General features: G+C 47.1%; 1 protein-coding gene and 1 long non-coding RNA gene across 3 annotated transcripts; one reads left to right on the plus strand and one right to left on the minus strand.

The window, feature by feature from the left end:
• Nucleotides 1–26,284: 26,284 nt before the first annotated feature.
• DMBX1 (diencephalon/mesencephalon homeobox 1) lies at nt 26,285–49,075 on the plus strand (the record flags this gene model as incomplete). The annotated part of the gene is given in 6 exon segments (XM_080601386.1): nt 26,285–26,395; nt 26,398–26,427; nt 39,242–39,407; nt 43,476–43,654; nt 44,884–45,238; nt 45,694–49,075. Coding segments are annotated over 6 exon segments (1,242 nt in total). The 3' UTR covers nt 46,095–49,075.
• On the minus strand, nt 47,417–58,280 carry LOC308198629. Of its 2 annotated transcripts, none has more exons than XR_013954064.1 (2): nt 56,159–58,280; nt 47,417–55,535 (listed from the first exon to the last, which is right to left on the minus strand). It is a non-coding gene; the product is annotated as an uncharacterized lncRNA (long non-coding RNA). The 2 variants fall into 2 exon arrangements; XR_013954065.1 differs by having other exon boundaries at nt 47,417–55,773.
• Between the last annotated feature and the right edge of the window lie 8,399 nt (nt 58,281–66,679).

The raw sequence follows: 66,679 nt of genomic DNA on the forward strand, positions 1-66,679 counted from the left end.
GCTCTGTAAGGAGTTCTTCATCACTCATTTTCTCCATCACTCATTTTCTTCATCACTCACAGTCAGGAAATCAAGTCTGGGGCCTTTCTAAAAAACACAGCCAAGCTTGGCCAACAAACGCTGTGAAAAATTAAGGAAGGAGGGGGAAGTCTCTTTTATGGGGTGGCCATAGAAAATCGCAGCAGGCCTTGCTGGCTCTTTCAGTGTGATGCTGCTGGCTCCCTTTATGCTGTTCTGCAGTGTCCAGACGACAAATGGAGACAGCATGGAGTCAAATTCAACAGGAGAGCAAGAGGCATTGAATTTGCATCTCCTTCCAGGACTGAATTTTTGTGTAATGTCTGTGTTTTACAAAGAAATTCAAATTCATATCACTGCAGTTCTTAGAGTGATTTTTTTCCCCTTATGATGTAAAAATAGCCTGCAATGAGTCTTTGTTTAAAGCCACGGAGTTAATTTTCTATAATAATTGTTAACAGTTGGAGTTTTTCTTTCTTCAAGCTCAAGGGAGAAGCATGGACAGATTTATTAATGGTGTCCCCCAACGTGATTGATGGGCTGTCGAACAGGGAAACTTCACACCTGAAAAAGCTTGAAACAAGAACACTTATACCAAAAATAACGTCTGTGCCTGGTACCTCTGCAAGTCTCTCTGCAGCGACGTGTGGCCTGGCCTTCCCAGGGGCTTCCCTGCCCAGCAGCTCCTCCATGGGCTCAGTGCTGTGCTCCGTTCTTCCGTTGCTGGAGAGCTGGATACGCTCGTGGCATCACCAACACAGTGATGGATGAAGGGAGAGAAGAGAGATCATCTCTGGAAAGAGTGAGCAGACAGACAAGAGACTCCCTCTCAGGGTAATTATCATAGAAGATTTTCCTCCAGCACAAGTGTCCATCACAGCAAATGGGACTCACGCACAGTTTCCACATGCATGCTTAGTGGTTCGTGGATGAATCTTAATTCTTGGGCACATCCCTTCCACTCTCTTAGGTAACAGGTAACGGGATGAACTTTTCACAGGGCTGCACTGATGCTCTCACGGGACACTAGCGAGCCCTCCCGTGCACCAGGAGAGCACAAATGTCTCTAGAGGAACCCAGGATAATAACTGAAAGGCACAAGACCTCGTGAGCTTTCCTAAATGAAGAAGCACTGGCAACCATCTCAGCGTGCAAGAGGAGTGGGGAAAAACTCAGGCCTTAGCCACTGATCACAACTTCTGCTCCGACGACAAAAATAATCTGTTTTAATAATCTTAATAATCTTCCCCCAGTATCCTTTGTCCATATGGCTGGTAATTTGGCTGCTTAGGAAAGAATTATAAAAAAAAAATCCTCAAATAGGGATCTGATGGCTTAGCTCAGATAATCAAAGCAATTTTATGGAGAGAAACCCTACCAGGCCACTTAGCCTGGTAGGTGAACGTCCTTCCCACGGGGTCCTGCTGAAGAGCAGGGCCAGAGCAGTCCCCACGTGCAACTGTGTCCCCTTCCCCAGCCTCCTGCCCCAGGGGCACTTTTCTCCTTGCTTCATTTCTCCTCCTGCTTATTAAGACTGCATTTTTCTCTGGGAGCGTGACTGTCCCTTGCATTGAATTTACACCCTGCCCAGCAGGTGGGGATCGCGACTGGGGTAGACCCTTCCCATGTTGTGCCAACAGCAAAGTACAGAAGTCTCCTGCAGGCTCTTCCAATGTCTTAAATGGGATGTCACAAATATTTCCTCCCATCTTTGCCTTTGGCATAGGACGTGGGTGAGGAGGGGGCCGATCCAGCATCCTTCTGGTGCAAACCAGTGCAGCACTCTGACTGCTGGCAGGACCCCCATCTGACCAGAGGGCCTGGCTGAGGCAGCTGGCATTGCTGAAAGGGAACAGCTCCTATCTCATCTATTTTTATTTCTGAAGATTCATCCTAATCAAACTAGTGTCTCCTTAACAGTACTGAGTCCCAAAAAGCAACACTGACTCCCAAAAAGCAATACCAGAGTGCAAGTAGGACTTGTACATAAAGCAGGGGCTGCGGGACCCTTGCCCGCTGGTGGTCTGCAATGGGCTTTTAATTTATTTAACCATTGGTAAACAGATGTAATCAACATAACCTTCCCCATCTCCTTTGGCACCACATCAGAGCCACAGGCAAGCTCCGCTGGGGACCGGCCGTCACATTGGGATGAGGCTGCGAAGCCTCGAGGTTATGAGACCACTGCTGTGAGTTTTGCCCAAATCTTTACATGCCCAGTTGGTCTCAGCAAGACACCATTAACTTACAGAGGAAGAAGAAAGGAGCCCCATCTGGAGCTTAGAAAGCACAAATCTGCCATTCTCTCTTCGCAGGCTGGGGCCGTCTGAACAGAAGGTAAAGGTTGCAGGGAGATGCTTTCATAGGGAACAATGCATGGGAAACACAGGGACAATACGCTTTTCTCTTTCCACTCCCCCCCCCCAAACTATTTCTCTGCAAGAGCAGGTACCTAAAATCGAGGCCAAAGAAAGCTGTAAGTTAGGAGCACCAGCCCTGGTTTCAACAATTCTTCCCACGCTCCTCTCTGGGCTAATAAATATTTTGCAATATTGCACCAGTGCAGGGTTACCAAATCCTCTGATCAAGGAAAATAAAACATACCTGCGCACTGATTTAATATTGCAGCAGCCAAAACCATAAAACACGTCAGCAACAGTCACTGCAGGTAGTGAATTGCATAGTCTTGCTCTTAGGGGAGCTCCAGGTGCAGGATTTCAGAGGATTTTAGAGATGCAGACTGCCAGCAATGCTGAAATCTCGGTGTTTTCTTTCCTTTACAGAAGCTCTCCAAACTGACAATAGAGCGACTTGTCTCCTCTGCTTTGAATAAATCAGAAAACAAAGTTATTTTCCTCTTTTTTACTTCACCTATTTTTGAGCCTCTGAGTTCTGCACTGATTTTTTAAGCATGAAAATTTGCCAGTCACTTCAGAGAACAAATCGGGCCCTGCAAGTCCTTTTTCTCCTGCTCAGCACGTCTGAGGGATGGTTGCCCGAGATGTGTAACAGCTGCTTTGATTCCTAATAGGAGAATAAAATTTCCTGGCCAGAAGAAGATGCCCTGATTTCCTCGGTTGCTCTAAATCCATTCCTTGGACCGGCTTAAGAAGTTTCTGCTGCTCCATCACCCCATGCTGATCAGCAGATTGATCCGTGCTGAAATCTGTCCTCAAAAAAAAAAAAAAAAAAAAAAAAGCAAGGAGAAGGGCATTTTTAAGCTGTATTGTTTTGCTCACTGAGATAACAGCAGTGCCCCAGTGCTTGACAGGGCAGGCAGGGAGGAAGACGTCAGCTTCTCACGCTAACACGGTGCTTGAGAAGAGGTTTCATTGAACAACGATGTGTGACTGATACTGCTTGTGTTTCTGCAGGTGTATTCCATTTTTTTTGTGGCTGATTATTCCCTCTGAATATCCCTCCTTTAGCTGCAATTTTAGGTAGCAAGGAGTTGCCATATTCTGGCTCGCATCTCTGATCGCAGCCAGGAACCAGCACCAGCGACGTTAACAGAAGGTGCAATAACGCTGCCTGATGGCAAATGATCCATGACTCCACGGAAATATCCTAGCACCTGGAGATCAGTTCAAACCCTGGAGCATGAGGTCTCATCTCCCTTGCAAATAACTCAGAAGCACTAACTGTGGACATTGAGGATAACTGTGTAAATGTCCAGGTGCTGGCACGAGAGACGTATTCAGCTCTTCCTTTTAATAACACGTTGCATGAGGGGAAAATACTGCTACTGATTCTGATTTTTTCCCCCAAATTCTGACATATTCTTTGTTGATGAGCTATAATTAATATTACTCTGTTAAAATCTCACTGTTAAAATCTCACAATGCTTTCAAGATAAGTATTGTTATTCTGAATTTACAGCATGGGAAACCGAGGTGACAGCCAGCCAGCAACGTGCACGCAGCCAGCAAGCACGTCGCCAGACCAACGCACTGAATCGTGGGCTGTGCTGCTTCCCTCCCCTGCAAACAACCCCAGCATGCCCAGCGTAACGGTGAATAAAAGCTGGGCTGCTGTGTGCTGTGGTTCACCAGAAGAACAGAGGAATTCAGTGATGATGCAGAAAGAAACGGAAAGTCCGGTTGCGCATCCAGGAGGGGTGAGAGACCAAAGGGGAAAGGATAATCAGATGGAAAAAAAAATCTGAAAGCAAATGCTTTTTAATTATCATCGTTTCAAGGGAGCACAGAATGACTCCACATGGTCCCTCATGGTTGTAGAGAGTGACCCAGGTCGGGGCAGAGGGCAAACCCAGGGTCAGATTCTTATTGAAAGTGAAAATTGTTCTTATTGTGCTTAACACCAGCTTTAGGAATATTAAAGAACAATTTGGGTTTTGTCAGTTAATACACTGTGGCCTGTGGTTAATGTGGCACTAAGATAGATTTTTCTTTTTTTTAAAGGCTATTAATCTAGCACGATTTTAAAGAGCTCAGCATATATGATATGAGTCTAACATACTCCATCTAGAAATTACCACCAGCCTCACTTGCTGGTACAAAAATAATGGTGCTGATCGACAGGTCGTGTTCACCCACTGCAGAGAGGTTACAAAGACTCGAGGCAGATCAGCTCCCAGACTCATATTTATTTAAAGACACCCTGGTTTTCCTTACTTTCACATCACTGGAAGATGTGCAAGGGCTCTCTCTAAGCCCCCAGCCCTCAGCCTCTCTCAGGTCCACGCTCACCGTCCTGACCGTTTTTCTGACAATGGCAGATGGCCTTATCAAAGCTGCTGCCTCCCCCTAGAAAGCCTACGTCGTTACCCAGGGCAGCACTTTTCCCACAAAATGCACTTAGATGGGTGGATGAGGGCATGAACAAACTCAGGACCTCACAGCTGCGTGTTGGTAAGTTTTGATTCCTGGACACGAGCCACATTAGCCTTGAGGAGCAGACCACGCAGCTTCACTTACCAATGAGGAAATAAATAATAATAATTAAAAAAAAAGGAAGCAACAACCCAGTGTAATAGAGAAGGAAACCACTGTGACACAGGACTGGATCTTCACAAGGGTGCACTGACAGAGGTTTGGGCTTGAAATTTTGTCAGACTGTCAGTCCTCAGGAGAGAGGAGGCTGGAATCTCAGCTAGGGAATCCTCCTGAGGCTGTGCAACACAGTTTGGCACCAGTTCCGTTTGTAAAAACACCAAAACCTGGCCATGGGCTGCATTTTTTTCTTTTTCTAACATTTCTTTTCTCCTCTTCCCAGTAGCACCCAGCCCGGACACTTGAACTCCCTCAGCTGGGGATCACACCGAAACTAGAGAGTCGGTGTTGCTGGGAGCATCGATCCTTTTTTCCTTCCCATCTGGCTTTACTGCCCGATTTTTATTGCTCCTGCTTTCTGCAGGACACACATCTCCTTATGGCACATCCGAATGGCCTTTGAAATAAAGGAATGAGACCTCTCAGCCAGCAAAAACCTGTAAATAAACAGTTTGGGCTGGCAATCAATGGGCAATCTCTCTAAGCCGTGGGATTGTTCAGTTAGATTAAGCCTTTCTAATGAATTCCTCATTGAGCCACTGAACAGAAATGAAGCCTTGTTAGCTCATTATCTTTCTAATTAACCCATTCTAAACCTGCTCCTTCCCCACCAGGAGGTAGCTGTGCTGTTTGGGTTTCACACTGAGGTTTATCAATGACCCCCTGAGAGCCTTTTGTATCAGTAACGGAGATTTATTTGAAATGACTGAGGAAGGCAGCTTCCAGTTTATTCCCTCTGCCAGATGAAGGTCCGAATACTGTGTTATCCTCGGGCTACAATTTCCCAAGGACAAGCCATGTGTTGTGAGCATCTCCAAGCCCCTTTCTGCAGTGATGAATGCTCCCCCCCTGCCCTCGTTTGCATGCAGATCGCTGGGCTCGTTAAGCTGACGAAGGGGCCTGCCCTGCCTAATGGGGGCACAGGGGCTGCACTGTGTCTGCCTGCGGATAGCAAGAGTATTTCACCCCTGGCATTGGCTGCTCTTGGCTGATTTTGTGTTTGCAGCCAGGGTCCATTTCCAGGCAAGCACAGCAACATGTCTAATGGATGGAGGGTCCTCCTGCCGATTACAGGGAGCAGCAATCCCGTTATTTGGGACGTTTTGAAGCAGACAGGGCTTTCTCTCCTTTCTCCCTCCTGTTTGGCAGCATCTCTCCCCTTTGGGCTCTCCCTTGCCTTTGCTCCCATTTCAGGACCTGGCTGACAACCCTTCCTGTTGGGTACCCAATCCACGAGCAGCCCTTTGTGAGTGATACAGCACTCAGGGCAGCCCGGATCCTTCATCCTCATCCCCCAAAGGAGCAAGAGAGGCAGAAGAATGCCTCCTCCCTCTCCATCCATTTCTGCATCTCCACAGCACACGCAGGACCTGTTCAGGAGCCTGTGTCCTTGCTACCTTCAGCCTTCAGCCCAGCCTGGGGGGCACAACCCGAGGCACGAGCCTCCCTGAGCATCACCAGCCTGCAGCCCGGGGACCAGCATTGCCTCTGCTTCCTCCCACACCTCCATCACTTTTTCCACCTTTGCCTGGATCTTCTACTAAATGGCACTGGCTAACCTGCCACAGGCTCAGAAATACAGATTTCAGTCCCAAGCCAAAGCCGGGCACATTATGAATTGCCCGGTGGAGGTTTTATTGTCAGTAGAGTGAGGCCAGCCTGAATGCTACCCTTAGGGTGGCACTGGAAAGCTTTTTGAAACAAATAAAACAAATAAATTCTTTAGATTCCCATTCCTTCTGTTACTTCCAATTCTGTTTTTTCCCCTTACCTTCCTCCTGCAAACCCTACCCAGCCCGAGGGAGCTGTGACCCCAATGCACCCCGTGAGATCCACTCAGATCCTGCCTCCAAGAGCAACATTTTAACAACCCACCAGCCGGGGATCTCTAAATCTCTCCCAGGAAAGGAGGCAGTGAGGATATAAACAAAAATATGCTTTGCCTAATTGTTTCTTACGTCGTCACGAGCAATTGGAAACGGCTCCTAGGGCAATATCCATTATATTTTGTAACAAAGGATTCTAAATGAAGGAAGCCCAGGTGGAACAGCAGAGAGTCAGAGCTAGAGACCAGCCTGGCATATAAATCTGTGCCAATCTCCCCCCTCTGCCAACCCCAAATGCTCCCGCAAGACCTGGAAACTGGCACAGCAAGAAAGAAATTCCAGCACGTGCCACACTGGGATCTCAGTTTCTCGGGATACCCGGGGGCTGGAGGAAGATGCCGCAGTCGCCCGCCTGCCCCTTCAGCCAGCCTCGCTGCCAGGTTCACGTCCCGCATGCCCCCAGTGGGCTTTTGTAATCTCAAGATTTATTTTATAACAACTTCATGTCATCTGCAGCTCCTTCACAAGGTGTTAGTATCGGAAGGAGATACAGATGTTAAAGTATAAAAAAAAAATCATCAAAATCTGCCTAAACCTGCCTTAATATTTTCACTCCCAAACATTTAAAGTCCCATCAATGTCATGAGATTCTTCCATTCTTTAAAGAATAAAGATGTATTTAAAGTTATCAATAATCTCCTGGGTCTCGAGCCATTAGAGCACCCATTTCTCTCCATGACACTGCTTGCTAGAAACCTCCTTGCTCTGTGAAATCAGAAAACCATAGATGTTTGGATGTCTCCAGGGTGTGGGACTTGAATAAGGGTTGCAACTATTGGGGCAGTGGTAAGATGCAGTGTCGCCATGCCGTGCCATGCCACATCGGGCTCTCTGTCCTTGTCTGGGACCTCGCACTGATCCTGCTCACCCTGGAATGGCACCGTGCAGACCCCTTGCCTGAGGGGACCACAGCTGATTTCAGCTGGTTTTTGCTCCTCTGGGGGATGAGACAAGCTCTGAGGAACACACAGGGCTTAGGAGACCAAGGAGGTGACCCTAAACCTCCAAAATCAGGGGAAAATTAGTTCTTTATGGGCAGTTCCAGCTTCCTTTCCACCTCCTTTACTCTAGGTTGGGTAGAAACAGCATTTAGTCAGTGGAGGCATATTATCGACCTCTATCTATTTTTTCTGGTTCTATCTCTATTGTTCTATCTCAGATTATTGACGTCTATCTATTTTTTTTCTGGTTCTGGTTAACCCTTTTGCAAAGGACAACACCCCGCTCAGCTTGGCTCTGCATGTCACTCAGACAACAAGTATTGTTATTTCTGTGCAAGGAACAAACTAACGAAATGCAACACCAAACCCAAAAGCCGTGACAGCCCAAGGAAACCAGCACCACTCTGACAGCATTTACCTCCCTTGTCCTCTTCCCCCACTGCCTCCTCCGCCTGCAGTTCCCCCCGCGCTGCCCCTCCAGACACGTCCAGAGGGATCTTTAAAACTCTATAAAAAACATAAGAAGCTGTTTTCGACTATTAAGAGAGACTGTTGATAACACAGTTCCAATAAAAAAAAAGTCTGTATATGTGCTTTCTACAGCTTCCCTCGGCAAATAATTCATTTCTTCCTGCATTATATTTCATGGTAACCTAGAGACTCAATATGTTCTGGATTACTGCATCCATTTCTGTTTCTGCTCTAATGGCCCACCGGAGTATGAACCTTCCAACCAGAGTCCCCTAAATCTGGTGACTGGGGAGCTAGCTGTACTTTCTTGTTTTCCACTTGATAACTAGCCCCTTCCAGCATTGCTTTTATGGCAGTAATCTTCCTAGGCTGGTTGCAGATTGCTTGTCCTGCTTTTTTCTTTTTTTTTGGCTTGCTTGTTTTTTTTTTTTTTTCTCTTGTCCTCCAGCCACAGGAGCCAATGGTCACTACGGACTATCCATCACGTTGTTTTTTATGTCAAGCTGGAGTTTCCTGGGTCTGTTTACTCCTTCCCCCCCCCCCCCCCCCCCCATCCAAATACCACTGCAGTCTGGCAAGCGCTTGTGTCAGCCCCTGCCATGCAGGGGAATGGACCTGAGGTTGGCAATGCCTCTCGATAGTGAGGGATCTCCTGGGTTTCATTTTATGCTGGGTGCTGCTCGCAGGACAGCTTCCATCACACCCCTTTTGTGTGGGCAGCAATGTGGGCTGGGACCCAGGCACGTGCACAATCGTCTAGCTCGTTTTCTCTTTCTTCATGGCTCCGAAGGAGAGATCAGATGGAAAACGTCAGTGCTGTGGAAGGGAGTAAATTAGGACCCAGGAAACCAGCCTGCATTAAAATAAGGGCTAAAATTTAATTTACCCTTCAAGCTCAAATCTGAATACATACTTAGATTTAAAATGTGTAGGTAAAACAACTTGTCCCCAAATATGAGACAAACTTATCAGAAAATTAACCTAAAATGATGGAGCATACAATTCCTTATCCATAATAATTCGGATCTGCAATAGGTTTACTCAGTGTTAAGGCTGCATCTGGACTTGACTTCTCCAGTCTCCTGGTGCTGGCATTTTTCCTCTTCAGGACACTTGCACTACAAGAGTTTTCTCCTCTGTTGAATTATGCCTCTGAGAGAGCGGCAGAGAACCAGCTAAACTTTTCATAGCCTCGCTCATCTGTCTGCAGATTTGCCTCCAGGTCCTGCCGAGTGAGAGGTGTGACAAAGGCCATTGTTCAGCTCTTCCCAAGGCCAATTCCTAGGGCTAGGCTGATCTTAGCATCCGTGCCATGTTTACAACTTCCATTTTCTAGAACAGGTTGAGTTCATTGGCATTAAAAACTCTCTATAGTGCATCAATCTTAATCCAATTTCAAAAGGCAAGGCCAGCAACTGTGTTAAAGGGATTAACTCTTATTAAATATAGTGTATTTGAGTAAGCCCTAAGGGAAGGACTCCAGTTGCTCCTGTATATGTGCATGGAGGCAGTCGCACCAAGTTACATCATAAGGACATGGCAGTAAGCTCAAGCAATAAATTACATCATTTTACAGGAAAATGATTTTTAAAGTATGAAGGAAATTGGAAAGCAGTGTCCTGACCAGGCTTTGTAAACAGGAAGTGTCAGACCCTTCATCTGCTGCGAACCAACGTGGGAGGAAAAATGCAGGTGAGAAGCTAACCTGCCACAGCAGAGGAAACTCTTCTCCAGGTCTCACAGCAGAATGAGTCCAGAAGATACAACTCTGGGCTAGTAGGGGCAATGGAAAGGGGGGCAACAGTGTCCTCCAAACCTTTGGTTTAGCTGGGTAATAAGAACCAAACAAAAGTGTTGTCCAAAGCAACCAAGGCAAATGGATTCCAAATGTGGGAAGAAAACACCAAGATTTTCTACCTACCTCCCCAAAAGGACTATCGTTAACTGTGGGAAACTGAGGCAGAGAGCATTACATCGTCCCACTGCACTCCATCAGCGAGCGGACCAGGATGGCAGAGTGTCAGTAATTCCCTTCAGATCCTCTGTCAGTCACTACAGAGGCACAAACCTCCTGACCAGGAGATTCCCCTGAGCTCTCTGGGGATGGAAAATAAATTCTGTTGATTTAGAGGCAATTTAACATTGACTAAGAAGACTTGGCGAGCTCAAATGTGTGAAATCCCCCCGTACCCACCCCTTGTGGGGCAGGCAGTACCCAGGAACAACACTTAGTACCTCTAAAACAACGGGGCATTTGAGCCCAACTAACAAATCCTAGCTTATTCTTTCCTAGTGGGAGCGACAGAGGATAAATGCATTTGTAAATATTTTAACCTAGCTAACAACTGCTGCCAGGGAGTTTCCAAAATCAGGGCCCTGGAGAATGACCTTAATTCTGATTCAAAAAAAGATTGCAGATTAAAGAGGACCTTGTCATCGGCTATTCCCTGTAATTAGTTTAATATGATCAGCTCTCCATGATAACGAAAGACAGCATCTGAGCTGCCCAGAGAGAAACTTCCAGTGGATAATAAATCCTGACAGATTTCAACCAGATGGCTTTACCAGACTGCAACATTGCAAGTGATTTTTGAAGCTCAGACATTAGTGCTTATTACTTAGGATCAGGCAATAGCCGGGAGAGAGCTGCAAATGGTTCCAGCTGGGGATTAAAGGCAAATAAAACATATGGATAAAGACTTTGATTAAGGGGTAAAAGATCATTTTTTCAAATGACTTTCACTGAGCGCCCAGGGCCTTGGGAGCTCGACACAACCCTCTTTGGGCTGGGGCTTCCCCTCCACGGGTGGGCTAATGGCAGAGCATCCTGGATGATGCACCCAAACTGTAGGGGGCTGTGATTTCCCCCTTCACAGAAAACATCTCCAATTCCCGCCAGCGGATCAGATCAGCCGTGGGTCACAGCCTCTGCCTGTCAGTATCTGAGACACTGCCTGGCAGAGATGCAGAGGGCCCATGCAGTCTCCGCAGTGATGTCCCTTTGCTTCCCACCTTGCAAGGCTGGAGATCCATGAGGACAACGCTGTATCACCTTAGGATTGTTTCAAGGATACGATTGCCATTGGAAACAGCCTGGAGGTTTGAGGCAAGCAGCAGGAAAAAAAAAAAAAAGAAAAAAAAAAAAAAGTATACGTCCCTAACTCTGAAACCTGGGGAAGGAGATCAGCCATATTTGCTGGGCACAACCACTGAGGGCTTAGCAAGGCTGATCCAAGCAGGAGACAAACCCACCTGGACCAGTGGAGAGACGGAGGCACCGGGAGATGCACAGTTAATACGAAAGCAGGTGTTCTCCCCTAGCTCAGCCTCAATTTAATACAAATCTCTAACTTTTAAGACCATAAGATATCACAGCCCACGGGGACAGGCAGCCTGGTAGCACCAGGACTGGTTCCTGGCCAGGAGAATCCAACTGCTTCCCTTCTATGGGGATCTTTGGGAACACATGCTGCTGATGACCACATCCTCCCAACAAACCCCCAGACCAGGTGAAGAAGACACCCCAGGGAGAGGAACAAACCCCCGAGCTAGCACCGAGCCTGCAGGTGTGTTTGCATCGTCCCCTCCTGCCCACCTCGCAGGGGACAGCCCAGCCAGCAGGGCACACGCCTGGGGCATCCAGACGGACGTGGGGAGGAGGAGGGACGCCCCAGCAAGCTATTTTTCCCTGCCTGAGTTCAAAGATACATTTCAGCTGTCTACTTACTGCTCCAGTCGGGTGAAAGCTCCTGGTGTCTGAAGGGGCTTTCTTGCTTCTCTTGGCATTATGGCCAAAATATCATTAAGACTCCTGTAGCTGGAACTGAGCTGTCAGTAAGAGAGAGAACTTGACTGAAGGCATTTTTGCAACCAAGGGATTTTAATTTTTCCCCCTTCTTCTGCCTTATCCAAGAGAAAGAAATATAACAACAACAACCAAAAAAAAAAAAAAGCCAAGACAGGGATTTTTCAGCTAAATTTATTTCTTCCAGCCTTTGCCGCAATGGGGATGTGTTTGGGTTTGCTGCTTGCTTGCTTTTTGCAGGGTTTTTATGAGATATTCACATCTAATGTTAAGAAAACCAATAGGGAGCAGAAAAGCCTGAAGAAGAGAGCTGGATGCTCTGGGATCTGAAACCTGGGGCTGAAACTCTGTGCCCTGTCACTTTCTTAGGGTGAAAAACAGAAGTAATATCACCATAATGGTGATATAGTGAAGCCTATATATTTCAGCCAGGTTAATACAGACGAAAAAGGAGTGGATTTCATGATCTTTTTAAGTATCTCAGCATGCTGAAAAATTGCGTTAAGCCTCAAAATGTTCTCGCCAGGTTGTTCAGTTCCTTTCTCCATAGCTTGGACTCTAAACTCCAGAGGTTAAAAAAAAAAAAAAAAGCAAAATGTCACACATTTCCTTTCTAGTTTTCAGGCTTTAAAATGATACATAGGTCCCCTCCTGTGGCTTGATTAAATGTAAAAGCAGAGTCTAGCACCGCCACATGACTTCTGGACCTGGAGATTTTAGGCTGGAGAACGCATGGGATTGCTGGCCAGGCTCTAGGCTTTGCCAACTTATTTTTCAGAGAACAGATTGATTGCCAGCAATGAGCTCAAACTGTCTATTCCCGCATCCCACCACTTCTTCCTGAACAGGCAAAAAATGTAGGGTCGAATCTCTAGCTAGGGACAAAATTCCTTTACTCCCAGCCACTACCCTGCTTTTGAAAACAAATGAGATGGCCCCAGCCCACTGGATGCTTTTTGGGATAAGCTTTATCCAAAGAAACGTCTTTTTTTTTTTTTTTTTTTTTTTTTTTTTAGTACAGATCAAACCCCTAAGACTGAGCCCCAGTGCAAATTCCTTGATGCTTGTTTGACTTCATTAGCACAAAAGCAAATGAAGGCGCTTTCCCCATTGTCCTGCTCCAGTGGAAGAGCACTGAAAAGGCAAAGCACCGGTGACCTGTGGAAACTCTCCCAGGCTGCTCCATTCAAGGGACAGAAAACATCCCAGTACCTCCACAGCTCTGAGCTGAGCTCTCCTGAGCCCCTGGTACCTGCCAATTCCCCACAGCCGTTTTGGGAAAGGCAGAGCCCACAGCTGAGGACTGCATCCTCTGGGACTTATTACAATTGCAGCTTGCCCAAAGGCCAACAGGACGAGAAACATTTTGTAAAAAAAAATAAAAATAAAACATAAAATAATCCAGTTACTGCCTTTCAAAAGGTTTGTTCCATCTGACACCTGATCTTCTGGACCTGATTGCTGGCTGCCAGCCCTGACCCATGGGCTCATCCTTGTCCTGCAGCATTGGGATGGGATGGGATGGGATGGGATGGGATGGGATGGGATGGGATGGGATGGGATGGGATGGGATGGGATGGGATGGGATGGGATGGGATGGGATGGGATGGGATGGGATGGGTGTGTGAGTGCCGCTTGTTCCAGGGGGAGTTCTGGGGTTGAAAGTGTTGAAGTTACCCATAGAGCATCCTCCTCCTTCACTGGGGTTTCCCTACTCCAAAATATCAGCAGGTGACATGAGATGCTGCCAAATCAGCCCATTGCTGAGTGGTCACCTGCTGTGTGGGCCAAAGCAAAGACTGCTTGCAAAAAAAACCCCAGCCCTGTGCCACAACACATTGTTACCTGGAGGAAAACCATCGCTGACTGGCTCTGCATAGGGAAAAAAAAAAAAGCAGGGCAGCCAAAATCTCCTTGCACAAACCAGGATGGGGGCTCCTCTCAGCATCCACCATGGGCCACCTCCACCACCGTCCCTGCCCCTCCACAACAACACAGTCCCTCTGAAAGGAGCCATGAAAAGATACCACCTCGCTTTGGGAGGAAGAAAAGAAACCGGCTTAGCTGTGGAAGGAAAGACAGCTACTATTTGCTATTCAAATCAGGAGGCATTTCTGGGCACAGGTCAATGAAAAAGGGAAACTTTCAGGCTGAAAGGATATGGACTTTGGAGATTTTCGTTCAGAAATGGTGTTTACTGGTTTCATACGCCATCGGCGTGCAAACACACCCCGTGACGCCGGGCAGACATCAAAAGGGCCCTTTCTGTGTGGCTAAGCAGAGGAAAGCCGGGTGTCCCGGGGGAGCTTAGCAAAGATTATACACGTCTCTTTGGTCAAGGACAAAGCTCCTGTGCTCGGGCACTTTGGGTGCTTGCTCCTCCTTGCAGACATTGAATGAATCAGGTGCATCTGGTGGGTACCAGTGTGGTGCCACACCAGCAGGTAGAGCATCCTGGTGGCCATCAAGGGGTTTCCTCAAAGGTGATGATGGCCACGACCCCGTAGGCATCAGCGCAAGCAGCAAATGCAGGCAGCAGCAGCAAGGAGGGATTTGGGGCTGCCCTGGGAGCTGGGTTCGTGGAGATGCTCCGAGCTCCTCAGGCAGGACCGCTCCCATCTGACAGTGATCAACCAACACGTGGCAAGAACATGTCGCGCTCAACAACCTTCCACAAAGGGAAAACATCCAAGGAATCTGCCCAGCCTTTTCCCAGGGCGCTGAGCATCAAAAGTGCCTCGTTTCAGCCAGGCGCCACGTGGGGGGCAGTTTCCTCATTTCGTTTAACTTCTGCTTTTATGTGATGTCAGGACATTCCCGCGGCTGCAGCTCTGTTTCACACTCTGTTTGTGCCATATGCAGCATTTACTCGCGGCCTTTGACGTCACGGCGCCCAAATTATCGCGGGTAGTTTTGACTTCCCATTGAGATTTGTACCAGAGCACATTGCAAAGTGGTGGAATTCCCGCGGGGCAGAAATACATTTTTGTGCTCGAGGGAAGGAGCTGTGACCAGAAAAGTCCCCGTCCCTGCTCTGGGGTGGGGAGACAGCATGGTGCCAGCGGGCGGGCACCTGTGCATCCTTTCCTCTCAGGTGAGCTGCGCAGAGGGGGCAAAGCCAGAGCAATTTCTCCCCCTTCTCACATCAGCAAGGTGTTCAGGCTGCACCAGATGTGATCAAAAACTGTGGATGTAGATTTGTTCTTCTTCTCAGGAGCAAAGTGGGAATAAGGATGAAGCCATGCTGCTGCCACAACCCCAGTCTTTATCTTCCTCTTCCCCATGCAGATTGCTGGATGCCAGGCCAGATGCTGAAGAAGACCCCAAAATCCTGCCAATCGCAGATATATCAACCAGAGGAAGAAGTCAGTGGGTTCAGGCGATTTCCCCCAGCACCCCTGCAGCACTTCCCCACTGCTCCCCAAGCCCAGCATTTCCCTGCACCTAAAACCAAGCAGCACTAAACCACGCACACCCTGAGACCCCAAACCAAGCTCTAACCCTTCTCCTATCTCCTAAAGAGATTAAAAAAAAAAAAAAAAAAAGGAGAAAAAGTCAAGATTTGGTTCAGCTTTGCAGTCAAAGCTTGGTGTAAATGCTCAAGAGCTCAATTACTCCTTGCTACCATATTACACATACCCACCCTTAAATTAATAAGGAACTATCTTTAATGCAGTCAAAGTGGCTCCAGATGTGAGCCACTTCCACAGCCTATTACCAGCATCGTGTTTGTTTTTCGATATTGACTGTGTGTGTAATATAATCCTTGTTTATGATAATTGATTTTCCTTGGGCTGCCTTCCTGGGAATAATATGCACACTTTTTAACTCTCTTTTTAAAGATCAAATGGCATTTAGGACTGGTGATTTGAATCTGAGTTGGTCAGAGCATTTAATACAATAAGAGTGAGCTTAAAGGAAAGCAGTTAAACCCTGGATATTTTTCTTATTGCATAGCCTGAAAACCCTTGAATTGAGAGGGAAGTTTGCATCTATTTTCTTGTCGTCTATTTTAAAAGCTGTCAGAGTTGGTTAGTCTCTCTTAAAATTAGTCCTTTGGATCATCTTCTTACTAAAAACAAAATCTGAGCTTTTTTTTTTTTTTTTTCTTAAAGCGATAGCGGATTAGGGCAAGAAGCTTTGTTTAGCTAAAGCGAGGGATTAGAGGAGATTTGCCCCCATAAAGTTGTGGTTTGATGGTGCTTTTATCCCTGGATGTTGCTAAAGCTGTGTTGCTTCAGGATTAGGAGCATACAAAGAGTCTCCTTGTGCTGTTTCACAGCCAAGAGAAAGAACGGGGGGGGGGAGCGGGAGAGACAGGGGAACACATGCAGCAGAATTGGGAATTCCTTGGTCACACAGATCTGAAGTTTAAACCCCCTGACACAAACGTTGCCGGACACGTCGTGCATGCGAGATGGCCAGACCTGGTGGGAACGGTGAACGGCGGGGCGGAGGGGCCGCGGGCTGCGGGACCGCCTGAATGCCACCTCCCGGCCTCCCGGCGGGGCTTTCCGCCCAAAACGAGGAAAATTCAGCCCGAGCTGGCAAGCGAAGAGCGAGGAGAAGGCAAGATTTCAACGTGGTTTGGGCAGCAGTTCTCCCAGAAGAAGGTCAGAGTAGGGGAAGCGAATGTTTCCTTGTCCGAACGCTGGCCAGCGTTCAATGGGATGGAGGTGCCCATCCTGCCCACCTCTGGGAGATGTTCGCACCTTGGCACGTGCCCAAGCAATGTCCCTACCATGTCCTGAAGAGCCAGGTCCTGGGGACAGCCCTGCCCTACGTCTGGGATGTTGGAGAAGGAGTGGAAAAGCCCTAGGAAACAACATCCCCCCGCGCTTCTGAGCTGGGCTGCCAAAGCAAGGACACATCCTCAGGCAGTGCAGCACACCCCACCCTCCAAAAAGCTGAAGTTTTATACACACGGAAGATCTCCCTTTACCGAAATGAAAACCCAAAGGAGCTTTTCACCTGCCAACCACCCTGTGTGACAAAATTATTTCAAAAGCAGGAGCAAGTTATATTAAAAGGAACAACTCAAATGCAGTAAAATTCACAAAAGGCAACCTACTTCTGTCCTGCAGCAATCTGTGTGATTCCCCCTGCTTTTTATTTATTCTGGGGCACACGGGGCTTGTGTAGAAGCCGTGCGTGCACGGGGAGCACCTCACTCCATGCACCTGCTGTGCGTGCCCCCACATCGTTGTGCTGGCAAGAAGGAAGATGCCATTTGATCAGGTCTGAGATCAGAAAAGTCACCTAGAAACACACACGACACCTTCTGGGAGGTGAAAGTCTCCCAGTGACACTGAGCCAGCGTGCTCCCATGTGGCAGAAATACAGCTCTCCTAACGCGGTGCTCTGTTGGGAAATGCAACTTAATTTTAGTTTTCTTTTCCTTGACTTGTGAATGTATGACTTGCAACACATTAAAAAAATAAAAATAAAAATAAAAATAAAAATAAAAATAAAAATAAAAATAAAAATAAAAATAAAAATAAAAATAAAAATAAAAATAAAAATAAAAATAAAAATAAAAATAAAAATAAAAATAAAAATAAAAATAAAAATAAAAATAAAAAATAAAAAAATAAAAATAAACAAAAAACACCCATGCCCTGTAGACATAGGAACTTCCATAAAGCTGGCATCCCGCTCCCACAGCTGGAAGGGGGTTCAGGATGGGGACAGGACCTTGGCTGAGCTGGCAGACCCCACGGTGACCACATGGACATTTCAGCTCCCTGCGGTTAATTCCCTGGAAGTGCTGCAGCTACCGAGCTCACCAGGCAGCAGGGCGGTGTGACTGAGGGACAAAACCTCCTTAAAAACCAAGCATTCGCTCTCAAACCTCTTTGCATCATACGACCTTCAAAACAAATCAGAAGGTAAAATAAACACGCAAAAACCAGCCGGGGTATTTGGCCTGACTGAACTCCATCAGGGCTGCGGCGCTGTAGGAATGCATTATCAGTTCCCAGCAATTTTTGATTTTTCCCCAGTGTGGAACTGCAGAAGTGGCCTTATTGAAAGGCCAGAATCTGCTTCTATTTCAACCAGTGACAGCTACATTTATATTAAGTTGATTCCCCCTTGAAATTACCCATGTTTAAAGAATTATCTGTCTGCAAGGGGGGAAAAAAAATAAGAAAGAAAAAGAAAACCATACACCAACAGTGGCTATTCAGGATGTTGTTCTCAGTTTGGAAATTACCTATTTAAGTCAATAAATGGGTTAGGAGGGGGGGAAGGAAAGGAAGGTAGTGTTTGTGGTTCTTAATCATAGCTTCACAGGGTTTAGCTGCTCTCCCACTGTTGAAAAATGTTTCAAAAAGCAAAATAAATGATCTTCTAGTTACTAAAGTATTGATTTTGCCTACATCCAGTAATAAAGAGCAAGTCACCTGTAGGTAAAACTCTTGTAAAATATATTTGATACTATAATAGTCTGGAGATAGAGTTATATGCAGCTGAGAGAGGCAGAGGGATGACAAATCATTTCTAATAAGGTGTTTACCTAACATATTTCATGTCAGGTGCTACCCAAACCATTTTCCTTTCCCCTCCTCTGTCCCCCCTCGGAGAAAGAGGGTGGCACACGGATGGCATCGCGGTGCCTGCAGCCGATGCATCCCTGTGATGGGGACCTGGGCAAACCCCCAGCTGGTGGGGATGCAAAATTGGGGTGGGAATCCTCCTGCAGACTAGAGGCTCTCAGCAAAACTGGCCGCCCATTGCAGGACAAACATCACCAGTTCATCTCCCCAGTGGGGGTGGTCTCCAGTGGTCTCTGACGGGGGAAAATGGGAAGAAATGCCTCCTCCAGGTGCTCCAAAAGCAACGCATGACTTGGAATCACAATCCCACTGGTGCTGGTGGAGGTGTTCACTGGGACTAGTGCCGCACTCCTGATCAAGGAGGGAGGGATCACTTTCCCCAGCCCGCTCATGTCCTTGAAATTTCTCCTGTGGAAAATACGGCCAGCCCGGCTTTGTGCCTGGGAGATGGATTTTATCCCCCAGGAAACATATCTATCATTTTGCTCAGAGGTAGGTACGAAATAAATGCAGTCATGCATTTGAGCATCCGTTACCGAAGGACTGAACTTAGTGCTAAATGATGTAAATCTAGATAAATACCATCGCTTTTGAATAAATTACGTTGGATTTACACCGACGAAACCACAGCCAGCTGTGCTGCCAGAACAGGCAGAGCTCGCACTGATGTCTGAAAGACCAATATGTGGATATTTTCCTGAAAAGATGGGTGGGAAGAGCCAGTTCTGGGTGTGATGTTCCTGTTAAGGACTGGATCTTCAGTCCCAGTATCATAGCCCTCCCTTAGCTTCAGGGACACGGGGTTGGGTCAAAACTCCTTTGCTTCGAACTGCTTCCATTACCTGCAGCCATACAGGGGGGCGCATCACATAGTTCCCAAAGGAAGCAAATCTCCCAACAACAAATGGCAATTCCCTAAATTTCTGGGTACTGCGAAGACAAGTGGAGCAGAGGCTGGGTTTCCTCTGCTCCTGGTGGGGTCTGGCTCCAGATAGCAAGAGCTAGGCCCCCAGTCAGGAACTGAATTTTAGCACCCTTCTGGAGCTCCTGGGGTGTAAATAATAAGAGGGATTGCAGCAGCCACACAGATTGCTATTAGATATGTGAGGAAAGGCTTTTCTGGTGAGGAGGTACCTGTCAGAGAAGAGGCAGCACCCCTGGTGCCTCCGAGAACACTGCAGGACACCCAAACCACAGGCCAACAAGGACCATAAGGGAGGTCCGTGAGGGTGGGTGGCTGGACGTGTTCCTGCCCTCTTCCGTCATGACCTGGCTGAGCAGCAGGACATTTTCAGGTGCTTCACCATGGACTTTCTGTAAAAAAGATTCTCAGCAGGATATGCCTGGAACTGACTTTGCTGAGGTCCGGTAAATGCCTTCCTCAGAAGGTCTCAGACCCGAGGAGCTATAAGAGGCCTATGGCAACACGGTGGTGAAGGCCCAACTTCTGCCCATAGGTCACCATCCTCAGAGGAGCAAGGTGTCTTGTGCCCAAACTACAGCTGCAGCCCGCTGCAACATTGAGTCAAGTCGCAACTGCTCACATTTCAGCTCTGCTGGGCTTCTTTTCCAGGCTATTTAGTTACTCTGAAGGTGGCTCCAAATTCCTGGAAAAAAAAAATATATATATGTTCCATTTGGGGGAAATTGTTGAGCCAACTCCGCTTGTTTAGCAAAATAGCACTTGTCCTGGCCTTAGACTGATGGATAAAATTTGTTTAAGGACGAGGAGAAGCCTAGGCACTGGATGGTCCCAGACCAGAGGAAAGCCACAGGTAAATGCACGAGTTGGAAAAGAAAATTAATATCACTGACAAATAAACGGGAGCATTTCTACTACCTTATGGCAAAATCTCCATGTCAGCTGGGGGGTTGTGGACTCTTTCCATACAGCCCATGAAAAGAAAGGCAGAAAACCACCCGTGTGCGGGACACAGCAGCGTGGGTGTCCCCGTGGGAAGGACAAAGCACTTGAGGCCAGGCTGTGCATGGGCATCACCTCCGTGCTGGCTCTGCCACCAGCCCTGGCCAAGCAGTTTGCCATTGCTCATCACCTCTCCTGCTCCCCTCCTTGGCCCTGGCTGCCCTCCCGTGCCCTGCTTCATCTGCAGCTCCTGGGCAGGCCCCCGTCGGCAGGAGCCTCTGAGCACAGCTGGGGTTCACCGAGGAGAGAAATAAGCAGCTCTGCCCGTCATAACTATACTTTAAATTCCCTGCACGGGAGAGACTTCCCCTTTGCATTCTCTCAGCTAACACTTTTGCCAAGAACCAGAGGCTGAAAAAATTGATCTCTTTGGCTGTTTTCACCTAATACTCTTGGTAGATTTGATTCCTTACAGGTATATAAATATATATTTTTAAATAGGCTAAACTAAGAAATGGTTTATTGCAGTTACAAACTGTAGTTAATAGCAAAAAGAAATTCCCTTGGCTGCTTGTGAGAGAAGGATGAAGCCAATGAAGGAAAATGAAGCATTTTTACTCAAACATACAGAACTAGTTATTATCACAATTAAGGTAGAGCAGGAGCAGGAGAAGCTGAGCTTGCTCCACAGTTCGTGATATTCAGCTCACCTTCTAGAGGCACAAAATTATAAAACCACATCCTGCTGCCATCCAGGCATAAACTTTCTGCAGCAAGGTCTAGGAGGGAAGAGATCTCTAACTCTTGTCAGAGGGGTGAAAGCTAGATGAGGAATTGGAGGAGGTGGAAGAAAGAAAGCAGGAGAGAAGGTGTTGGGTTCCCTTTAAAGCAGGTACCTAAATCTGAGGATTTTTTTAAAACCCTCTTTAAGATGAAGGCTCTGCTAATAACATGTCCAGAAGATGGCTCCTGGCAAATTGCTTTGTTATTCTTGTCAAAAAAAAAAGTCCCTTGGAAGCAGTCAATTTTAAACCATATATCAAAATGATTAATTGCCCTTAAATGAGCAGATGTTGAAGTACCCTTGAATGGGGCTAACGCCTTTTTGGATTGCAAACATAATGTATTCATGGACTTGGAAAAATATCATTAGGGCTATTAATTAGCTATGAGCACCAAAAGCTTTGGTGACTCCAAGGTGTTCACTTTTTTTTTTCTTCTTCTTCTTTTTAAAACTTAAGGGGGAACAACTGGTTTTGCAGGAATACGGTTAGCAGGTATTTTTTAATGCTGTGCAGAAAACCTCGTGAAGTAGCTGAGATTTGGGGAAGCTGTAAGAAATACTGGCTGACCCCTAAATATGGGGAGAAACTAGTCACAACAGCCAGTGTGTGTTATGGCAAAAGGACTTACAAAGGAGAGAGCACAAATGGAGCGGGACAAGGAAAGGGAAGGAATAAAAATAAAAACCTGGCATTGCAGGAGGCTTCTGAGGATATAATTCTGCTCTCAGCCAAGGGAAAACGTGCTAAACTGCAAATGTTGAATGATGGTTTGAGTCAATTTGGGGGAGAAAGGTGCTTTTTGTCCTCCTAATTTGAGGAGAAATGAAGTTTTATTACATAGTTAACCCCGGAGGAAAAATATATGTGTATAAATTCCTCTCCCCCCTAATCTCACTTTCCTCCAAACCTCCAAGAGCAAAAGGAGAAATGTAGCAAGCTGTGGCTTCAGACTTTTTAGTAACAGAAAATCCTTAAATGTGAGCCTGTTTTGGTCTCTTTTCAAATACTGCATCAAATATATTTTCAATGAATTCATGGAAAAGAAAAAAAAAAAAGGAGGCAGGGGAGAGAAAAAAAAAACTTTTTAAATCTGTTTAAGTTTATAAACAAGATTAGAGAAACAATGTCAAGGGTCTTATGGAAATGGTGATAGTGCCCCTTTAAATAAGAGCAAGTGGAGATTTTCTATATCACTGTGCAGTTTAAATCTTTCTTGATGGACCGGACACTAGTCCTCCTTAAATCCTTCAGAAAGCTGCTTTAAGGAAAAAGGCTGCGAGGAATTTCTTCTCGCTTTAATTGCTTAAGAAACGGTTCCCACAATGAGCTGTGGCCTAGATTTGCCTCTCATTTAAGTTCTGATTTTTAAAAGTTCACAAGTTAATCCCCTTTCGGTCTCACACGAATGCGGTTGGCGTCGGGGACAAAGTACTGGACAATGTCTGGAACATTTCAAACCTCCCAAAAGATGCCCCATACCAAAAATTAAAACAAAACAAAACAAAACAAACCTGAGCAAAGTGGTCTTGATTTAGTTAAGTAACTATCTTAAGACCTTGTTGCCATTATAATTTGAGGGAAGAATAAATCGTCCTGCACTGTATCTGCCGTAGATGCAGGGTAAGGTTTCCCAGGGTTTGCAGTTTTCTTCCTTGCCCATCTTTCAAGGAAGGAGCTTTATTTCTCTTCAGACAACACGAAATCAAACCTCCGCATCGCCTCACTGTTCTAGCAAGAGGTGGAAGAAAATTCCCCAAAACAAAACGGGAGAGAAGGAGGGAGTTAATGCGGTAGCTGTTTAAAACATAACCAGCCTGGCTTTGGTTTTAGTTGTCCTGAACAAACAGCCACGATTTTTGTGCGAATGTAAGCCCAGTTGCACTCCTTTATTGCACATACCTACGTTCTTGGGGTGGGAGGAAAAAAAAAAAAAAAAGATAGGGAAATAACATTTCTTCCTAAATAATATGAGGAAAACGCAATTTGCTTCCAAATTTATGCTCTGATCGTCCCGTGGATTTTTTTTTCCCCCAAAAAATCACTTTTCAGCTGTCTTTCCCGACCAGCAGGTGAGGGTGCTCAGTGCCTGCGTGGAAACCTGAAGTTCCTTGCTCACTGGGGGAAGATGCAAGAAATGGCTTTCGAGGGGACCTGGGGGGACGTGCACGGACCCAGGCTGTCGGCCAGAATTGTATCGTTCCTCCCACGGCGGTGTAAGATGTCCTTTCTGCTTGGGGAGCGAGCAACCCCCCCCCCACCCCACCCAGCTGGGGTGCCAGATGTGGGCCCCTCTATATTTCATTTTCCTCCGCGATGCGAAACTTCCACGCAAAAAAAAAAAAAAAAATCGCCCGATTTCCGCCCACCTTCTCCACCCGGCTTTCGTCTTTTAATTCATTACTTTATTTACCGGTTAAATTATTATTGTTTTACCGGGGGGGGTGGGAACAGCCATTTCTCGCCCAGCAAAGCCGGGGTTTGCTGTCGGACTCGGTGCCAGCCGCAGTTTTGCGGAGCCCGGGGTGGGGGGGGGCGGACGGGGCGGCTGCAGGGGGTCCCCACCGCATCCCTCCCTCGGCTCCCCCGTTTTGGGGAAGAAACCCTCGGATTTGGGGCACGACTCGCGCCGGTCTCCGGATGTTTTGCCCCCACCGATACGTTGGGGCGGGGGGAGAACTGGGTGAAACCAGCTGTGCGGGCACGCCGGGGATGCTCGCCTATTTACGCGTTTCTGCGGGACCCGCTGAATTAACCGCAGATATTTATTCCGAGGGGCTGCTAAAAGAGCAGAAACCCCGTCGCTGGAGAGCCCGGCAAGCTTTTCTGGAGACGGAGAGAAACTCTTATTAATTCTTCGGGGGGGGGGGGGGGGGGGGAATTAAAACTAAGGGTTTTTCATCGAAGCAATCCCAAAATCTCCCGTGCTTAATAGCTCAGCGACCAGAAAGGCGAGACAATGGTGAACTCGCGGGCGGAGGGGCTGGGATTTTTTGTGCCTGGGCTGCAAGCACCAATTCAGTAACAACAGAGGGGACCTCGCCCCCCCCCTCCCCGGCACACGGAGGGGGGTTCCCTTCCCCGCTAAATTCAACCACGGAGCCCTGCGAAGTTTGCCGGCCGCTTGGGCGGATTTTTGCACCCCAGGGCTGCCTCCTGCGAGCTACAGGTCGGGGGGGAGGCTGCCCGGCAGGCTCGGGGGGGCTTCCAGGAGGGTGGCACAAATTTGGGGAGCATCCCCCGCCTGCCCCCCTCCCGCCCCCGCCGCAACTCGTTGCGGTTAGCGGAGTGGGGACGGTGCGGGTCGCAAACCCGGTGCGTGTGTGCGGGGGGGGGGGGGGGGTCCCTTGGCACAGTCATCCCAAAAGGCAAGGGGAGCAATTCCCCGCGGGCTTTGCTGGGGGGGTGGGGGGGTACCCACGCAAACCGGGCACGGAGGCCTGAAAAATTGCCCCGAAAAGCGCAAACGGCGACGGCAAAGCCGAGTTTCGCCCAATCGGTTTCCCGGCCGAAAGCGGGCGGTTATCAATTATCGGGGCCGGGGGGCGGCAGGGCGAGGGGCTCCCCTCCTTCGTGGGCAGCGAGGGCTGGAGGAGGCTGGGACAGATTTAAATAGATTCACCCCCACCCCTTCCCCGGGACAATCACTTGGTTCCGCGTAACCCCTGGAAAAAGTCCTCATACAATAAAAATAAATACAAGAAAGTGGCACTTGGAGCCTCTGGTGTCTTGAGACAGACCGACCCCCTCTTTTTTTTTTTTTTCTTTTTTTGGTCAGAATTTGTACAAAATATCAAGCTCAAATTAAAAGGTCCTCTCCCCCCCTCTTATTCTTTCTTGTTCCCTTAATTCCTGTCTAAACGGTTTTGCTCTGGGAGAAGAAATCTTTTCTATAGGAGGGAGAGAGGAAAAAAAAACCTTCAAGAAGAGAAGGGTATTATTGTTTTAATCCTCTTACCCGCAGTCATTTTAAAACAGGGTGTTTTGGAGCCTGAAATGGCGTCTTGTCTCCCAATCCCATCCTAAATCCTTCTGGGCTGGGAGAGAATCTAAAGGCAAGGAGCTGGCATCTATTAGCAATCTCTCTAAAGGCTTTAAACTGCTCTTTCTGCTGCGAAGGCATGGCAAAGCTGAAAAGCAAATACAACCCCGCTCCAGTCAGTTAGCTCTGCCAGATAACCAGCCCGACCGCTAGACGGGAAGGTACCTGCGAAAATCCCGCAGAGAGGGGAAGAAAGAAAAAGAGAAAAAAAAAAAAAGAGACGGGTTTCCTACTTTTATGCCCCGAAAAAATATATATATTTCGGGTGAGGGTGTTAAAAATGAAATAAAATAGAGTAAAAGCGGGGTGATGCGTTAACCCGTCGTTTCTTCTCTGCAGAATTATCTGGCCTCTGCTCCTCTCTCTTCCCTTTCCTCCTCCGAGTCCCCAAGCCCCCCACTTTCTCCCCAGTTTTCTCTGCCCCCTCCCGGCCCGTTTAAGAGACCGGCCGAGGGGTGCAGGAGCAGGCTGGGGAGCCGCGCCAGCTCTGTAATTAACGCTGGAAGATTATTGCCCCCCAAACGCACCCCAGCACGCAGGGGGATACCGGGGAGAGGAAAACTTCAGGGTCTGCTCCAGCGTGGCGCTAACCACGGGGCGGGGGGGGGGGGCACGGCTTCCCTCCCCTATGTCTTACGGCCCTCATCACCCCCCCGGCCCCGTGTCCAGCCCTCCTCCCTCCAGCGGCATCCCATCCGCTCCCGGGGATTTAATTAGGCGTTTACACCTCGGCTTGGAGTAAATGACTGGTAAGAAGAGTTGGGGGGGGGGGGGGGGGGGAGAGAGGATGGAGGGGGGGGGGATGTATCAGCAGCCCCGCTTTGATTGACAGGATGGAGAACCATTGAAAATCCTGCTGGGTAGCTCCCGGGTCGCTCTGAAGCTCCTTTTAAAAATCCTTCTTCAATGCAGCCTCCCGGTAGATGGCAGCTCCGCCGGGCGCGGAGGCAGCGCGCAGGCACCGCGGGCGGCCGGGCTAGGGCGCGCCGCGCTCCCACGCGTGGCGGCGCTCCCACGCGGGAGGACGGGCTGCGCCGCCGCCGCCCCAGGTAAGACCCCCACCCCCAGGCTCCGGTTGTCCTCGGGGGGGGGGAATAGGGCACGGTCGGGGGGTCCTCTCGCGAGTGGGGAGCGCTCCTGGGGGGGGAATCCGCGGAGAAACTCGCAGGGGTGCGCGCACCGCGGAGAAGCGCAGCCCGGGCTGCAGCGCGAGTCGCATCCCCTGCCGTCCCTTCTTATTTTTTTTAATCTTTTGCTTTTTTTGGAGTGTACGCTGCTTTCTCATTTTTACTTTTTGAAGGCAAAACCCCAACTATCAGCCCACACGAAGCCCGCTCCGGTGCGGGCGGGGATAGCGCGGGGGCCGCGCATCCCTTCCTCTGCCGGGCTCCGAAGGGGGAGCACAACTTTCCCCCCAATTTACATAATGATGTTTTAATAAGGTGAGAGCCCGCCGGCGGCAGAAACTGCCCCGAGTGGGGCCGGGTGCCTGTGGTTTGCTTTATTTTTTTATTTTTATTTTTTTCCCGGTGCCGCTGAAGTTGAGTGAGGAAGGGACCGCGTGGGAGGGCACGATTCCGGCAGCGCTAAGGGATGTTTCTACGGAAAAACATCCCCCTGCACCACCCCTTTGCAAGGTTAGACGGCAAAAAAAAAAAAAAGGACGGGGACCCGCCTGCAAAGAGCTGGGGGCCCGACCCCCTCCCCGCTCTGACTTTAAGAGGTATATAAATCCCGGACCTGCGCTGTCAGGCTCGGGTGATAAATTAAGGGCTTCGCAGTCGAAACCTATTTACACCTCCATTATAGGGCTAACCAAATGGGGATCAGCATGCATATTTTTACCGCAAGAGATCTCATACATCTCCGCCAGAGTCGCCCCTCGGGCCATGGGATAACAGCTCGGGAAGGGGCGGGGGGGCGCAGCCAGCACTTGGTCGGGGAAAAAAAAACTCCGTGTCCCGGTGGGTGCCGGCTGCCGGGGCACCGCAAACCTGCCGGGGGGCGAGGGTGACCTCCCCGGGAGGGGGGTCCCGCCTGGGGATGAGGGGGGCGCGGGCTCCTTTAGGCAAAGCGAAGCGCTCCGGGAAGTTTCTCCTCCGTGGGAGAAGCGGTTTAAGCCCTAGACCCGCCGTGACTTTCTGCTTTTATTTATTTATTTTGGAGAAGGGGGTGGGAGCGCCCCCCCACCGGAGCCCTGGGGTCGCCCCAATCCCCCCCCCGGCTCTCCCCGGCTGCTCTTTCCGTTGATTTCCAGGCGGAGTCGCGGTTCGGGGGGGACCCCCGCCAGTACGGGGAGGGAGAGGGGGTCAGCGCATCCCGGGCCAAATTCCCGGTGTCCCGAAGGATCGCCTCGGTCCCAGCGAGCCCGACAGCAGAAAGGGGGAAAATCCCTCGTTTTCCACGGGGATGCGCGCACCCCGCTCCCTCTCCAAACGAAACGCGGAGCCTGGGAGCCGGGGAGGGCTCGGCCCCAAAATCCCTGCCCCATAGAGGGGGGGCTCGGTAGGATTCGGCCCCCCACACGCCTCTCCAGCCGGCCGGGCTCCGGCTCGGTCCCGCTCTCGGGTTCATCTTCCAGAGCCAGGGAAAAAAAAAAAAAAAATCTTTCCCCCACCGCCCCATCCCGTCCCCTCCGGCGGCCCCCTCCAGTTCCACTTGGTTAGCTCAAGTTTTCCATGTAAATGACAGTAATAAATATCTAATCATGTCCCGCAGCTATCGGCGGCTCGCCGAGCAGCCGGCATTAATGAGACATCCAGGGGAAGTGGGGGGAAAGAAAAAAAAGAAATCAGAATTACCAAGAAGGAAAGTTTTTTCCGCTCTCCCGGAACGGTTGTTAAATGCGGAGCCGGGAGGGGGGACACGGGGGGGGGCTCCCCCGTTCCTCCGGAGGGGGTCACACACCGGGGCTCGGCCCCCTCCCCTCTAATTAACCCCCTCCAATTAACCCGGCCCCCAGCCAAGCGGGGGGCGCGGGCGGGGTGCCCGGCCCCAGCCCCAGCCCCGGGGGCTGCGTGTGCCCGTCCCTGTCCCGGTTCCCAAAAAGCTGCTGGGGCCAAGAAGAGGTTCTCTTGTTTGGGGGGGGTCGGGGCTAAGGCTGAAATGAACCCCTGCGAGCTGGATTTGTTCCCCTAACGCTAAACAAATGGAGTGATTACCTTCTTTCCAAACGCATCAGTCATACTACATTAAGTAGCAGAGAGCTAATTATCCCAATTAGGAGGCTGATTTATAATTAATGGCTTGGACCGAGTGATAATTGGATGTTAATGGATAACTGTTTTGTCTGAAGTAGCCTCCCGCTTCCCCGAAGGCAGGGCCGGAGGGCTTTTTCCACCCCCCTCCCTCCCTCCTCTGCTCTCACCTCTGCCGGGAGCACAGAGCACGCGGGGGAGGGAATCTGCGTGGGGTTGGGGGGGGGGGAACCCCAACACCCCCTGACCCAACTTTCCGAGCCCCCCCATGGACTTTTCACCGCCTCTCTGTGTTTCGGAGCCGTGCCCCTGGGGGGGCTGCGCCTCCTCACCCCGCAGGCTGGGGGAGCCCCCGGCGTGCCCCCCCTGCAGGCGAGGGACCCCCCCGGGAGGGCAGGAGGGGGTCGCCCCAAAGGGCTGCCCGGGGCCGGGGGAGTCACGGCGGGGATCTGCAGCTTCTCCCCGCCCCGTGTGCATCCCTCGCACCCGAGCAACCAAGAGTTTTTAGGGCAAAAAATCCGTGAAAGGGTAAAAGTGACTTCAGCTCCGAGCTCCCCCGTGACCGATGAGCGCTCGGATTGAATTACACCAACGCACTCAAGGCAAAAATGTCTGAAATTGGGCTGTCGAGCCGAGCCAGTCGGTGTGGCTTTCCAGCTTTCCCTGCTAATTTCACGAGATCCCGATGCCCAAATGGGATGTTCTCCTACTCGCGCAGCTCAGGGGGCTCCTGCAGAGCTCTCCCCGGCTCAGAAAACCCGGCTGTTTCGCCCAGCTGTGCAGATGCTGCTTCTCCCCAGCTACCTGCAGAGCTGCAGAGGCTTCCCGCTGCTCGGGGAGAAGGGCCGGGCGAGTTTGGCACAATGTAGGCGCAGAGGGAGCGAAGGCAGCGGGTTTTGTTCCCCGTGCCATGCCTTTCTCCTCTAAAAGAAAGCTTCGTTGAGAAAGAGGGGATCCTAATGAAAGGAAGCCAGAGAAAGCAGCACCTCTCCCCCTCTGTCCTCCCCACGACCAGCCCTACAAAACCAAGGTGCTGCAGGAGAGGTCCGGGACCGGGCGCTTCCGATGCGGCTACCTGCCGGCTCTGCTGCTGCAGCAATAGGTAAGCCCTTTAGAAAGAAGTAGCCCGTGTTTTCTAAGACAGAAGTTAAATTATTCGGTCTGAGGTTTCTCAGGGGCATCCCAAAATTCAGCTCAAGTTGGAAATGCTTCTGGAGAGGCAGTGACAAATGTCAGCTGGGTTTGAGCCCTTTCTAAAGGTTCGGTGCTGATGTCCAGTGCCCATGTCGGAACAGAAACATTTACAGTTGCCTCGTGTCGTTTGGCAAAAATTAAGTAGGAGAAATGCTGAGGAGCAGGGATACAATAAAACCCTGCTTCACCAATCCAGCACAGCCACTGATAAATTAACCTACTCCTGGGGAACATCCACTGCCACACGCTTGTTGCACAGCATGGAGAACTCTGAAACGCAGCTAAATACGTAGGCATTAATTCATGGTGCACCAGGGTTAGGCAAGATCCTCAGGTCTTGTTCCTCCAGTTCAAAAACTGCTGGGATAGATTATTATTATTATTTTATTTTTTTTTTTACGTTGACTCCATTGGGTTTGGGATCAGGCCCATGATTTATGATTTCTAAAGCATGCCTGGCACAGCCAAAGCTCCTGGGAAGGAGGTCGCCGAGGGAGGGATGGGAGCCGGGACGCGGCTGGCAGGGACCCGCGGTTCTCCCAGCGGTGGTGAGTGGGTGTTTGCAGCCAGGAGCTGTGGGTGGGCCACAGCACAAGCGTGGCTTATTCCTGGTAGCTGCTGGCACAGCTCTCCTGGGAGAGGTTGCATAAAGTGAGCGCTGACTTGGGAAACGCTGCTTCAAACTGTCCAGATGACAATATGTCAAGTATTTTTAGGGAGAAAAGAGTGCTTGGGAATTCCACTAGGATCCTCCAGGAAGGGGAAGCCAGGTGATGTGATGGGGCTTGGGGGGGGGGTTGCATGTCCAATTTCTGCAAAGGGAGCTGCGGGAATTGGGTGTCTGCAGCTGCTTAATGCCAACCAGCTGGGTGAGAGCGCTGCAGGGCTGCGCATCTCCCTGCAAAACCCAGCACTGAGCTGCTCTGCCCATCTTACAGCTCCTCAAGGCTCAGATCACCTGCTGGTGGCCAAAACATCTTGCTTACCTTGGCAAGCGTGTTTAATTCAGTATATCTATCCAAATGCTTATGGGAAAGGCAGCATCGCATACACTCGTGGTTCTGCCCCGATGCTGGCTCCAAGTCGTGGCCTGCTTTTAGGGGGACAGAAGTCTTCTTCCAGCCCCTTCTGAAAGTCACGGAGCACAAGTAGGTTTTTTTTAGTGGTGGGAGGAAAATTAGTGTTATCCCTTGTAACGAAGGAAAATTCAAGTCTTCTGTCCTATTCTTTTACGGTATTAAAAGTTCTCCACAATTTTATGGCTTGCTGGAGCTGCCTTTTAGGATTTATTAATTTTCTTTTTGACTTGCCTGTCATTTTGCCTTATAGCTGATCCTAGTCTGAGCAGAAGCAACTGCCACCGTGTGTTTGTGAGTGTAGTTTTCAGAGCCCTGCAAACACCACCTGCAGGGGCAGAGCCAGCCGTACCTGCAGAAGCAGCCAGGGTTCAGGCTTTCAGCTCCTGTTCCCTACAGAATTAGCTATTTCTTTTGATCTGTCCAGAATCAGCTTCAAGCCAAATTGTGCTCGGTGTGACAGCCTTGCAGCTTTTCAGCTAAGCAGCTGAAAAAGCACCCAGAAATGTCACTTTTGTGCCAAGGGAGGCGAAGTCCAACGCTGTGGCACAAACTGCTGCATGTCACAGAGGTGTGTTCCTATTCTCCCATGCCTGACTGCTCTTAGTTTAACACCCAAAGCTCATGGCTCGCTTGAGAAATCAAGATGGGTGGAGAAATGACCCTCCTGTCCTGCCTGCCCCTTCCTTCTGCCAGAAGCTGCTGCCCAGAGGAAGAGTGGAGGGGACCCAATGTGTGTCCCCACCTCAGCCCAGCATCCCTGTCCTGGTCACATCATGGGTAGAAACCTCCAGGACATTGCTGCATCTTCCAGGGGCATCAGAGATTTCCCCCCAAACCCCACCACCAGCCCAGCTGCCCCAAGAGGCTGCCTTCAGGCTGCTCAGTTTGGTCTTGCAAGTGATCTGCAGCCAAATACGCTGCAGAAAACTGTCTGGGGGGCAGAGAGCAAGCCATGAGCTTCCTCTTGTGCTGCCCTGAAGGGCAGGGTTTGGGATTTCTGGGACCTCTCCTGCTGTCCAGTTTGGAAAATTCGCGTTGCCAGCACTAAGGCGAATGAACTGATGCTTCTCGAGCAAAGCCATTTTCACTACAGCAAGAGGAAGGGCTGAGCCAGAAAAACCACATACAAATACAACTAAGCCAGAAACATGCTTGTTTTGGAAAGGGTGAGGGGGAAAGTACTTTTTTTTTTTTTTTTTCCTTCATATAAGCAGCCAAGTTAAACACTTTAAGCCGTTTGTGAAGTCAGTAGTTTGATCGCTTTCAAGCACTTTGAGGCTACTCCACGTGTGGGACTCAGGGAGGTGCAGCCGGGGCAGGGCTGTCGGAGCCTGGCTGCGGCACGATGCTGCCTGCCGTCCACAGCCACAGATGCAATGCAGGCAGAGCCGGGCCCTGCGTGCTCCTGCTCCTCGGGGCTGGGCTGGGCTGCAGGCTCTGCTTTCCACTGCAACGTTAGCTGTAAGAAATCTGCCTAAAAATGTGTGCTTTATTCTTTTTTTTTCTTTTTTCTTATTTTTTTTCTGTTAACTGAGCTGGAAGCAGACCAAGATCCTGAAACTGGAGCTGAAGCGATGTTCAGATTAAGAGCTTCTCTTGTTTGCCCAGGAAAAATGTTTCTGCTTCAACATGAATTATAAAATCTTTTATTGAGGGTTGAATGCTGCTCAGAGGGAGGTTTGTACCGAGTCGATCTGCGCACACTGATTGTCACCTGTAAATTATGGCGAGCAAGAGATCCAGCACCACAGTGATGCTTGGTGATCCCAGTCCTGGCTCTACGTTGCTAATCACTGGGATCCAAGTCTTAAAAATTGTGCCTGACAAAAGCAATGACAGTGAGGGTGTCTTAATTCTATTTATTTTACTTTATTTTGGGCTGTCCTTCAAAGTGCACCTCCGCTGACACAGACACTGGAAATTCTTTTGCCAGGAACTGTCTAATCAATCACTTGGTGCTGGTATCTGGGGCTCTGGGGAGGGGGGAAATGCAATTTCACAAAAGCCTTAAATAGAAACCACAGCGACTGACGAGAGCTACCTCTGCCAGCCAGGCCCTGCTATCCCAGCCGCTTGCATCCTGGTGCCCGAGCTGGTAGAGCCGTGCAATGGAACTTCCCCCCGCCCCAAAAGGATGCTCCGAGGCTTGTTTCTTAAAACTTACACCCCCCTCAGATCCCCTTATACTTCTGCTACAAACAAATGAGCATTGCAAAGGCAGTTGCTGCACTCTTCAGCATTAGAGCTCTGAAAAAAAAGAGAATTATTTGATGAAAACTGCTCTTAAACTGCAGTATTTCCAATTTCAACTGCTAGCAATCTTCTCGGTTTTCAGGAGAAAAAAATATATTTTTCATTTTAAAGGCCAGAGGAAGGTCCAGCTGGCTTGTTGCTGAAGCGGGGTGGAACAGTGATAACAAGCTCGGTCGTCGTAGCTGAATGTGAGTTCCGAGGCTTGGTGTAATAACTCGGGTTTTGCTTTTGGTGGGTTGCGACTTGTTCAAATAGACCAGAGGTAATTAACATCTCACTCTGCCCTAAGAAATTAACTGCCTTTAGGTCTGGGAATGTGCACAGGTGTAAAAATACAGCAGGTAGATTAGAAACAGGGAATCGATTTTTAAGAGCTATTCTCAATTCCTTTATTTCGGCCACGAGAAGAGCCCTCCAGAAGGCTGTTTTTATGGTGCGTGTTGCTCCCAGACTTTGACGTCTGAATGAGAAAATATGATGTGTTGCAGTACTTGAAGTTATTTATATTTCACCCACTACAAAGGTGAGATTGCCGAAAGTCTAAGGAAACAATCTCACGTGAGGAACAAAACAGATTTATAGCATGCTGGTTATTATCTTACACGATTTTGGACTTTTATATACCTTAAAGATTTAGGGACATAAGAAAAATAAGATTGAAGAAAACCTCTTGCAAGGATCATTTATTCAGCACCCCCTAGGTATGTAATTCATTTAGTACCAAATACGTATAAACCCTCTGTCTGTGCATAGATGGAGCCTCTTTTCCTAGGCTGTCAGATAAGCAGGGACAGATTCGTTATCCATCTTGCTGATCTGAAGCATTTCTGAACAAGGACTCAGAGCACGAAATCACAGAGCAGAACAGCCCTAGGAGCGGGGGAAATATTTTGTTGTGGTTTTATTTTTGGCGAGGCTTATTGCCGGCAGTGATAGCGGGAACAGTGTCAGCACAAACCGTTTTCTGTCCTTCCCTGCTAATAGTGACCGGATTCCTGCAGTCGGCGCAGAGAAACGCAAGCAATGATTTGCACCGGCTGAGCAGGTGCTGCCTGCGCTGTGCCGGGCTGGAGGACTGCAACTTAGCTTTATAGGTGCCAGGGCTGCTCCTATTCTTCTGTCACCTGCAGGGTCCTAAATGCCAAGGCACAGGTCACAGAGCCAAGGTTTTCTTCCACTTTTTGTTTCCCCTGATGCTTTTCCCATTGCCAAGCTATGTCTTGCTTCCGGGTGCAGACCCGATGCGATGCAGAGCTCTTCCAAACCCCACGTGCATCTCTGGCTCATCTCTTTTCATCAGAAATGAACTATGGCATTGAAATTCACTCCTAGCAATGAGCTGTCAAAATCTGGATGTTACTTGTTTAGTACAGCTTATTTTCTACACAAAAAAAGACCCCAAACACCCTCCCCTTCCAACCCTCCCCAGTTTTCAGAAGGATGTAATGAAATGACCAAGTAACACCTCATGATGCCTGCCAGTCAAATGCAGGCTCTGACGTCCTATCCTCGACTCCTTCAAGTAAAAAAAAAAAAAATTAGTCTTCCTTTTAACTTTAACCTGATAGGTTTTATTTTCCTATTTTTCATGGTGGCATCTGAGTATCTCATATAGGTCAGTGAGTTTAGGCTCAGTACTATTTTGCATTTGGGATGGTTTGATATTGGGAGGAGCGAGTTGCAGGGAAAGGAGAAAATGGTCCAAAGCCCCTGCAAAGAATCACATCCTAGACCCAGCCTCAAACTCATTTCACCCAATGGCATTTTCTTGAGTATGGCAAGTGTCTTGTCCTTGGCATTTTCTACTCTTACCTGGGAAAACTGGCCAGAATAAACACTTGAAGAAAATTCCTCAGTTTCAACAAGGGAGCGGAAAAAAGGTGGCACGTGCGTTTATTCCAGGATAACACACTGAACAAAACCACTGTCTTGGTTTAAAATTCTTTCTCTCCAGAGCAGTGCTGCTGTGGATGTCCTCGCCCAGTATGGCTTGCTGTGGGGACGAGCTCTGCGGCCAGCACAGTGACACCTTGGTTCGCAGGCTGCAGAAATCGATACATTTCTCCCCGTTTCTCCCCTAATGAGTTTTGTCAGTTCTGTATTTTTGTTAAATGCCTTGTGTCGGCTGGCGTGTGAAGCCTGATGCTGACTGATGGCATTTTGTTGGGAGGGGTAAGGGGGTGAAATGCGGAGAGCAGCGAGCAGAAAACGTCACCCATCGCAGAATCTTGTGTGCAGTTAATACAGCTCTAGGTCTTTTTATTTTCTTTCTTTTATTTTTTTCCTTGTAGAGGGACCTTGCAAGGTACTTCGCAGAAAACTTCAATACCATATTTAAAAATTGTTTTATTGTCCTCAGACCTGTTTCAATTACATGCATACAGAAATGCAAGCCACCAGGAATAGAAATTTTCATCTGGCAAGGAAACGTGTGGCTTTCTACTCTTTTCTCTATGGGAACTTGAGGTTTTGGGGGTTGCTTCTGGGGAGAGATGGGTGGGAGCCATGCTGCAGCTGGAGAAATTCAGCTCTGCTCCGGGATAACTGGATATCCATCCCTGGCTGCTATATGTGCACATTGTTTTGCATCAAATTAAGCATTATAAATGAATAAAGAGGGATCTGTGGGGAGGCAGAAGCTATAGGTGAGTTTTGGGGGCTAGGATGGTAACATTGGGTTTGAGAAGGCGAGGAGCAGGGAGCTCACAGCCTGGTGCTGCTGCAGGCAGGTGGCTGCGCTCATCCTGCTTCTGGCCGCGGCTGCTCTGAGGCCCTCCAGCCACCCAGAGACATAAAAGATGCATTTGCAGATTTCGAAAATTAAAACCATCTATACAGCCAGTGGGGAGGGATCAGCTTATTTGGTTGCTTAATGAAATATAAAGATTATTTTAACCAGTGTAAGCAGTATTCGACAGCTTGTGAAACACAGCGGTGGCTTGATGAATGGCTTTCTCCATTAAAAAAAAATTGCTGCATGATGTCTTTTAAATATTTAATTTATTGGGGTTGGAGTGTGCTTGGAGCTGACAGTTAAGCAGGAGCTGTTTGCTGTCTCGGTTAACTTTGCCTATTAGGTTGAATGGTCTCGCTCAGTAAAGGCAAGATATCTTCTTTTCCCCCATTTTTATACAAAACCTGGGGTGATTTTTGTGCTGCACAAGTGGCTGGGAAGTTCTGCTCATCGCCTGCGCCGCAGCATGCCAGGCTGTTACCATGAACTCTGTGGTACATGTGTACTGCACGTGAGCCCATTGTTATCAATTTTTTTATTTATATTTTTTTTAATTGATGCACTTTCTTCTAGGTCACTTGGAAAAGTTTGTTCAAGCACATGTGCACACACATAAGTGTTTTTTAATGATCAAATATCCTGAAATCTCCCTGGAACAAGTGTTTCAGTGGAAGCCTGGGCTCCAGGCACATCCCTGCAGTGCCCCCAGTCTGGGTGTTATAGGGATATTCGCCTCCTCTCCCTGTTTGTTCTTCCCTGAATGTGCCAGGTTGGTGCAAAACAAGAGTGTGCAAGGGGATTAGGAAATCAACAGGCATTTCTGTGAGCTGGGGAGCCAAAGACACTTGGCCTCCCACGTCTCTCTTAGCCAGGCTGAGCTCCAGTGTGGATTCTCCGGTGTCTGTTAGGGACTGAGGTCTGGCAGCAGCCCAGGACACTTAACAAGCCGCGTGTCCTCACGTGGCTGCCACAAAACACGCAGGAACTCCTCCACCCTGCAGGCCAAACCTGGCAAAACTGCCTCAGGCACTGCTAGAAGTATCCGTGGTGGGAACCTGCAGCGAGCTCCAGCCTGACCTTCCTCCTCCAGGTGACAGGACGTGTCTTCTGGTGGCCACACTGGCAGCACGTGTCACTGGAACACGCTCCTGTCCCTTAGCGCATGCCACAATTCTGGCATCGCTTACATCTTCCCTGAGCTCGGCTAGAGCAGAGCTGTGGCATCCCTGTGGATGGTCAGCATCCAAACCAAAAATACCCGTTGTCACCCTGACTCAGCTCAGAACCCTCTCTTCCACCGGAATGAATGAAACCTCGATAAAGTGTAGATGATGGCTGAACTGATGATTTTATTTGGGGATTTTTTTTTCTCTTAAAAATAAGCTTGAGTGAATTTTGAAGTGAAATATCTTGAAAATCAATTCAAAATTAATTGCTGGGATATGTTAAAGCAGATCGGATTTTTTTTTCCCAGTTTTCACAACTAGCTACAAAATACGTATCAGGCCCCCTTAGACGCATTTTTCAATAAATCAACTATTGATATTAAAATTATCCGTATGCACATTCAAGTAGGACGTACATTTTTTGCTTATACTTTTATATTGGATAATATAGGAAAGGATGTGACTGGTAACATTGTCCTTGGGGCACAGGGATGTGCCTGGCATCATGCAGAGTGAAGTGGGAGGTAGGTGGTGGATAGCCACAATGAGGCTGGATGGTAGATCACCAAATTACCAGCTTTTAATTACTGCAGCTTCTTGGAGAAGACAATACCAAAAGCAATGCTCATTGTCGGGATACAGCATCCTCCAGTCAAAAGCAAACATCCCAGAGGCACAAGAACCACCCCGGAGCTGTCAGGGCATTGGAACAAGCCCCCTCCCCATGCCTTCCTGCCTCCGCTTCTGGGCACCACAACTTTGAGGTGTTTGAAAGGGTGAAGGCAGAAGATGCCTGAGGTCGTTGCTAGACCCTACAGCACAGAATGCAGTTCTTTTCCCAGGAGCTACAGCTTGGTCTCTGGATGTTGAACAAGTTTACTCTGTGTCCATATGTCATACATTAAGGTTTTGGGGGAGATTATGGGAAATTGGAGTAATGGGGATAGTGGGACCAGTGATTGTCCAGTCCCAGAGGCTCACCGTCGCTTGTGTCCACTCCTCCTTCTTTACTGAGGGTCGGTCCTTCACAGTGTAAATCCTCTACATGCAAAACTGAAGGTCTTCAGGCATGAGCATGAGATAAATGAGCCCCCACTACTGAAAAAAAATAAAATACGTAATTTTTCATACTAACAGCTAGACACAAAATTTTGCTGTTTAATGCATCAGGTTCCTAAAAAATCATGGGAGCTGAACCACCTCCCTCCAATGATCAATGTCCAAAACTGTTTTCTACGAGGTCGCCTAGATATCCTGTCTGCTTTCCTAAAGCTAGTGCAGCTGGACCTGTTTCTCTGAAGGGTCATTCATTACACTGACTTTCCAGACGATGACTTGCTGGTGTAAGTGGAGTTTTTGAAATTTTCTTTTGTGGCAAATGTTTCACAACATCCTTTCTGATGTCTTATGAACCACAGAAATGGCATCCTGGAGGCCCTCAGTCATTTATAACACGGGTGAATGAAGCATCGCTCAGCTTTTGGGATCAATATTAGCTCAGTTTTACAGATGGCCTGTAAGGAAAAACAGCTTGAAGTTTCATGCAGAGCCCACTGTAGAAACAAAAAAAAAATTAGTTGTTTTGTTTGTTTGTTTTCCAAATAATTTCTTTGCTATTGAGCTATGAGACCAGTATTTATTGCAAACCTTAATCCCCTCTTTAGCAATAACGCTTTTGTCCCTGTTAAGCTACAGATTTATTTTACTTTACATTATGAGTTTTCCCCTATCATTTGGGCTTTGTTATGAAGACCCTTAAGGAGAATGGATGGAAATAAATTACATGAGTGGGTTCAGATAAAAAAAGATAGTTTGATATCAGAGCAGTGACAATATTGAACAGCTCACTGTATGCAGTGATAGGAACAAAACCCTAGCTAGTTCTGGGATGAAGCTAAGTCAGTTCATTAAAAGTAATAATAATATGATATCTTTTATTAATATATGTATATAACAACCCTGAAAAATGCCTTCCCATTTTTTATTCAGCATGTCGTGTGTACATACAGTCAGATGCCAGTCTCTAAGCTTGGAAGCCAGACTGCTGTTTTTAACGTGTTAGGTCTACAGGAGCTATTTTGATTCTTGCCCCAGACCCTGCTGGAGCTGCGAGGCTAGAAACGAGCCTTGCACACAGCAGCTGAAGTTTCAGGTCTGCATTTCCAAGGCTCTGCTGAGACACCGGGACACTGAAATAGCATGTCCCTCAGCATCTCTCTCCTCTGGTCGCTGTTTTCCAGGTTGATGTCGCCATGCAGCACTATGGAGTGAATGGTTACTCCCTGCACGCCATGAACTCGCTGAGTGCCATGTACAACCTCCACCAGCAGGCAGCCCAGCAAGCCCAGCACGCCCCTGACTACCGGCCCTCTGTGCACGCCCTCACCCTGGCGGAGAGACTGGCTGGTAAGAACAACTCATGGCTTTTGGGGAAAAAAAAAAAGTGAGAAGGGGGTGAGAAGGAATTCAGCCCCACTATATGGGGTCAAAAAGAGAGAATAAAACGATATTGATAACTGTTTTAACAGGGGAATGAAAAATACCAGAAAGATTGACTTTGCTCTTAGCAAATAACAGCATAGCGAATATGAGCACACCGTGAAGCAGATTTCCCCACCAAGGGGTCCAGGCCATCCTCTAACAGCCATCTCATGCCATCCCAGAACTGTTTGCTCTTCCGCGTTGGCTCTTCTTGCAGCTACTTTTCATTTCTTCTCTCATTAAACATTCTTTCTCTCTGGAAGATAATCTTCATTTGCATCTTCTCCTGGGTCTCACCTTGACCTACTTCTTCCAGGGGATCCCACCCAGTTTGGGTGACGCTTGCAGGTCCTGCTGGCTCCCTGTCTGTTGTTCTTGTGTTTTGCCTTCCACAGAAGAGCTTTTTTAGGCTCAAAGAAGGTCACATGTGGCTTTACCTAGAGGCTGTTATTCACACAGTATTGTTGCCAGTGGAATGTCAGGGCAGAAGCTGAGTATCTGATCTGTTTGCCTGTGTTTGACCGTGGGTGTAACAGCACTGCGTTCCTACTGGCATTAAAAGGAAGTGCAAGTCCATGTAGTTTTTATGATTTGGTAGAGGGATTTGTTCAAAAATGGTTGATGGAGAGTTGAAAATATTTGGTATGGTAGGGCAAATATATCTACATTTCAGCATACCGCAGAATCACCAGATCTGGCTGAGATCATCAAAGTCCTCTGCAGTGCGAATGGTCAGCAGCTGCCACAGCACCCTTTTGGTCAGGGCTAGGATGCGGTGTGGTAGACCAGACCTGATAACAGGAGGCATGCAGAAACACTGCATTAGTACGCTGAAGCTAAAGTAAAAAAAGTTGCTGTGGATGTGATTCTTGAAACCTTCCCAGAATGGACACATTTTTCCTTGCTGTCTGAAAATTGCTCATCTGCTCTGAGCAAGCTTTCTAGCTGTCCGATATTTAAGGGAAAAAAAAAAAAAAGGAAAAGTGGAGTGACTCCTTTCAACTTAGAATAGGTGGAAGATATGATCTATCCAGACAAATTTAGCAGGCTAAATTTAAGAGACATAGGTTTAAGGCACGGTGAGGAAGCAGAAGTTCCAGGACAGTCCTCTTAAGTGAGCAGTACACAAAGGTAAGGTGTCTGTTTGGATCAGTGAACCACTGCTGACTCTCTAATTGTCATGCCAGTAATGTTTCTTTATCCATCTGCTGAAGGAGTAGTGCTCACTTTACAAGGTTCCTCAGACCACTTACTGTGGCTTGTGGGATCTCTGGGGGGGCTGTAGGACAGAGGTGGGAGTCACTGTCCTCATCAAAAGGGACCCAAAGCGGGATCAAGGAGACCTAGACTCTAATCCTGGCTCTGCCACTGAGGTGCAGACTGACGACAGGTGGACATTTTCCTTGTCCTGATAATCCACCTCCTCCTGCCCTCACCCTTTCAGCACGTAGGTGGTCAGAGGGGAGATGATGATCCCAAACTCTATTATGTGCCTTGCAGACCTTGCATCTCAAGGTGCTCCTTTTATAGACACGAGATTTTTGTAATCACCTGTATCTTTTACACTAAAGCGTGGAGGACTTCATGTTTTTGACCCTAACTAGGGTAAAAGCAGAGGAAGATCTTCGTTTTTAAAAAAATAAAAATATAAAGATTAAAAACTCTTACCGTATTGTTGACTGGGAGATTCAATTGGTTTTCTGACCTCTTATCTTTAAAATTAATACCCCACCTGGAAGCCTTTCTGAATTAAATCCCACAGTCCCCTTGTCTGCTTCTTTTTGGTGGGAAAGGCATTACATACCTACGAGCTGGTTCCTTTGCAGCTGCTTCACATTCTGTTACTTCTGAATATCTTTCAGTGCAGGGTTATAGATCTCATTTGCCTTCCAGGGACAGTCAGAATAAAGCAGCGCAAAAGCAAACGACCTTAAGTCAGAAAACAGAGGTTTCTGATTGTAACTGCAAGGCCTCACCTGCAATTTATATTCTCCTTCTTGCACAAAGCCTGAAAACATAGTTAAAACATTAAAATAATTGCTGGTTAGCTCTAGTTGGAGTGGCCAAACTTAATGCATGAGCTGCCGCCTCTGGGGAGCTGGTAGGTCTAACCTTTACTCTCAAAATTCAGGAATATTGTAGCCTCCAGGTAGGGTGTTAAACCAACGTCCTTTCTCCTTATTTCTTGTACTTGAAACATAAATGTTAGCTTTGAAAAACATTTCAGGGTAGCTTCGGTTTCTGTTCCTGGAACGTTCCTGCTCCCAGCCTGGCTGCACGATGCGCTGTGTCTCAGCGCGTGAAGGACGCCGCCGTTGCCTCCAAAGCAGCAGCTATTACCAGGGGTTTAACTCTCCCAAGAGCCCCGATACCTCGAACACAAAAGTCTCTTGTATGCTACCAAGACTGTATTGCATTTGGCCGAAGACCTTTAGCCCGATCACGTCTTTTCCGGGTTGCCAAAACCACACTGCTTTGGCCGTAGCCCAGAAGGGCGCTACAACTGCTGACCTAGAATGGAACAGCTGGAAGTTTGGAAGAGGAATGCTCGAGCGGTGCAGAGCTGATTTGCTATGCTCGTTAGCTGACATATTTGGAACCCGGCTCTGTGGTTCTGGGACTGGCCTGGCAGCAGGTTTTGTTTTATTGTTTACATTCATGCCACGATGCTCGTGACAAAAGCGCAAAGAAACAGCAGCAAGAGCCTTCATCTGGCTCCACGCATTGATAATGCTGACTTTTCTTCCTGTTAGGTTGTTTTCTAGTGTGTTTATCCCTCCCTTCTACTGGAAGTCACATTCTTAACCGAATTAAAATGATACAAGACACTGCTAAAGCTCTTTCTGCATTTTCCTCTTTGAGAGCAAACCTCTCGCCAGACTGAGTATTTCAATCCAACGCTGTAGTACAACATGTCCCAACTTGCATAATAAAGGGATATTTTTTTTTCATTTTAAAATAGCTTTTTTTCATTGATTTAAGATCTTTCTACTCCCACTAACTGTTGTGCAATAATAACGCCTGCGGTAAAATAATAAGCCCTTAAATGTGGGCCTCAGATTTTCCCCAGTCTGAATTTCTTCTCTGCCCTCAATTTTGCAAGCAGGGTTTGCAAAGTCAGACACTCTGAGCAGCATCTCTACTGAGAAGGGCGCAGCGCATGAGCTCTGGCCTTGCAATCAGTGGAGCTGGGTTTGGTTCTTGGCTGCTTTTTCCACCCCAGATGCTGGAGAGTGTCTGTGCTCAGTAAAGCACATGCTTTCAGGCTAAACACATAAGCTCATGAGCTTAAGTGCTTTCCTGAACTGGAGCCCAGAACTGCTCTCCAATATCATGGCTTGAAGACTACGGCGAGCTACATACAAGACACTAAAGAAGGGCCAGCTCAGCCTGGTTTCTGGGAAGATGCATGCCTCCTAATGCAGCTGCAGCCAACAAAATAGGCTCAGGGCATCTCTATTTGAGCTGCATGGCCTCTTCCCACCGATGAGCACACCACATCATGGCAGCACTGAAGCCTACCAGAGCTCTACCCATGGCTTCAAGGAGAATATCACACACAGTGTTGGTCCCTTCTGATTAGAACAGTGAATCTTCTCTCCTTGTTCTTAATTGTGTTTCTTACTGAAAGAGCCTTATGAGGCTTATGACGTGGTGGGGTCTGCACATATGCATGTCCTGCCCCACTGGCACTGGAGCAGGTTGGCTCACTTCAACCAAATTTAGCATAGGAGTCTCAAAAGTTCCCACATCTGTCTTAGAGTTTCTCACACTGGAAGAAGCTTTCTAGCCAGAAATTTTACCTCCTCAGACATCTCAACTAACCAGCAAAATGCATACATGGGTTTTATTAAATCTAGAGCCCAGGAGAACACTATTTTGTAGGTTCAGGTTCATCGGGTGTTAGCAAGTGCTTTATTCGACTGTTAGCATACAAATTCCAATAATTAAATTGGCCACTTTTCTTGTCTTCCAACGGCTGTACATTTCAAGACATCATTTTGGAGGCACGTTATGGATCCCAGCACCGCAAACAAAGGCGAAGTCGCACGGCCTTCACTGCCCAGCAACTGGAGGCACTGGAGAAGACCTTCCAGAAGACTCACTATCCAGACGTAGTGATGAGAGAGCGGCTGGCTATGTGCACAAATCTACCTGAAGCCAGAGTCCAGGTACTGCTATTTTGCGGGTTTGTGAGTGGGGACTAATTCATTTAATTAATGAATGTACCGGGGTTGCCAGAGGGTTGACCATCTCTCTCAATTTTTCAAGATTCTTCTAGTGTAACCAAAGATTTTGGGGGAGATAAAGTCAAAGAGGACAGGAAAAACAACAGCCAGAAAAGAGAAAGAAAAAGAAAGAAAGAAAAGAAAAACCATCCCCTAAACCATTCAACTGAAGTCTCACATATGCTAAAGAAATTCTGAATCCACAAGCATATTTTTTAAATTTAGGATTGTCTGAAGTGTACACTGGTTTTCATTTGTTCTTTCACATTTCTTTGGGGGAAATTTTAGAAACATCAACAGAAGTCTACTTATTTATTTATTTGCAAGGCTTTTCTGGCTTTCTCAGAGGAGCAGAAACCCAAGTAATTCCAGCTGCTCTTTTCCACCAGTGTCAATAATTGTAACATCTCAGGCCAAGGTTTGATTTTTTATTTTTTTTTTTAGTTCCAACTAATGCAACTTGCTGGTAGGGAGGTTCTTGCATTGTTGGGCTCTAAAACACTAAATAACAAGCTTCTCAGTGTGAAATGGATAAGTAGTGTAAAAAAACAAACAATTATTTTATATAAATGTCAAGATATTTTGACCTTCATCTAACCAACTAAAAAACTAAAAAACACTAAGGATATTTGCAAATATACTTTGTCCATGTCTACTGATTCTAGTTAAAAAATATGGATTCTCCCTCCCCTTCCTTAGACTTGTTTCCAAGATATCAGCTTATGCCTGTTATGACTTATAATAATAATGACTTATTTTGACTTTTTCTTCCATAGTTTCGGTGTGCTTAGAATTATTTTAGAATTTTTATTTTTGTTTTAGAGCACTGTACTGTAAGCCAATGCAGTATCATCATACTCAACTATAAGACATTTTGTTTGGACACAACAACCTGACTAATTTAGACAAAACAAAACAGTGAGGTGGCTTAAAGAAGAAGAAATATGAAGGCTGATATAATATATATATATGTATTTATTGTGCTATTTGTAAAAGCACTAACAGAAGGTAGAACTTTAAGATCCAACAAAGTGGAATGATGTTTGGGCACAATGGGCTTGCAGTACCTCAGTGCTTTGGGGTGTCCTGAAGCTCCCCAGCTGAATGATGCTACATTTGGTACTATACATGATTTTCACTATTTTTCTCCCTTGTTGTTTGTGACATTGAAGGTTTGGTTCAAGAACCGGAGGGCCAAATTCCGGAAGAAGCAGCGTAGCCTGCAGAAGGAGCAGCTGCAGAAGCAGAAGGACTGTGAAGGGAGCCACAACGAGGGGAAGACGGAGCCACCCGTGCTGGAGACCCAGGCCACAACACCAGACACTGAGAAGACCCAGAGCCTCCCAAGCGAGGTAAGCACGGACCTCAACCTCACCCTGTCGGAGCAGTCGGCCAGCGAGTCAGCACCCGAGGACCAGATCGACAGAGAGGAGGAGTTTAAGAGCACTTTGGATGAGGCTAAAGTGGACAAGAGCCCTGGTGTGGACGGCAAGGCTTTGAACTGCAAGAGAGCAAGCCCAAAAGCAGGTGAGGGGCAGAATCTTGATGGCGATTGGGGTCTGGACCTGATGTTTCCAAGGGAGATGCTGGTGGTTGGGTATAGTTCCTTATTTCCTATGGCATGGATGCTTGCAGGTAGGATGCTCAGATTTGTCTTTTTGTCCCCAGCACTAAACAGCACCCATGGAGGGCATGATGTCTATTGAAGCAGGAGTGCAGAAAGGGCAAAAGCTTTCTGCTCAGATTAGAGCTTGGGGAGAGCAGTGCCCATTAGCAGTGGCAAAGCCACAGCAAAGAGGTCAACCACATTTCTAGGGAATAAGATGGTCAGTGTGGACCAGACACATTTTAGCTTTTCTGAGCTAACACAACCCTTCTCTTTTGCACTCTTGGTGCAAGAGAGGAGACCATGCTGCAGTGCAGATCATCACCTGCACCCAGCCTGTAGAAATAACCCCCACCCCCTCTGCCTCCTGCTACAGAGTCTCCCATCAGCGCGACTGTGACGCCTTCATCCAGCAGTGGCCTGGCTCAGACTCACTCCTACTCCTCCTCGCCCCTGAGCCTCTTCCGCCTGCAGGAGCAATTCCGCCAGCACATGGCAGCCACCAACAACTTGGTCCACTACTCCTCCTTCGAAATGGGGACACCGTCTGCCATGCCCTACTTGGGCATGAACGTCAACATGGCTCCTCTGAGCTCCCTGCACTGTCAGTCGTACTACCAGTCACTCTCCCATGCTCAGCAGGTCTGGTCCTCGCCCATCCTGCAGGCCTCCAGCTCCCTCCCAAGCCTGAACAGTAAAACAACGAGTATTGAGAACCTACGGCTCCGGGCAAAGCAGCACGCGGCGTCCCTTGGGCTTGACACCCTCCCCAACTGAGACACCATCGCCTGCAAGACGACGCACCAGAGGCTGGCACTAACAGTGTCACTCCTTGCCCCCCTGACCACCCTCATCTCCTCCTGGAGTAAGGTGCTCCCTTCCAGGGAAAACTTTGCATTTGCTAACGTCTTACTAGCACCGTGATTGCATCAGACATTGCTACTGGCCTGGTCTTTGCTAAATATTTAATGAGGAAGGGGGAGAGGAGGTGTTTAGGCAGGCAAACTGTCCCTCTGGACTGCCGTGAGTTAAGCCTGTCATGTTCAGAAAAAGCCCCCTCTCCTCATCCCTGCGATAACGTGCCAACTGTGTCATATACACCCTTTTTTTGTTGTTGTTGAGTTCTTTGGGAAAACAAAGAGTCATGCTTTGTCTTGTACATAGTTTACGATGTTGAAAGCACCCATCACCCGCGTGTTACTGTCAGTGTTACAGAACTGTGACCTCTTTTGCTTTTATTCCCCTTTCTTTCTCAGTTTTAGTAGCTAGTATCAAAGTTACAAATCAGCCATCCTCCCGACCTCAGGTCGCAGCTAGTTGCTCTTCTTGGGTCAGTGTCCTAAAGAAAAGATTTGCAAAAGAAAAATCATTTTACATTTCACCACTCCACTTCTCTCTTCTCTGCTAGAGCCAATTCTGTAACGGCCAGGAAATGATGCAAAGGTGAATTTCCTGCTTAAGCACTTCTGAAAAGGCAAGCATTTTTCCTTTAATTTTTAATGGCACTTGTTCAAAGACAGGACAAAATGCTGCCGGCTAGGGAGAAAAGCAAAATCCAAATTCACAGGATTATTTTTTACTTGATTGTCTCCTCTTTGATCTTCGGTGAAGTGTAAACTCCTCTATTTACAAATTATGGGGTTTTCTTTTTGGAAAGCATTTTGGTCTAGCTTTGACAATAGAGAATAATAAAAACTTTGTATGAACTCCCACTGTGTTCATACACCATGAATTATATGGTTCTTTGACAAAACCATGATTAATGCAAGCTGTGCCTAGAAAAATGCTCCGATCACCAAACTCTACCCTCAAGCCCTGAAGCTTCAGAACCTGGTTAGCAAGTGAAAATGTAGCAAGTGAAAAATTTCTGAAATGCTGGAGGCAAAGCAGGCGATAAGCAGGGGCTTTATACTCTCTGGAGCTGAGGAGGAATAGGTAAACTTGCCAGAAGAACAAGGTTTGCAAATAACCGAAATTCACTGGCTGCAAAGTGATTTCAGTCAACAGCATGGGCCTTGTTTTACTGGAATGAGCTTTCATTTCAGTAATCAACCCAGAGCGGTTTTCCTTCTTGAGAAGCAATGTTTCTGCTGATCCAGATTACTTTTTTTTTTTCCAAGCCAATCCAAATTATTACATTTTTTTTCCAAGCCAAATAAATCCTTTGAACCCACTGCACTGAGCACTGGGGAAGGAAGAAATCCACATCTAATCTGATATTGCCTAGGACCAACAATCCAGACCAGCTCTGTGGCAGGTGCTAGGTTTGAATCCAAAGGGTGTCAGCCGGATCTGCCACTAATGAACAGCAGAGCTGGGCTAATTCGCTGCAGACGATCATCTGGCCCATACTTGATTTAAAGAATTGTAGATGCAGCATGTGCATAGCCTACAGCCCCTCTTGCTCCTGCCTTGCTTCATACCAATGCAGAAGCCATGGGTCAAATTACCTCTTTAAACATGGGGTGGGGGGGAAGAGTGTTTTTCAACTCCACTAATGCCTCTTGAAAAAGCATGTAAATCCTGTAAATTGAGATGTAAGAATAGCTAAGTTTGGTGGGAAATGAGGGTTTTATCCCTCATAAAGCCGTAGCAAGAGCAGAGCTCTGGAGGGGCAGTTCCTCGACCACACCAGATTCCAAAGAAAATGGAACATCTTCCTTAAATAGTTCTGTTCTGCCAAATACTCCAATTTTGGGGTTTTCTCTTCTGCTTTAGTTTTCCTGACTTTGTCAGATCAGGTCTCGTGACCGGCAGAATTCTTTGCTTTGCCAAAACCAAATGTATTTGTAGGAAGTAGATTTTTGGCTGCCACTTTCAAAGGACTCCAACTAAATTAAAACCTCTAAAGCGCATTTACGGTCTCCAAAAAGGTCCTTTGAACATCCCAGCTTTCACTTTTCTAGCAGTGGGTGCCTGTCACCCAAACTGGGGACACCAGGATAAAGCTGTATCATGCAAGGCAAGGACATGGAGCACAGGAGATAAACTCACTTGATCCAGCACTAGATTTGTTGTGATCCTGCCTGGGGAGACAGGACCTCCCCACCGAGCCACGGGGGGAAACTCTTCCCTGTGCCTCAATGCAAAAATCAATTTTAATATTCATCACCTTCACGCATCTCACACAATTCTGGTGCTTGACCCGCTTCATCCCCTGTGATACCAGTGATATCCCTGCAACGGGCTGAGCAGACACCAGGAACTTCCCAGATGGAGCATCTGGACGTTGGGATGGTGCCAGCCCAGCCCAGAAAGCAAGTGGGGAGAGGGGACATCTGGATCTCTGTCACTCCCTGGGGACCTCAGTGCAGTGTCCTGCTCATCTGCCTCTGCCTGGTGCAGCTGTGTCAGAATATTTCTTATGTTGAGATTATTTTTCCAGTTCTGAGTCAGGATGAAATTATCTAATATTTAAAAATGAACTAGAGAAAAAAAAAACTCCAAGCCATTGCCTTAAATCTGTATAAGCCCACTGAAATATTTTATGCCAAGTTTGGTTATCTTCTTACGGTCAAAATTAACCAAAACTTCCGCAATGAGAGTAAGCTTACAGGTAATTAGAAAATTGATTTGGAAATGCAAAAACTAAGAATTTAGTCTCCCAGTTTGTAAAAGTTCCATAAAGAATTATCTGTTAAGACAGACTCTTTCCTGCAAATTGTTTTAATGCCTATGGGCTTTAGGACTTTTTTGATTAAAAAAAAAAAAAAAAAGGAAAGGAAGAAAGCAGAACTCAGAAAAAACATACGGAGAAACTCCACAACCAATTCGAGCCTGTGTGTATAGTGTGAAGACCAAAGGGAGTGACGCTGTGTCATTCTTCTTTGAATTTGAAAAACCTAAAAACTTTACCAGTGGGAAGGACCCATGCAAATCTCCCCTGACTTGGGATGGAGGTGAGGTCTGCCTGTTCCCTGCCCTTCCGCCAGCCCGAGCTACTTAGAAAAGTGAAGCTGTTGATGGAGCCTCAGAAACAAAACAGAAAGAAGGTTCCCTCCTCTCTGCCCAGCAGTGATCTGATTCATCTTAACAAACACTGAAGTTGGTGTAACGCATCTTCTTTCATCACAGGCATGAAATGCCTGGAGTGTAAGCCCTACGTCCTCCTCCATCAGATAAAAGAACTGCTATGCAAAAAATAAAAAAATAAAATATAAAATCCTATGTATCTCTTTTGGATGCTGCACCAACCCAACACTGGAATATGACGTCACTGTTAAATGAAAGAAATGTTCCCCAAATAAATGTAGAGCATGGCACAGAGGCTGGGAAAGGATACACTTGGTCCTTTAAAAAAGTGATAGAGAGACAGAAAAAAGTCTCCCTAATTCCTATTTTGAGACAGGTTCTGTATCTGGGGGTTTTCCTCTGCCGGTCTGCTCTCCTCGCTGTGGCTTTGCTGACATTCCCTCTACTTGGTGAACAAGCTGTGGATCCAGCCCCTGCTTACCGAATTTTTAAAGGTTTTAGCTATGGTCCTTGGAGGATCAGGGCCCATGAGAAAACAGGTCGCAATATTCAGGGTAAGAGTTTGCAGCAAAATTTCTTCTTTACAAGAGATGCATGTTAATAAATAAAAGGGATGTTTAAACCGTGCAGGAGAAATATTAAATATTCACTGCCAGAGAGAAAAGACAAATTAATGATGCTGGGAGGCTGGAAATAATTTATTTTTATTTTTTTCCTTCCCCTTTTTTCCACGCCTTTTTTTTTTTTCCATCTAACAAGTTTAAATACCCTTGATGTTGAATATGGGAATAAAGAACAATACAAATTTTTCCTGTACATCCCCCACCAAAAATCACCATTTACAGTGTAGGTAATACAAGAAATGTTCCCAAACATGAAAATAACTGTCAACAAACGGAGCCTTCCCTGCATCCTGTTTCTCCTTTAGGTATTTCATAACGTGAAGAATTTACACCAGCTCTAGGGTTCTGCTAACGCACAGCCAAAGGGAGATGCACAGCTTTGCTGAGGAAACGCCGACATACGTGGGCACAGAGGAGGGAGCTGGAGCTGCTTCTTGTCCCGTGTGCCACGGGCGGTGCTTCCATTGGCATGACAATTTAAAGCAACTTCAGGACACTTCTGAAGAGTTCATATGAAAAGGATTAAATAAGCCTCTGTAGAAAGGAAATGTAAATTCAAATCTACCATATTCTATTAGTTTAATTACAGTAGCTATGAAACATAACTCAATTAGGCTTAAAAAAATTCAATTACAGAAATTTCCTGCTGTTTTTTACAAGCTGTGTTGATTTTTCTATTTCTCCTTTCTTACCCCTCCATGTGCCCCTTGCTGATTTTTTTATGATCTGTCCTAGAGCAACACAATACACCTCCTGTGTTTGCTATTGAGTTTAAAAAGCTATTTCTCCGCGTAGATCTGCTCTCAACCCAAACCCGTAGCAGAGGGGTACGAAAAGATCGGTGCAAGAAGCAAACAAACAAACAAAAAATCCAGCGAAAAACAAGATGAAGCAACCACAAAATCCCCTGCAACGATGTGTGTGTGTGGATTTCCTGCTGTGTCCCAAACCAGCCCAGTGATGATGAAGCATCCTTTGCTTGCCAGCCCTCAGAGGCGCTCTCTTTTATTCCCAGCCACATGGACAGCAGTGACCACATTTTCCCCTGCTTTCTTGGGCTGCTTGAGGAGGAGACACACAGGCTGAGATGCCAATGTCTCTATATATAACCTCTATAACCTCTTCTATAAATGGAGGCCTCTTATTGATGAGGGCTCTACTTAGCACCAACACTGAGCGTGGCCTCCAGACCCTGTGAGCTCAGAATATGCCCCGGGTCATGAAGTCTTTCTGGCTTCAAAAGAACCTACCAGGAGTTGTAAAGTAAGACCCAGGCACTGCTCTGCACCACTCTGATGCCACAGGGAAGTAATTGCATCAATCCCGGTGGCGCAGTGCCAGATTCACATTGCCATAGGACAAAGCCGAGCCCCAATATTCATTTGTAAAGAATATAAGATTTGTCATGTATTAACAAAAGCGTAAAACTATTTGGAATAGTTCTGTCGACAAGCTAAAAGCCTCTGCAAAAGCTGAGAAATACACAAATGAAGCCCATAGGCTGTTAAATAGTGCAGCTAGCACCCTACAAATGGCCAAAGCTTTTTTTAACCACTCTAGCTATCAAGCAGGGCCATCTCAAGCTGGAGAAATTTAGGCATGTCTGTGCAATGGAAAATAACTTTTTTGGTTTATTTTCTCATGCCTGGAGGCAATCATTTTTTTTTTTCTCAGCTTCTGACCCAGGATGTCCAGTTAGCTCCAATATGTAACTGTGTTTGTGTGTCAAACCTATATTGCAAAGGAACAAAGGCTTCTAAAGGAGAACAAAAGGAAATCAAAGTAATATACTGTACAGATCGCTGTAAAATTGAGCTGTAGTGTAAGAACTTGTGCTTTAGAATTCACTATCAAGGAACTCAAATGTGTATCATATTTATTTATTCTGGTAGGTAAAAAAAGAAGAAATAAAAAAAGAGTTTATATTCATTTCCAAAAAGCTGCAGCATGATGCTATGTACCAATTGTGCCAGTCCTGCTTTCTGTAAAATTATTGCCTGTTTTCATACTCCGCTAATAAAAAAGGGGAAAAAAAATGAGTTGCTTTTTTTTTTTTTTTGCACGTCCTTCACAAACAAGTACCCGAGCGGATTGGCAGGGTGCAGCTGCGAGCAGGCTGACCAGTTTTGCAGCCGACCGGTCTCACTGGTGGGCTGAGAGAGGTTTTCTAGCCCAAAAAACCTGGGCACGGAGCAAGGTTCAGGCACCGGTGCCCACATCAAGACCACAGTCCCCTGCCCCACACCACCACCATGTCCCTGCTGATGGTGACAAGTGCCATTGACCACCAGCTGGGGAAGGCTGGGACAGCACCAAAAGGCCATCTGCATGGGGACAGAGGAATCAAATTTGTGTGGTTGGGGTCACAGCCTCCAGCTGAGGTGGCAATGGAAAGCTCCCTTTGGCTGAAGGACACCGAAGTGTTGGCGACAGCACCTTGGGCAGGGCAAGCACAAGGGGCTGCCCACTGGTCATCTTCTAGCACAAGCCAGGGGAAAAAGTAGTGCCTGATGGGACAGCAAAAATCATGCCTGATGGGGAGAGGCCTGACCAGAGAGCTTGGCTATAAAGTCAGCAGTGCAGGATAAAGCCAACTGTTCTCAAATGATTAGGGCTTTCCTGCAATTTGGGGGATTTTCTGTTCCATTTAATGGAAGACAAGTCCCCTTTTCTAGGTTGAGAAAGCCAGGATGGGTTGTGCTCTAAAAGACAGCATAGAAGCTTTTGCAAAACTCATTCCTCTGTAGTGCTGCTCCCTCAGGGTTCATCTGAACATCACATGGATGGTGGAGCTTCTGTTTGAGCAAGAAGGTAGGTGGTGGTGGTGTCAAGGGCTTTCCATCTTGGCCACAGGCCTAATTTGATGCCTGATGAAGCTGATGGGGAAAAAAAAAAGTGTTCTTCTGAAATTATTGAGATTTTCCTGGAGTGATCTGTTAATGAAGCCCTTGAAAAAGAATCAAATTATTCAATTTTGGAACATCTTCCCTACAAACGTGACCAATATGATTTCCTAGATTCTTTCGCACCTGTAGAAATATTGTAGGGGAAAAATGTAGTAGGGAAAAAGTAATTGGAAAAGAAAAGCAAGTGCATTTGTAATAATGATTAATAACTTCTCTGACATTCTCAAGAAAAGTGATTTTCTCTTAGACCAGGCAGAAAGCCAGGAACAGCGGGAATATGGACATAGTCTGGGAAGCCCCCTGCCTGCAGTATTTTTAGTTCTAATTTCTTTGACCCATTTCCATCAATGCCTTCGAGGACCATTTGATCACATGCACCCAAAATGTCAGTCATTCACTATCATCTTAGACCGCAACTATTGCTATTTGTTTCCACAATGAGGGGATGGGACACACAAAATCTTATTAATCACTAGGTTTCCTTTTTTGGCTTGCTTTGAATATTAAAAACACTGTGGTAAAGAAAATCTGTGAGCTTTGAGGCTGCTGAATATTTTGCTCAATACCTACAGGCACCCAGCAAGGCTGGAACAGTGGTGTCTGTGGTACACGGCCAGCATCCCTGTGCAATGCCAAGGGGAGTTGGAAACAAGCACCAGGACACGGGGTCAGACTCGGGATGTGTGCATAAATTACCACAAGGCTTCCACGGAAATAGGAGCCGATCTGCTCCGAGCTGGAAGTTAAAGCTCAGGGGGTCCCAGTCGCACCCCCACTGATGCAGCCCCAAGAGGCAGCACGCACTGCGCTGTACACAACATGCCCACCTCTGTCACCAGGCTGTGCTTTTGGGAAAATGGTCCAATCCTGCCTCCACTGCGAGGGAAATGAATGGATGAGCTGTGCTCAAGTCCTCTCCCATAGCTACGTGCAGTTAAGACCTGATTTTGCCTATGGCACAAGATCAACAAGGCAAAATCAGCCACCCGCTAAAACTAGAAACCAAACTTCCAGGAAGTTCAAGGTGATAGTTTGGCCTTAAAAGCCGTGTCCCAAAGTTTGTTCCAGAAAAATACAATGTGAGGGGAAAAATAAGATTTGAAAGAGCTCCAGAGCTCAGTATTAACTGCACATGTGGCATTTTGATCCATTTCCATAAAGCATAACATAATATTTGCTAAAGAAGGAGGAGGAGGAGGAAGGGGGAAAAAAAGACCACGGTTAATATTCTGCTTCGGATCCCCCATTTGCTGATTACTCCGCAAGCTGTGTAATTGGGTGTCTCTGGCAATATGATGAAATGTGCCACAAACATCAAAAAACGGTGCTGTATTAAATCTGCTTTTCATAATCTCTTCTCATTTCCCAGACCTGAGACATTTTATTCAATTTCTCCTGACTAAGTTGATATGTAAAGCCATATAAACATATCAATGCAAATAAATACATATATATTTTTCAAACACTCATCGAAATGCACTTGTTACAAAGATTTGCATCAAGAGTCTCTCACATGGTCATTACCCTAAGTAACTCATTTTTTTAATGTTGCATTGTTTTTAAAAATAGTTTATGGACCTACAGGTCACTTCTTTGTATTTCATTAACAACCCCACCTGTATCTATCATGTTTCAGCCTTATCTTACCTGATTAGAAAATCATTTTCCTGTTTGCATTAAGGGCAAGAATCTATGCAAAGTCCCCATAATGTTATTCAAGCCCTGGCATAGCAGTGAAGATCCTATTACACACCGGGACTGTCTCTGTTTTCAGGAGCTGCAAGTCCAGAAGGGGCCATGCTGCTCTTTTATTCCACCCTGCTGCAAGGCACATGTCAGAGAAACCCATCTCGCCTTTGACAACGCAAATATTAAAAACGCCTAAGTGACTTAAATACCTGCAACTTTTGTCCACATAGCACTCGAGGCTTTTGCATACATTTTGCTTGGTGGCTTCAGGATTTGTAGCCCTTTTGATGAAGGCTGGCTTTCTGTGCAGCCCTGGGAGAGCCTCCAGCTCCATTCCTCTGGTCGCTGGTGCAGCCAGCCCAGTGTCTCCAGGCCAGCGTGATCTTCACTGGGCTGGAGCCCAGCCTTCACACCATCAGACACAGCTGATCCTTTGCCTCTTAATTCCTTAATTCTTAATTCCTGTAGTCTCAGGGTAGCATCCAAGTGAAGGATCCAAGGTAGGACTTCATCTTGCCTATACTAGGCTTGCTAGGGTGGACGCAGAGCCCAAAAGGTGTTTAGCTGTCTGACTTCCACAGGAATCATCAAAGTCAGTGAAACACCTTTCTCCAAACCCTAGTTCACCAAGGACTCATCTGGTAGAGTCAACCAAGGCCTGCCATCTATCCCAGTCTTACATCAGCGTTGCAGGACTGGGAGCAGGGTGCCCTTGCAGCCCTAATATTGCTTGTCTTTCACAAACCTGTACCCCAAATAGTTCTCTGCTGGGAGCCAAGTCTCAGCTTCACTTCTGGAAGCCACCAGAGCGGTGGCTGTTCTTGCAGACCTTCAAACCCCTGCTCCCAGCAGCATCAACTCTGCAGGGTCAGCTATGCTGCTTTTCAACATCCCAATGAGTCCTCAGCAGGGAATGCAGGGACCTGAAGCAGCATTAATTCACCAGCAGCCAGAGGCAGAAAGCATGCACCATCCACCAGCAAGGTACAGATTTCCTTCATTTTGGACTTCTTTCAAACACATTCCCTCTGCATTAGTAAAGTGAAATATCAGAGTTGGATTGCACCGTATCCACAAGAAAACACATGGGAGAACTGATAAACAGGGGTGCAAGGTTGTTTCAATAAACACAGCAAAAAGTCCAGTAAAAGATGACGTTGGTAAGATTTTTCATCTCCTTGGAGATCAAACTTCCTCCTTATGTTCTTTAGAGGGATCGTAATGGAAAAACACATCAGGGGACGACTGGTCTGCTCTAGGACGTGACTGAGAAATCTGGGTATGTTTATAACAGCCAGCATAAAACAATGTAAATGTAAAAAAAGTCTTGTTTCCCCAAAGTGTATTGTTAGCCAGGGAACTCATCTGCACAGAGCACTGGGAGGCAAAAAGCCCACAGGATATTGGAGATGAGGAAGCGCATGGGGAAGGGATGAGGCCGGAGCTATTCGCTATGACAAGATGCTTTCTCCAGCTCAGGGAGCCCTGCAAAGCAGCAGGACCAGGGGACAATATTCTGGGGAGGGTGCAGGAGGTCATGCTGCCCCAGGCCTGGCTGGGTGAGAGGGCAGGCACAGCACCAGCCCCCAACAGAGCCAGTTTCTGCTCTGCTTGGAAATTAAAGTCTCTTTGTGTTTCACCTTATGCTCACCTTGTCCATGAAGTCTGAGGACCTCTGGGGCTGAAGGATGCCTCTCTGTGACAACCTCTTGTGCTGCAGAATTAGGAGCAGCTATAGCTTTCTCCATCAGTTTGGACAATGATGCAGCTCAGATGAAGGAAACAAGAAAACAGATAATAATGGGTTGCGAAATAAGGTTGTGAAAAGGTTGGGCACCCTTGTGGTCATTCCACCTTCAGGAAACCCAGGTGAGGCACCTGCTCTTCCCAGAATTTCCTTGGAGCCAGGATTTTTGCACAGCAAACTTAACTTAATGCCACCCCTTATTACAAAGGCAGCTGCGAGCACAATTTAATCAAATCACAAGTGCAATATTTATGCTAATTTACCCATTCTTTCTTTTTCATGGAGTCAGTTAATAGGTCACAAGCACCACAAATGCTGTGTGAGTTAAGCCAAGTGGCTCATCTCCATGGCTCGTGGCCCACAGCCTGGGTGGCTGTCAGGGACAGGAGACCATTTCTCCAAGGACTTCACGAAAAGGAGCAGAGGAAAACAAAGCAGGTCTGAAAACAGCTTAAAACCTCCACCCAGGTGTTCACATCTGCCCAGGGAAACGTGGAAAAAGTGAAATCCACCGTGTTACCCTGTGAAAAACATTGCTGATGGATTTCTGTGTGTACAGACTTGTTCTTTAGTTAAAAAATGAACTTTCCTATAACAAGATAAATCACTTGCCTGGTGGAAGTGGCTCGGCTCCCTTCAGCTTGTGGTTGTTAAAGGCAAAAAACACAACCCAAAAGTTATGCTTCAGCTTCAGTTTTGCTTCCTGTCGCCAAAAAAAAATCTCAGTTGACACCCACCCTAGCCTTCTCCCTTCCCCAACTGAAATTGGGAACTTTTAAACTCCTTGTGATTGCCCCATGGAGACCACCAAAGATGAAACCCTTCCCTCAGAGAGATTACCTGCTGCCGACGGACCTGTGTGAGGAATTAAGGACATATTTATTGAAGGGAGAAGCGTTACGGCTTCCTCAACATCCGCCCCGCTCCACCCCAGCCCTCTCCCCCAGCTAAGCCACCTAGCGTGTTTGCCTAACCTCCCCGTAACAGGCACCTTGAAGGAAAAAAAGAAATCCTTCTGATCCACTCTGAAACATGAGATATCTCTCAGCCCTCAATAACATCTTAATTTCCTCTCCCCGCTCTCCGTGCTGGAGACGATTGCTCGGGCAGGAATGTTTCTGAAGAAAGACAAAAAAAAAATTACATTGGCGGGGAACAACGGAGGGGAGACCTGATGGAGCAGAAGAAGTGAATTAGTTTTGCCTTTGGAGACACCCACAGAGAAAAGAAAGGTGTCTGAGGTGCCTCAAAGTAATTCCCCTTTGCGCAGAGCTCCTCTAACCGGCTTAAACAAAGGGAGACGAGAGACGTGCTTTTGATTTTGGCCACGCTTCCCCAGTTCTGTTTGTTTGCTTTGCCCCCACCTGTGTTTTCAGGTCCCTCCACCTCCCAGGGTGATTTCGACCTTGGCTTCCCACCAAGAAGAGGGGAAGCGGCCACATTTTCGGCGCTGTCTAAAAGAAGATGCTCTAGGCAGGGTGGCCAGTGGGCAGGGTGCTCAGCACCCCTGGGGGACCCAAACCAGCACGTGGGGCTGCAGGGGTAAGCAAAGGGAAATGGGAAAGCAGGGAACAGAGGGGAGGTTTTGTGGAAGGAATGTGGAAGGGCTGATATCCCAAACAGCAAGAGTGTTATCTAAATACTTTATAGGTCCAAACAGATTAGCACGCATTTTTTTCCCCATTTAAGATCATTTTTAACTGAAAAAAGTGTTTCTATCCAAGTGTTTCATTTTAGCATTAAGCAGAAACTTGTTGGTAGACCAATTTTTTTTTGTCATTTTCCAACAATATCTGAAAAAAATTGCTGTGCTTCTGCCAAAAAATAATAATAATAATAATACACTTTCTATTTGCCTTCATGAAGCAAAACGTTGAAGCTAAGCCCTCGGAGCTTGCTGCCGAATGAGGACCTCTGCTCGGCCGCTCCAGTTGGCACTCAGAGCACCACTTTTTGGCACGTCTCACAGGGGACAAGGGGCTGCTATCTGGTGAACCTTCAGACTGCCAGGGCCAACAAAAGCGAGCACGGCTCTCTTTTCTTAAGGACGCAGTGGAACACACACCAGCCAGGGCGCCTCGCACATTGAAAAATTCCTGTGCTGTCACGCTTAACTAATAAATCGTCGAGCTATGTAAACAGGGCCAGGGATGCTAGTTATTTATTTATTTGCTTGAAAGGAAAAGCAACTTGTCTGCAGGTTGCTTGCCAAGTGCATGTCAAGCAGTGGGGGGAAGAAAAATCAACAACAAAGGAGTTTAAAGACAAAATATTAAGAACCCCAAATTGGGTGAAAATTGCTTTCTGACAGATATCACCTATTGCAAACGAGACAGAAATACAAGTAATCTTGTAAAATGAAAGCCAAGGACAGACTTGTACCTGCCTTAGATGAATAAGTATCCCATTATCTTGAAGAATGAGGGCCTCGGGCTGTGATTATGCCACTATTGTATTCTAAACAGCATGGTTTGTCAAATGGGATAAATCCTAGCAAAATCAAATAAAAAAAAAGGGGGATCCAATTTGAAGCTCAGCACACAATTTATTATTTTGTTTAATGCCACCCTCTCGATGTTACTGATTATTGGGCAAATAGCACCGTGTTTAAGCATGTGTTTAGAGCCTCCTGTCCCCCTTGCAGGCTCCCAGGTGTCGCCCTGACTGTCACCCCGTGCCGGCGAGCTGTCGACTGCTGCCTGTAGCCACCATTGAGCTCAGCAGACCTAGCCAGGCTGGCCATGTTACAGGCCAACATCACATGGAAATAAATTCAATATCTGGGTTTTGTTCTATTTGGATGAGTCCTGAGGTGGCTTTGAGTGATGCAATGGACAGTACCTTGTAGCACACTGGCAGTACCAAACCAAACTGAAGCTAGTGGCAGGCACTTTTGTCATTAATTTATGAGGTGAAAGGAAATTTCACACTGCTCTTGCTCTGTTTTATGGGTCTGGGGTAACAGCCCATGTCCCAGCAATTGCTGAAAAGGTTTCTCCTCTTTCAAAGCTACTGTCCCTTGTTTTATTATGTTACAACCTTGGTTAAAAAAAGGAAAGGAGATGCAAAGGGCCAAAGAGATTACACACGTCATTGGGTGTTATAGAATAAATATTTGATATTGCTTTATCTGTTGGAGTCGCTGGGTGGGACTGGACATGAACACTGGCACAGGCTGCCCAGAGAAGCTGTGGATGCCCCATCCCTGGAACTGTTCACGGCCAGGTCGGATGGGGCTTTGGGCAACCTGCTCTAGTGGGTGGCATCCCATGGTCTTTAGGGTCCCTGCCAAACCAAATGATTCCGTGATTCTGCAACATGAGGATTGTGAGTATTAAGGAGCCAAACCCATTCCTGCTTTGGATACAGTTGGCTTCCAAAAGCTGTGCTGGTCACCCGGAAAACCCCATGGAGAGCTGCCCCAGTGTCTCCCCATGGCTCTTTGGCAGTGGTATTCAGGAAAATCTGGTACAACCACAGACAAATGTGAAACAGAGTGAAGGAGCAGGCTTGGTCGCAGGCACATCCACAGGGAGCAGCTTGCTGGGACAGGTGCACTGATGTTGTTCCTACCCTGACACACCTGGACAGAGCTACTGCAATTTGTTGGCATGGCTTTGAAGATGCTCTGAGTTCTCCAACTGTGAGAGCACCCTACGGACTCTGCCTTCAACCTGCATAATCTGTCCATCGTGTTTTCATTTGTATAAATCCTTGGGTTACAAAATCAACAACAACAACCAACCAAAAAAAAAAAAAGGAAGGAAGCAGGATGGGAGAAGGAATAGGCAAGTGATACACAGGGACACTGACACAGAGCATCTTTTGCCCAAGTAGCCCTTGAGCTCCTGCCCCTGCTTCCCCCCTATCTTCCCTTCTGCTCCCATAACACTGTCTCCTCATGCTCGCCTTCCACGAGGAGTTGTCTTTCATATCCAAATACTTAAAATGACTGAGGATTACTGGAAACATGAGTTTTAGGTGTGAAAAGACCATAGTTTGTCACCTCCTTGGGGCAGGAGCTCTTCCAGCACGCAAGCAGATTGCACATACAACAAGGGCTGACTGCAGCAGGGAGCGGCGTGACAAAGCTTAGGAGCAGGAGCAAAGAATGATGGATTTAAAGAGTAAAAATAAGAGTGGGCATATTTTATTTAGGCAAAGTTCCAACTGAAATCAATAAGAACTACAGAATGTAGCCTTGTAGTTGGACTTGAAAGCGCTATTTGTTAAGGACTATGAAAAATGGAGGAATTTTTAAAATCTAATTTATTTCACATCATTTTGTGTGGGCTGTTTAACTTCATTGAACCTCATTGCTTTTGGACATGGCAATGTCATTCATTCTCTGTTTCACTTAAGTTTCACAGTATTGCCAGCCATGAACAACAAAAAAGTTACTCTCGAATCCCTAAAATAATTAAAGAGATTTTGTCACATAAAGAACTCCTTGACTTCAGTGTTCAGCTGTCAAATTTCTGGAAACCAAATGGGAGAAACTCATTTAAAAGCCAAGATGGCCCCATATTCACAGGGCTCCAGGAACTGGGCTTAAGCACCTTTGATTTTCATCCCTCTCACTCCCAAGAAACTGAATTCTGGGGAAGAAATTGTTCTTGCTGGATTTTTAATGCTTCCACTGAGCACTTTTTAGTCAACATGTCTCCTAACAAAGTTTTCCTGAAATTTTAAAGCAAGCAAAGGCTGCAGAAAAAGCTCAGTACCTTGTTATAGAGTAGCTACATGTGGTCATGATCCAGAAAGCTAATTTTCTCCTTTTCCTGGCTATTTTGATCAGCCCAGAAACAGCATTACCTGCACGGCTTCCAACACAAACCAGGAGCAATGGCAAGGTTTCTATTTGCTTTGTGCAGAACAAGTGAAAAACATTCCACACCCACACTGTCTAAATACATTAGCCAAACAAAACCCAGATTTCCCTAAATGAATCTGAATATCTTACCAGAATCGCTTCTTTTCTACCAGGTTTCTTCTGGAACATGTGTTACAGAGGACCGATGTGGCCCACCTGGTGTGTCATGGTTTGGGGAAGGTGAGGACCCTGCCACCTTCAAAATCTTCCCCATTATCAGGTCCTAACCTTTAAAAAGGGTACGAGCAACTTACAGGTGGCAGCAGGAAAAGCCTGTGTGCCCTTAGCTTTCTGTAATGAGCACAGGAGTGTTTCCCAGGGGAATTTAATCCCGGTTGATCCCACAGCCCAGGCAAGCTCAGTGTGTTTGCATTTTTTTTGTTTTACGTGAAAGCGTCTTCAAAAGTTGAAGAGATTGCTTCTTTTTCAGAATTATTTTTGCTTCTGTCTGTTTTCAAAATACACGTTTTTATTTTGTTGTTGTTGTTTTCGTTTTGTTTTGTTTTGTTTTTCCTTTCTTATTTCCACAGTCTTCTGCTTTGCTGGAACTTCTGTTTCCTCACATCTGGGACAGAAAGAAGCAAGTCCTAAATATTAAAAAACATCAACAAAAAAAAACATAACTAACAAAAACTTTTAATGCCTAGTGAAAGCCATGAAATCACATGCAAAAAAAAATAAATAAAATAATAATAAAAAAAAAATCAAGAGGCTGTGCTCAGGACTTTCCGAAGGGAATATGCCCTCCTTACATAAAAGTTTGCACCTTAAAACATGCCGGCAGCTTCACCATTAACCACCACCACCTTTTTTTATTTTTCCTTCTCCCTGCCTGCAGGTGGGGAAGCTTGCAGCCCCCCCGGCACAGGCAGCAGCCCCCCGAGCAAAGCTTGCCAGCGCCCATCTCCCCACTGAGGGCGGTGATTGTGCTCCCACCACCGCGCTGAAAGCCCCGTGCGGAGGGGAGGGAGGAGAATCCAAAGGGGCTCTGGCACCCCGGCCCGATAAGAAACTTTAGCCCCATTCAGCGGCTGACAGCCGCTTGTAGAATATGATCTTAATCCTGTTTCCAACATTCTTTCGCCGTTCGGCCCCCCCCTATTCCAGGCTGTATTCTTCTGCCCGTCGCTTTAGCAAATCCCCCAAATAGAATTACTGGGGGAGATAAACATCAAAGGGAATCCAAGAAATCTACAGTAGGTTCACACAGTGGGGGAAAGAGGGGCAGGTGGGGGCCGGTAGAAAGGGCTGCCTCTCCCCTCGCCCTCCGTCCCTTGCTGGTTGCATTCCTAAGGGCCGCCTTGCTATCACTCTGCAGAGTGGCCCCACAAACCTGCTCAGCAGCGTGATACTTTTAGGATTTATTTTTATCCTGCTTGAGGGTTTTTTTGTTTTGTTTTGTTTTGTTTTGTTTTGTTTTCCTGGAGAAATGGAGAAAGTGAAAGGAGAGAACATTTACCTGGTAGGAAGCAGGAAGGGGGAGACACCAAGGGACCTTCTTTGTACACAGAAGATTGTTGTAGACATGAAATGAGCATCATTTAGGAGCTCCTTACAGTTCCCATCAGAGACATGTAAGTCCCATTGCCTGTCCCAAAGAGCTTCCCAACGTATTTCAGCAAGTCCTGCATGGGAGGAGGCCGATAAGAAGCAGTCGCATTTGTCACAAGGAGCCCACAGCCATGAGCCTCCCCTGCTGTGCAGTTACACCAGGGACAGCATCACGTGCTGCCCCGCCAGGGCTAAAAAAATGTGGTGGGACTCTGAGGACAAAGCCAATCTCTCCATCCTGCCTCACTTCAGTCCCCTGGAGACCAGGGACTTCCTTTCTTCCAGTGCACAGCTGATGAAGAAAGACGGCCTCCTACCATCCCCAGCCTTAGGTGCTGTCTAGCATTGCCAAGGCGAAGTACAGGCCAGATGTCCTCTAAAGATCCCTTCCAACCCAAATTATTGCTCTAAATGCTCTGATTCAAGAGGAACCGTCTTACAGAACCACCACTTGCAGCTTGGGAGACTTGGATTTAGCATTAGGAGTTTCTGAAGGTGACGGTGGTACAGCCCAAGGGCAGGACACCGGGGTGGTGGTGGTGGTGGGTGTCTCCGCCCTTTGAGGCTTTCAAAACTTGGCCAGACACAGCCGTGGCCAGCATGATCTGGTGTTGGCAACAGCCTTGCTGCTGACGTGACCTGGGTCTGGGGAGTCCAGAGAAGCCCCAGCACAACCCGAGGACGTCCCTCAGTTACTTGTGGGCCAAATGTTTAAAAAGCAGTTTTATTCTGAAAAAAAAAAAAAAAAAAAAAAAAGTGGTTTGAAGAAAAGGCTTCACATTCTTGGTTCTGGTTTTCCTGTTTGTCAAAGGAGGCTGAAAACCCTGGTATGCTCATTCATGATCTAGGTTCCCAGCTCACCAGATTTACCCCAAACCTCAACTGCAGCCGGATATCATCACCTGTTATCAGGGTATCAGCCTTGGCAGAGGCTTTCCAATTCTTCTGTCACGCAATTATATGTCAAAGCTTGTTTTAGTCAATGTACAAAACCTCTGAATGTAGCACACTGATGAAAAGGGCCACCTTACAACAGTTATTTTGCTTCCTCTTAACACATGTTGTGGTTTTGGCATCTTGTCTCTCCAGAGAAAGATGAGGGGGAGGAAGAGGCATTCCTCAATTTCATCACATCCAACAAGGGGAAAAAAAAATCACAAAAGCCTGTGCCATTTTCAGCTTAAACAACTGCTGCCACAGATTTTCAGTGTAACTGCTTGACTTTAGGCATATGGTAACCATGAGGTACTTTTACAACCATGAACAACCCTGACAGAGCATGTAGGACGTGGGGATGCGTCTTCTCTCTACTCATCTCTGGCTAGACCTGAAATGGGAAAACATCTCTGGTTTTGAGCACCACTTCAAGGAAAATGTGTGTTAGGTGGAGAGTCCAGAAAAAAGTAATGAGAATAAGTGGAAAATATTATTCATAAAGAAAACTAAGAATATTGATGTTGTGGTACCTGGACAGAGAAAAGCAAATGGGGTTTCAGACAAGGTACATAAAGAGCAGGTTGCTAAAGAGCAAGAACTACTCTCTTCACTCTCATCTACTCAGAAACCAGAGCAAGTTCCAGGCTAAGGAATTTATTGTTTGAATTTTGCAATCAGAGTTTGTTTGTCGGGGGTTTTATGCCCTGTGAGAAGTTCCTAGGTCTCATATCTCTTTGGGATACACTCTCTCTCCCACGTTATTCGATATGTTGGGAATAGCTATTCACTTCTCACACTTTGTGTGGCCTCAAGACTCAGATATTGCCAGACTGTTCCCAAACCTCTGCTTCCAGATTCATAATCTAGTCTGTCACCCTGCACATCACAAGCCAAAGAACTTCACTGAATTAACTCTCCCTTGAAACTGGGAATCAGTTCTCCAGCCTGAAGTCTGCCAAGAAGGACAGGCTTCCCCCACCTCACCTTCAGCAAACTGTTTCTGTGGTTAATTACCCTCCTATGTTAATCTCTCTATGAGATCCTGTCTCATCCTAAGGCTCACACCTCCTTCTCGAGTTGCTTGAGATTTCACCCCAGATTGCTGATGGCATCCATTGTCCTGCTGATTATAAAAAGCTCAGCTAGATCAGTTGCACGGGGAGGCTTAAGTGTTTCCAAGACCATAATGAAAATTCCTTTCTGTAGAAACTGTGACCCAGACATGAAACCCAACCCTCAGTGGGAGACTTCTAATTTCGTAGAAGACAAAAGCCAAACACATTAAAAAAATAAAAATAAAAAAATTGTCACTGGCTTGGAGAATGAGGAATTATCATTCAGGTATGAAGTGCTTCATCACCCTCCACCCATTGCTTTGTTTGGGGTTGAGGTTTTCTTGTTATTCTTGGGATTCGTTTTAAATCAACAGAGTGGGTTTGGGAACACTTTGTGTCTGCCCTGTCTGGACAGTGGGACAACTGAGAAGTTGGGCTGTTTTCAGGATCCAAGGCTCTTTTCTTGTTTCACCCTGCAAGTCTTTATTAGGACTAGAGGCTTAATTTGGTGAAGATCTGGGAGATTTAGGGGGCCATGTGGGACAAGAAGTGCGCTTGTCTCCAGTGACAAGGTCACAGCAGCCTTTCAGACCACGAATCTTTCAGGCTCACCCCGTGCAGCTCTGCCTGATCGCTCACCCTGGCTCTGTCCAGGGACACTGAGCCCTAAAGTGCCCATCCTGGTGGCAGCCATCCAAGGCTCCTTTTATCCAGAGACATTCCTCATCAAGCGTCACTCCTGGGGACTTCACCAAATGGGGTGGCCACCACACATCACCCACGAGATGGTGCCTCTGGGCAGAGACCTACAGCGGGGAGCACATCTTATCCATACGGATGGGGCGTTCAGCCACCTCAACCGTTAGCCCCATTTGACACTTTTCAGCACCACAACCCCCATCACACAGAAAAGAGTGAGGATATCCATGTATAACTCATCATTTGATTTCATCCGTGACAGCGTTAGCTCTGATGTTTACATTCAAGTAGAAAAACATTCCCATGGGGTCTGAGCCTAGGGGGTAAAATAGCCCCTAGAAATCCTCAGCATCACGTTCCTGGTGTGTAAGAAGTTATATATCCATGTTACATGTACTTACATCTGATCTATTGAGGTAGGTGTAACATCAGGAAGCCAGGAATGTATAAACAGGATAAAAATCACCATAGGGTCCCTGTCTGAGCAGAGACCAGGCAGGGACAGGGAACCTCAGGGGACGTTGACACCCTTCTACCCACAAGTAACCCTACAGCCCGTGGGAGAGAAGCAGGGAGTCTGTAGCAGTGAAACCAGTTTAGGAGATGCATGGGCAAAGTCCGGATTTGCTGTTAGTGCAGTTCAGATCACAGAACCATGACCTCTAGCATCTCCCACCCCCACGGGTCATGATGAGCTTAATAACCAGGAGGAACCAGAGAAGCAGCACGGCGGTACAGTCCCTGTACCAACTCCATGGCTTTGTGTTTAAGAGACATGGTGTAGCTTTTTTTTCCATGAAGTTCCCTAATGACCTTTCTGATATATCCATTATCAAGCAGGGCAAACAAGACTGTGTCTGTATCAAAGTGTTGTAGAAATGGGTTACAAATTAGGTCTTCCAGCAGGTAACACAAGAGATTCCTTTGTATGGCCAGGGTCAGGACTGATTCTGCAAAGTTCAGGCTCTGGCTACACCACATCCATGTCCGGATGAGTCCCAGGGTGCCCCAACATTCCTGCTCCCCTTTTTGCAGAGCCTGGATTTCCAAATGGCCCAATGGGATGGTTGAGGAGCAGGACTACGTGCCATGCAGTGTGCTGAGAGCTGCAAGGATGTCCTTGTGCCTGGGAGGCTCGCAGCCTTTCTCCACACCAGCCCATTGCAAAATCAGCTTCTGGGAGGACTCTGCTTCTCATTTATTTCTCTTGGGCCCATCCATGCTTCCCCCATCAATCCTGCCAAATCTGAATCGGTTCTTAAAACAGTTTCAATTAAATGGCTTTTCAATCAGTTTGATCAAAAGTGCTCC

The sequence above is a fragment of the Anser brachyrhynchus genome (genome assembly GCF_964034855.1).
Source record: "Anser brachyrhynchus genome assembly, chromosome: 8".
Taxonomy (NCBI): domain Eukaryota; kingdom Metazoa; phylum Chordata; class Aves; order Anseriformes; family Anatidae; genus Anser; species Anser brachyrhynchus.